General features: G+C 33.0%; 4 protein-coding genes across 8 annotated transcripts in view; 2 read left to right on the forward strand and 2 right to left on the reverse strand.

Annotated features, from left to right (window-relative positions):
* Positions 1-10167: 10167 nt before the first annotated feature.
* On the reverse strand, positions 10168-11919 carry LOC110109626. The gene is made up of 3 exons (XM_020840799.2): positions 11827-11919; positions 11505-11719; positions 10168-10435 (listed from the first exon to the last, which is right to left on the reverse strand). Exons 1-3 carry the CDS (start codon positions 11917-11919, stop codon positions 10168-10170), a joined length of 576 nt encoding a protein of 191 aa, XP_020696458.1.
* An 8384-nt stretch (positions 11920-20303) lies between these two features.
* Positions 20304-35876, forward strand: LOC110109605 (protein MODIFIER OF SNC1 11). 2 transcript variants are annotated; one of them, XM_028696040.1, is made up of 5 exons: positions 20304-20649; positions 34764-34841; positions 34991-35116; positions 35220-35262; positions 35354-35876. In XM_028696040.1, exons 1-5 carry the CDS (start codon positions 20486-20488, stop codon positions 35384-35386), a joined length of 444 nt encoding a protein of 147 aa, XP_028551873.1. In that variant the 5' UTR covers positions 20304-20485; the 3' UTR covers positions 35387-35876. The 2 variants fall into 2 exon arrangements, with proteins under 2 accessions (XP_028551873.1, XP_028551872.1); XM_028696039.1 differs by having other exon boundaries at positions 20306-20649; positions 35351-35876.
* Positions 35877-36518: 642 nt separating this feature from the next.
* LOC110109611 (cardiolipin synthase (CMP-forming), mitochondrial-like) lies at positions 36519-45474 on the reverse strand. Of its 3 annotated transcripts, none has more exons than XM_020840769.2 (7): positions 45017-45471; positions 38155-38183; positions 38016-38066; positions 37809-37922; positions 37664-37720; positions 37102-37187; positions 36519-36999 (listed from the first exon to the last, which is right to left on the reverse strand). In XM_020840769.2, the coding sequence occupies exons 1-7, from the start codon at positions 45342-45344 to the stop codon at positions 36879-36881; spliced, it is 786 nt and encodes a 261-aa protein (XP_020696428.1). In that variant the 5' UTR covers positions 45345-45471; the 3' UTR covers positions 36519-36878. The 3 variants fall into 3 exon arrangements, with proteins under 3 accessions (XP_020696428.1, XP_020696427.1, XP_020696429.1); XM_020840768.2 differs by having other exon boundaries at positions 38155-38252; positions 45017-45458; XM_020840770.2 differs by having other exon boundaries at positions 36859-36999; positions 37102-37183; positions 38155-38252; positions 45017-45474.
* Positions 45475-58405: 12931 nt separating this feature from the next.
* The window catches only part of LOC110109590, a 26430-nt gene continuing 12944 nt past the window's right edge, over positions 58406-71891 (forward strand). Inside the window, exons 1-11 of one of the 2 annotated variants that reach the window (XR_003701187.1) lie at positions 58406-58722; positions 59194-59263; positions 59353-59919; positions 59997-60182; positions 60306-60419; positions 64856-64914; positions 65789-65855; positions 66001-66052; positions 66160-66252; positions 66423-66506; positions 66674-67086. Coding sequence is in view for 1 of the 2 variants with exons in the window: in XM_020840737.2 (XP_020696396.1) it covers positions 58679-58722; positions 59194-59263; positions 59353-59919; positions 59997-60182; positions 60306-60419; positions 64856-64914; positions 65789-65855; positions 66001-66052; positions 66160-66252; positions 66423-66506; positions 66674-67086 (1749 nt within the window). In the remaining variant the exon portion in view is untranslated. The remainder of the gene's footprint in view (positions 58723-59193; positions 59264-59352; positions 59920-59996; positions 60183-60305; positions 60420-64855; positions 64915-65788; positions 65856-66000; positions 66053-66159; positions 66253-66422; positions 66507-66673; positions 67087-71891) is intronic. The other variant, XM_020840737.2, reaches the window with a different exon arrangement.

Consider the following 71891-nt stretch of genomic DNA (forward strand, 5'->3'; position numbering starts at 1 on the left):
TATGTATAATTGACTCACTGAAGTCATGTTCATCTAATCTAGGCTCTAGTATAGGATGGACAATTTCCTGCAAAGAATATATGCAATGATTTATTATTTAAATTAGGATTAAACACATAAAGAAGTCTAAAAAGTTAAATAATCACATCCTTTTTCATCAATATACATAAGAAATCCTTTCTAGTTAGCAATTCCAATTTGGCATTATTGGCCCTCTCTCTCCAAGGGAATTGACACATCTTCTACTCACCTCTAGTAAGGCTGCATAAGTCATATTTTGTAATGATGTAGTAAATGCACTTATAGGGTACTAACTTAAGGCATTTTTTTAAGATAATGTGCTTATAATGAGCCATATAACTTTTCAATCCCCTCATATAAATTGGTATCTAATGAATTCTTTCTCATCCTTAACTCTATGAAGTTTGGTAGTTAAAATAATGTTATATTTTTCATAGTTGAGTATATCATCTAGAAAATATATATTTAATTTAAGCTTCCATGAATCAATTGCCACAGTGCATGTGAAATCCCTTAAGTAAAAAAAAATTAACTCTTAAATATCGAGGCGTCTTTTGGTGTAATGGCTGGAATTTTTGTAAGTAACTTTGCAGTTAAGCATGCTCATCCCTGAGCAATTATGGGATGGGTGACCTGTTGAAAAGTTACACCAACATGACAAAACCGTGAGGCTCTTAGGCCAAAGCAGACAATATCTCAATAATTAAAAGTTTGGATTGTCACAAATGGTATCAGAGCAATACATCAGCCAAAAGATGAGAGCTAAGTGTTATATAAGATAAAGTATTATGCCATGGGAGCCACCTCCTGAATCTTGTATGGGATAAAGTGCTACATGATGGGAGCCACCACTTGAAGTTGTAGGAGTCACCACTAGAGTCATATTTGCCTGGTGGATGATTCTGAGATACAGATTCTGACGAGGACTTCAGTTACTTACGTGGAAGATATTGTGAAATCCCTTAAGTAAAAAAAAGGTAACTCTTAAGCATTGATGCGCCTTTTGGTATAATGATTGAAATTTTTGTAAGAAATTATGCAGTTAAGCGTGCTCATACTAGAGTAATTTGGGATGGGTGACCTATTGGAGTTACATCAATATTATAAAATCATGAGGCTCGTAGGCCAAAGTGAATAATATCTCGATAATTAAAAGTTTAGGCAGTCACAATTGATATTAGAGCAATACACTAGCCTGAAGATAGGAGCTAAGTCCCATACAAGATAAAGTGATATATCATGGGAGTCGCCTCTTGAATATATCCTGTATGGGACAAAATGCTACATGAAGAGAGTAACCATTTAAACTTGTAGGGGCCACCTCTAGAGTCCTATTTGCTTGGTGGATGATTCTGTGATATAGATGTGCTGACAAGAACATTAGTAGTTACTTAAGTGGGGGAGATTGTGAAATCCCTTAAGTAAAAGAAAGCTAACTCTTAAACATTAATGCGCCTTTAATTGTAATGGCTGGAAGTTTCATAAAAAACTCTGCAGTTAAGTGTGCTCATTCCAAAGTAATTCTTGAATGGATGACCTACTGTGAAGTTACACTAACATGACAAAATCGTGAGGTTCTTAGGTCAAAGTGGACAATATCTCGATAGTTAAGAATTTGGGCTATCACAGTGCACTCCAAGAAAGCTCTCTTTAGGCCTTTATTCTTAAAGTTTTTGTCGACATCTAAGTAATTATTAGGCAACATACTACTTTTACTCATTATCTACAAGTTCACAATAGATGAGAACTCCTCAAAGTTCAACCCAATGAGTAAAGAAAATTATATAATTCTAAAATTTCAATTTTTCATGTCAATATTAAACATAATTGAGTAACATTCATTCTTAACATCATAAATGATGGCCGCCTCAACAGTAGTTGATGAATTAGAGCATTTGAAAATTATATCTCATGGCTTTGAAGAATTGTCCAATGCGAGAACTCTAGGCATTGTTGTGAGGTCATCATCCTCAAACCATTTGACTAGTTTCTCCATTACACCCTCAGCCTTATAAGTAATTAACTTGAGCATCAGAGTGCCTCTCAACTAATATGATCAGATTACATTTTTGCATTCATAATAAGACAATTAGAGTTAATTCTAAAATGATACTGAGGGAAAAGTATGAATCAATTATATTGGAATAATAATCAAATGATTAAACATAGATTGAATAATCCTATAGGACTCTTTAAATAGGATCAAACCTTTTTTGATGCATCTTCGAATTGTATCAATTCTTCTCAAATGTGTCTTCAAATAGGATTGAACCTTCTTCGAAGTCTTCGAATAAGATTGAACCTTCTTTGAAATATCTTCGAGCGTGGTTCAAAGATGGCTCAAAGCATCTTCATATAAGCACTGATAACTTCTTTGAAGAATCTCCAAAAAAAAAGACCCTAGAAGATGGTTCATCTTCAATGAAACAATGTTCTAAACTTCTTGGAAGATTTTTTTTTTTCAAAATCATCCATTTTTTTGTAAGAATATATTTTCTAGGAAAAATAATTGTGCCAAATTAATATGATTCAATTTTCATCAGATAAAATTTTTATATTGAAGAGGGTCAAAATCACCTTCAATATCTTTTTTATTCCACCAACAGAGATTGAATCGTGCTAGCTACTGAAAGCATATAAAGTTTAAATTGATATGCATCATGCTGATAAAGCTATCAATTAGATACCCCATCAATAAGTGTTTGCTACGTTGCAGAGATAAACAAATATGAAATATCTCATCCATAGAGCTCACCAGCACTGTGAACACCACTCATTTTCAGGACTGTATATATATTATTTATATATATTATTATATTATAATATATTATATATATTTATACATAAAGGTAAATCTTTAAAGAATTCAATAGCTCACTACATGCTCAAAGAGCTACAAAGAAAATTCAAAGATCGGTCTATCCGTATCTAATTACGAAAAAATTAAAGGCACGTAAGGAGCCTAACCCAAAAACTCCAACAGGAGCAATATGAGCATGACAGAAATGCCAAGGTTCAATAAGAACTAAAATGATCCTGCAAAATATTAAAATTTATATAGAAGAAATAATTAATAAAATGACTTCACATAAAGTCAATCCCTATATCGTTACAATAAATAATTATATTTCTTTGCAATAAAGAGGCACGTGTTTGAGTCTTAGTATCTTGTTAACCTTTTTTATTTTTTTTATTCTAATAAGCTAGTCAGGGAAAGAAACATAGGAGAAGACCAAAGAGTAAGCTAGAAAACAAAAAAAATTTGAATAGGTTGAGAGAACTTTTTCATTGATTTGCTTTTGCAGATTATAATAACTTTTTTGTTTAGCTATTATTTTTTTGCTACTTACTTTCAGTTTTCTCATTATTTTTCAAAAAAATTTATAATGAGAAGTTGATTTTTACAACCAAATTTACTAATGAGTGATAGTTGCAAGCAAGCAACTCTGTCTTAAAAAAAAAAAGAACATAATTTTGAGTGCTCTGACCTCCTTAATGACTCAGAAATTTCCAAATATTCATTATATATTTGGTTTTTTTTTTCCATCGAATCACACTATCTCAAGAACATATTTGTTGAAAACGTTGTTCATATGATCATATGTTGGTCAAATACATTTTCCAGTCAATTATTTGTTACTTTTGTTCCTTAAAAAAAAAATCAACAACTTCAAAGATTTTTATGCATCTGAATGCGCAGGTAACGTCAATCAATATGAAGGTTAATTTTGTAATTCAAATCAATTGTGATACTTTGTTTCTTTGTCTGCTTTACTTACGCAATGCAGATTTGAAGGTAAGCTCAATCAACAAATTTTGTAAAAGCAATTCCACTTCAAAACAAAAATGAAAAAAGCAACTCCACTTGGAGAAAAAGGAAGAATAAATTTCATAATATTGTATTTAAGCTCCTATTTGGATAGCAAATTAGCTATTCAAAGCAAAAAAAAAGGTATATTTTTATGATATATTTATATATATTTAGGCTTCGTTTAAAACGGTTTTCTTACTATTTCTTAAAACAGCTTTATAGTACAAAATTTTTAATTTTTTACTAAAAACTGCTTTAAGAATAAAAAAAAAAAAGCCTCCCCAAACAAAGCCTTAAAATAATGCGCATCAAAAAAAAAAACTGATATGCACATTCCCTATATGCCTTAAATGTCAACAAAAATTTATTGCAATATGCATTGTTTGAATAAGATTCATTAAATCATAAGATACAAGCACTTAGCCAATTATAATATTGTTTATAATTAATAAAAGCTAATATATTGCCAATCTACTTTTATATATAGAGAGAAAGAGAGAGAGAGAGAGAGAGAGAGAGAGAGAGAGAGAGAGATCACTAGTGACTACTAAAAAGTTCTGTTCGAAGATTTTTTTTTTTTTCTTCTCATCTTAACCAACTCATTTGATGAGACAAAAAAGAAGCAATTTCTCTTGTCACCTTGATTTTTGGTATAGTGGAAGGCACGTTTTGTATTAATAAAGATTCCCACCACCCTTATCACCAACCCAGTGCTCTTCCTCCTTTCTTCCTTCGTTTATTACTAAGTTGTCAATACTTTTCTCTCTCTCTATCTCTCTCTCTCTCTCTCTCTCTCTCTCTCTCTCTCTCTCTCTCTCTCTCTACTTTTATGTTTATATAGTTTCTCACATGACATGGTTTCACCAACCACATGTTTCAAAGTTTGAATGTATATTATTTACAGTTAGTAGATGCATCGAAAAGAACAAAGTTGACCATTAGGCAAATGGAAATATTGGAGAGCCACCCCTTCCTATGTGAATCTATACTAAATTGATCTGAATATTTTATATGCTAAGTTGCGATTAGAATACTCATATATATTATTAGAGTATGATAGCTCGATGAAGGCAACCTAGTGGAGCTCCTCCTTTCTTTTGATGAGAAGGTCAATTTATTTTCTTGTGCGACAGATCTTCTGATTCTCTTCAGCAGCAACTAAAAATCAATATTATTGTAGCAAGAGGCTGAATTCCTCTACAGTAGTAAAATAAGAACAATTTAGTGCCCAAAATAACATCTAATATTTCCAGATTTAGTTGTGAGCTTTTTGGATGTAAAGTAGAGTAAATGCATGGGTTTTTGAAAGTTTTGTGTTTGATTGGATGAAAAACAAATCCAAGGTAAAATAAATGTAGTGTTTTCCATTCTAATTCATTTTTCAGGTAAATTATTCTCAAGCAGTTTTGAGAGAGAATCGTTTACACTTACTACTCCAAAGCTTGCTTGACCACCACCGACGGCCACCTTCTCCACCGTTAACCCGTTGCCAACCGCCACCTACCACCCATCACCATCCGATTGTATTCATTTATACAATATTTCTTTTACGTACATTGCATTCTTTTTTCACTTCATTTTTTTCAAGGAATCAAACAACCCCTTAATAATTAACAATGAACACAACTAAAAATTATTAGACTTGTAATCTATTCTTTTTTTCTATTTGTTTAATAACATCCAAAATTTTAATATGACCTATAATATATAGACATTTTGTGCATCATTAAGATTTAAGCTATCATGTAACAAAAAATCATTAAAAGTTTAATTAATTATTGAGTACAACAACAACAACAACAAGTCTTAATTTATCCCACTACTTGGTGTCGGCTACATAAATCATTTTCCTCTATTGTGTCCTATTAAAAGTCAAATTCTCGTTTAAATCTAATAAAGAAATTAAGGTCATTCCTAATATTTTTTAATCAAGTCTTATTAGGTATGTCTCTATCTTTCTTAACATAAGTCAAATCTAATACCTCTACTCTCCTAACCGGGTCATCGAAAGGCCACCGTTTTATGTGACTAAACCATCTAAGGCGACTCTCTCTAATATTATCTTCTATTGGAGCTACTCCAACCTTATCACGTATATGCTCATTTCATATCCTATCTCTAAGGGTAAAGCCACTCATCCACCTGAGCATCCTCATCTCTGCCACACTTAACTTAGTATTATGCTTATCTTTTAATAGCCAACATTCAACACCATAAAGTATTGCATGCCTCGTCACCATCTTATATAATTTTTCCTTAAGTATATATTGAGTGTTGTTATTAATTATAATTGTTCTATCAATATATAACAAGCAAATGTCAAGTATGCATGATAATCAAGCATTTTGTTGGAGGATCATACTCATCATCATATGATTCTTTTGCATGTATATATATGATCCCTGATTGTTCATACAGATAAAAATTCTTGAAAAAACATATAAATGTATAGAAAACCTCTATGCGACTTGAAAATCATCAACACAATCATACAAATAACTCTAAATAGACAGCATGCATATAGCATAAACATCATGTAGAATGGAAGTTTAATTAATGAGGATATCTTTCTCCTGAACTTTAATTATTGTTTCATTTGGAATAGCTTTCTTATTGCTTCTTAAAGCAATTTTCACGTACAATTAAAATTTTAATATTTTTTGCTAAAAACTAGCTTTAAGAAACAGTAAGAAAGTCATCCCAAATGAAGTCTAAGGCTTCATTTGGGACGGCTTTCTTACTGCTTCTTAAAGCAGCTTTCTAGTTTAAATTAAATTTTTTGTGTTAGAAAATTGCTTTAAGAAACAGTAAAAAATCCGTCCCAAACAAAATATAAGTTGAAACAGTGCGCAACATCTCTTCCTAATATTATTCTTTAAATGCATTGTTGCCCACTATAATTTGTTGAAGATCGCCAATCTCTGAAATAGGAGCCTTATTTTTCATGGTTACATATTCAGCTCTCGATTGTCATGGTTCACTTGACAAATGTCTCTCCATGAACTCTCTACTCGCGCGCATGCTTCCTCCTCTGAAAAAATAAGATGTTTAATATAACAGAGATATAATGATTTTATAAGACTGACAGAAAATACAAAAATAATATTTTATGAAACTCTCCAGTGAAGCTAATCCTCTCATATTGCTCTCAAGCCATACTCATTATCTTATTCGATTAATTCGGATTTCTGAAATAACTCTCACCTTATTATATAAAAAAAATTTAATATAAAATTTTCTTGTGGTGAGGGGAGTGTTCAATAACCTCATTGATTCATTGCCTCTTGAATTTCATAGTTAATTGCTTGCTAAGTTGATACCCTCCACAAATTGCTTGAAAATAAAATGGTTAACTATTGCACTTTAACGTTTTATTTGTGTCAGCTTTCTTACTATTTTTTAAAACAGCTTTATGGTACAAAAATTATATTTTTTGTACTAAAAAACTGCTTTAAGAAGTAATAAAAAAAATCATCTCAAATGAAGCCTAAATCATTATTCATACTTTTATTTCTAGCATTAGAACTTTCATGGAAGGTGGAGAGAGAAGGGGGTGATGTAGTGGATCGTCGGAAGATTCGACGTGCAAGAAAGATTTTTGGCTCTCAATCCAGGGAAGAAGAGTCACAAGCTTCAAAAGCTTTAAAATGAGCTAATATTCATCAATGCCTTTCCCTACTACAATACTTGCTTATAGAAGCTAAATATAACACTCTAGAAGATACTTGTAAGAAGTACATAACAAACTAATTAAAATATGCCTAAAGAACAATATAGTTAAGATGCTCTGCATCAGGGGGCATCTTAGGCATGTTACCATCCTTACGTAAATCGGTCAATCCCGACCAATTTGAAAATAGAGTAGAGCAACGTAGTTATTTTCATGATGCTAACAAACATTTCACATTCACTTGAAATAAAATTAACACTCTTTCTATCTTGATGATAGTGATTTTTTCGTACACGGATGTTGTTAGTGAAAAATATAAAATTTCTTCAATTTTTTTTAACTTGAAGATAATAAAAACAAACTCTTAATATGATGATGATGTTAGTATAATATATTCTATAATAAAAATCACCCCTTCTCATAAAACTCTTTGATATAAAATTCATAAAGAAATTAAAGCACAATAATAAGATAAATTCTAATGAAAAATCTTAACAACATTAGTATAAAATTTCATGAAATAGGCAGCATGAACATAACATATATAAGAAGCAATACTATTTATTCAAACATTCATTCAATTAATTACTCCATTGTATTTATTTACAAGCGTCTCCTTGTTCCTTTTCTCTATTACTTTGAACCTAAGCTCTAGGACCCATTAATGCTCTCGTTAGAGGGTTTACACACTCGTATTATCAATAATTATAGTCTTGCGAGCTATTTTCATATCTCAAATTCATTGGACTTGGCATATCTTTTCTAGTGTTTATCGTAAGCATCTTATTTAAAAATTTTATAACATCTGATCTATTAATTTGCATGCTTATTTTATAGCTCATAATGATAAGTTCGTGAATTTTTAATTGGTGTGATAATCATAATAATGGAGGGTAGAATTATAAAAATAAATTAGATGTTAGAAATAAGTTAAGTTAATATTTAAAGAAGTCCACCCTAGAAGGAACTTTTATTCTATCCAGTGAACGTACGCAGATGAAGGTTCGGTTTTAGGCAAAAAAGCGTCTGTAAAAACTTGGTACACTTTCAAAAAACTCGGTACAGACACCTTTTTGCCTAAAACCAAACCTTCCTCTGTGTACGTTCACTGGATAGAATAAAAGTTCCCCTAGAAGGTTCAATGTTGATCAAATATAGTTAGATTCACTCGATAATCTTACATGGTTTATGGGCCGGGCCAAGATAATGGCCCAACAAATACCATGGGCTTCGTTCTTTTATTCTCTCAAAGGAATCTCAAGCTGCTTGCAAACATCTGATTTTCATCTCCATTTACTTGTGGAGAAAAAGATGATATTTAATTTGATGTTATTTTTTTATTTTAATTTTTGGGCAAATTGAGTGCTTGAAATTGGTCCATCAAAATTCTCAAATTTATTTCTACTCAGTATGCTACGAGTTCGAACACTTGATGTTTAATTATTGAAATTTTCTTTTATGATTTTATTGGATAAGTATTTATACTTTTTACAATAATATCTTTGTAAGATTGCACATTAATTTACTATCAAAACATCCTAGTACAAAGAATAAATAATATTATTTTCTTCAAATAAAATATACAAATTAAATTTAACAGCTTTTATAAGTAAGTAATGTAAGAGGTTTTTTTTTTAAGAGAATATTTTTATAGATTAATAAGAGTTAATAGAATAATCTTATATATTGATTGTATTAATGAATTGGATGATATATCATAAATGATAATTAAGCCTTTTGATTGTGTTTTTTTTTTTTTTTTTTTTTTTTGATTGTGTTCTTTTTGTATTTTATTCTACTTTTTTTCTTTAGCTTCATGGCCTCTTGTAATTCTTTTTTGGTTTAATATATTTCTAGTTTTGAAAAAAAAAATAAATGATAATTAAGGAAAATAGATGAATGATAATTCTTGCTTGTCGGTGATATCATAAAATGCAAGGTTCGAGAGGAGGAAAAAGGAAATTTATAAACATTTGATATTATTTATTTTCTCTTTTTTCAAGGGTGGACATTTAGATCAATTAAGGCAAACTCGCACACACAACACATACAGAAGACTTGAATCCAAGACCTCTTGATTAATAGTCAAAGCTCCCAATCAACAGACCAATCTAAGGTGTGTTTGCCTAATACTCCCAAGAAAAAGTATTAATTTGATTTATAAAGACTCTCAGAATACATGACTACCTATTAAATATTTTAATTAATAATCGTTATTTGATTGTCATTGCTAAGACCTACTAATGCAATTTAACTATCCAATATATTTTATATGGGCCCTATCGTAAGTCAACCATCAACTTTTTTGAGGGAGACCAAAACCCTAATATCACTTAATTATTTATTTTACTTTCACAAAAAATAATAAAATTCTTCTTGGTCCATAATTAACTTGTTAGGTTTATTTCCACAATCTACTTTGATTTATATGTTGGTTCATCATTCCATCCTCCAAGCATACATTAAGACACTAACTATTTATAATTAAGAATCCACAACTTAGTTAAATACAACATCATTACATAACAACTTCGAATAAAATGTTTAGACATAATAAGAAAAAAAGAGGAATGAATAAATAAGAAATTAGTTATATATGTACATTGATGGTCTCATTGTCACCCTCATGGGACTTTAAATCATGCTTGTCTCCTCCTTCTCGTCATCAATTGTTACTAATCTGAATGTAATCATCCTTTATTTCTCCTTCTTCCTCGTAATCGAAGTAATCCTCTCGAGCATTTCTAACAAGCATCTGACATACGAGCCAGAAGAGACTAGCGTCAAGGTTTAAGAATGATGCGCCACCGAAGAGGCCGGTTTTTGCAGTTGGGCAACGATATTCCAGATCTTCATGCACATTTCTTGCATGGATAAGCCCTTCATTGATTGTGTTGAAGAGGGTAGCTCCAACTCCTGTTATGGTTAGGACTCTACTCCAAAAATAATAATAAAAAAAAAGTTAAGCTAGAGTTAAAATTTTTCATGTAAATGCAATTGCAAGAAAATTAGTTAGTTGCTTAATTTGTTTAATGCAATGTAGTTAATAGTCTTGCTTAATTATTCACAATGATCAATTATAGTAATTATGGCATTTTATTAGTATTTATCACTATTCCAATTATGTTATCTCATGGAGGCATCTTCAAATTAAATTCAATACATTCTAAATATATATAGTAAATTGCTTTGACCAAATCGTTAATAGATTTGTTAAAATTAGACTTTTTATCAATTTATTGATAGTAAATTGCCATAACAAAATGATCAAAAGTTATTTTATTTATCACAATATACTTTCACATTTCATTTTATTTATTTAAGCAATAATAAATGCAGCATTGACAACCCTATTAACCCATTATTTCAACAAATTAAAAAAAAAACTATTGAAGGTTTTTTTGGCTTAAAAAACTATTGAAGGTTCTTAAAGTCTTGTAATTTTCTTGTGTTTAATGCATAGGCACTTCTGTGGGTTTTATTAAAAAAAACTATTTAAATTTTCAATTAAACTTTCATTTTTTTTAATTTAATTCAACTATGTAGGTCATTAATTAAAGAGAAGCAAAATATTAAGTTAAGTGTGCAGAGATGAGGATGCTTGGGTGGATAAGCTGCTTTACTCTTAGAGATAGGATATGAAACGAGCATATATGTGAAAAGGTTGGAGTAGCTCTAGTGGAAGATAAGATTAGAAAGAGTCGCATCAAATGGCCATGGTTTGATCACATAAAATGATGACAACCTTCTGATGACCCAGTTAACATAGCAGATGTATTAGATTCGGCATATATTAAGAAAGGTTGAGGTAGACCTAAAAAAACTTGGTTAGAAAGTATTAGAAATTATATTTCTTTATTAGATTGAAATGAGAATTTAACTCTTAATAGGACACAATGGAGAAAAAGGATTCATGCAGCCGGCCCACGTAGTAAGATAACGGCTTGATGTTGTAATTGGTGTAATTCAACTATGTAAATATTGAGGGATAATTGCACTTACATTGCACCATAATAGAAGATTTTCATTGTTAAGCTTGCAAGGAGAGCTTTCCTTGGGACAGATTGTCCCTTATAGGGGAAATAAATGGCATAAAGACCAACAGCAGAAGAGATTAACACTGATATAGCTGATAAAGCCCCCAAAGCCACACTGGGATCCTTTGGAAATATACAAATTACACCATCTTTTCCTGGTATTGGCGTTCCAGCTGCAGGCTACAAACATGCAAAGAAATTTATTAAAATAATCACTAAAAATGTAAACAAAAAATCATTTTTAAAGGAAAAATATTATTAAAAAAAGAAAAGAAAAAGACCGTTACCTTCTTCAATTCTGCAAATGTTCCAAGAACAAAAGATAAAACACCGAAGAAAAAAACTGCGGAAGCGAACTGTGCGGTCTGATTTAATGCCATTAATTTCTCTGATAAATGCGACAGTTGCATAGAGGAAAAATCATAATTTGATTATTAACAATAAATCATCATTAGCAGTACTAATATCTTAATTAAATACGTGCTAATACCTCTCTTTTGATCCTCAAAGGAGCTTTGAAGATTGTTGAATGGACCTCACAGGAGAAAAGTCTTCATAAAAGGAAGAGGGAGATTGGCTTTTATGTAAAGAGGAGGAGTACTTTCGTAAATAAATGAAAAGCAAGGGGGCATTTTATTGGAGGCGAAGCGTGTTTGGCGTGGGATCCCATGGTTCAGAATTGCCCAGTTTTATTGACTGGTGATAGTTTGCCTAAAATAGGTCTTGATTTTTATTGAAATTACGAGATTGCCACGGTTCGAATGTGGATGGATTTTAGTCTAGGTTCAGAGCTTGTATGAGAATAGTTAATGAGGGTTTAGTTATTTAATTAGTTATTTTGGTGCTTGCATGTTATTTTTAGGATATTGAATCTAATTTCAATAATGTGTGGAAGAGAATCTATTGAGCTGTGGAAGAGAATCTGTTGAATAATGTGTGGAGGAGGATTTAGGGCTTACCTAATTACATGTAAACTGTTATTAAGGTTTTGGTTGAGGTGATTTTTTAATGCTGTTTAAAATAATTTTTAAATAAAAAATTTTAGTTCAAATAAAGTATCCATTACCATATAAATATCAAAATCCTGACTTTTTTTTTATAATAAAGTATCCATTACCATGGATCATTTAATTTCTTATTTATTATTTTTTATACAAATGAACATTTTGAATATATACGTGTATATATATATAATATTTGGAAATATTATAATTCTAAAAAAATTTATTTTTTAAGTAAATTATTTTTCTCATAACAATTTCATAGTCACATTTGTAAAACACTGCAGCCATTCCAAACATAACCTTATTTTGTAAGTGAAAATTGAATACTAAGAATTTGTGAAGATTTAGGCTTCTTTTGAAATAGTTGTCTTACTACTTTTTAAAACAGATTTTTAGTACAAATATTTCTTCAATTTGAAATTTTTGTACTTAAAATTTATTTTAGAAAGTAGTAAAAAAGTTGTCCCAAAACGAAACCTTAAACTCTTATTAGTTATATCCGACCAAAAGAGTTAATTTAGCATATTTAAATATTTTGTAAAGACATAATTTATATATACAACAATACAAGAACCAAATAACAATATTCATACATATTTTTAAATTTATTTGGTCAGTTATATTCGGAATAATGTAAAGATTAGACGTCATAATGCATACTCTCCAATTCAAGAAATCTCTATAAGTAAAAAAATACTTAAATTTATTGTTATTTGGAGGAGAATTCAATAATTCACCAATAAATTAATTTTTTTTTTTGTTATTTTAAATAAAAATTTTTGTCAGATGTGAGACTCAATTAATTTAGGCTTCGTTGGAACAACCTTATTACTACTTTGTAAATTGGCTTTTTAGTACAAAAATTTATTTAACTACTTTTTTTTACTAAAAAACAGCTTTAGAAAGCAGTAAGATAGTTGTCACAAACAAAGCCTTAGACTTTTTATTATTTGGAGGAGACCTCAAGATACCCAATTCAAGAAGTCTTTTAAGTATAAAATTTAAGGTTCCAAAGTTTAGGCTAAGCGTATGTTTTCTCTATGAAGATGACAAAATGCACATTTTTAGGTCAATGTCATCTATGAGCTAATGAATTTTCTGAATTTGAATATGCATTTATCTTCATATTATCACTCTAGCAGTTTTTGCTTTATGACGTACAGACCTCTTAGTCTTATGTAAAGTAAGGTTGCTCACACTAATTCATGAAATATGTACTTGGCATTGAAGTTTTGTATCATTTTCTTCAATATATATATTTTTTATAATAATAAGTTTGATGAAATGATCATATTATGATATTTGTGATCCTGCTAACTTTAAATTTGTTTCTTGTTATTTATTTGTCTTAGTTTTTAACCCACCGTGATTTAGAAAACATGTAAAAAATACATAATGACAAGCTGAAAACGTGCTCTTTCAGTTTGGTTCGCTATTCTAAATTCTGAATTATTGGGAATTTATGTTTTCATCGAATCATATCTAAATTAGGTATTTTAAGCTAAAACTTTAAACTTCAATGATATAGACAAAATAATAAAGCATTAACTATAGCTTTTACAATTTCTTTTATTAAAATATATAAAATAAATGTATATTAGTACATAAAATAAATGTAAGATCTTACTTATGACAAATAAAATATTAGAACTAGCTTGAAATGAAACATGATATTTGATTTCAGCTTGGATCGATCCAAAAAACTAGTATATTGAGAGTAATTTTTTTTATTTGCTCTTACAGATAGAAAACTTTTCCTAGATCATGGCATAACTAAAAATGATTTCTATTCGATTACATAGTTCTGCAAGTAGGCAGTAGATATTAATCACAATTTTGATCTCTCTGATTACTCTCTAATCTTTGCGAGCAGTAAACATCACTTTTCTCTCTCTTTTTTTTTTATTTATGTTATTTTGCGACCGGATGCAGAGAAACATCCGGTCGCAGGCAAAATCCCGCTGTACCGAGGTGTACCGAGTTTTTTTCGAAAAACTCGGTACACCTCGGTACAGCGGGATTTTGCCTGCGACCGAATGTTTCTCTGCATCCGGTCGGAGGACGTAATAATTGTTCCAGAGATTGAGGATCTGGTGTTGTCATTTCTTTCACTGCTTATTTAGTTTTTATGGAGCTTAATATTTTCCTTCTTTTAGCGGTAATCCATTATAAATAGCGGCCTTAACAAAGATTCAAATTTTTATTAGGCTTAAATAATGCCATTCTACCATGTATGTAATAGTTAGGAAATAAAAATTAAATTATTATTCATGCTAAAAACATAGTCTACATTATTAAAATATAAGGAATGAGTAAGTAGACATAGAAGAAATTAATCTCTTTTACATTTAATTTTTAATTCATAAAAAACAAGATCTCCTCTAGCTATAATCAAATTATCTATTTGATATTTTGAACTTATTGGTTAATAAATAAATTCTCCAACATAGGTTTTGTTTGGGACAGCTACAACTTTTTATAAAGGTAGTTATAAAATTGTTGCAGAAAACAACTTTCTAGCCAAAAAAATTTCTATAAGCACTGAAAACATAAATTTGCATAAGAAGCAGCTCATTCATAATGACTTGATAGAAAAAATACATAAGCCTGAATAGCTTCTTGTTCGATTTGTTTATGTTCATAAATAGTATCATTTAAAGCTGACAAATAATCTTGTTATTAAACTTGATTAAAGCTCAATAATACGCTTATTTCAGTCTCGATTACAAATGTATGTAATATGTGATTACGTGGGAGTCTTGTTCTTTTCTATATTAGACTGATATTACTCATTAAAACACATTCTATAGTTTTAGGTCTATCAAGTATGATTTAGGGGTTATTTGGTTAGCTAAAAAAGAAATATAGTATAGAAGGGCATAGCAACAACGGTTAGCAGGTAATGATCGGCGGCAACAGTGGCTAGTTGCTTGTGGCAGGTGCATAGCGACAACGGTTAGCAGTAATTGCAATGAACTTTCGGTGGATTTAGAACTCGTCAAAATTTGAGGAATTTCAAATACATTAAAAATCAACTAGAGGGTGAATTCTAAATGGGTCAAAATTTTACATTGCATTTATTTTACTTCAAACCAAATACTAATATTCTCAAAACCTAGAAATACTTTACATTATTTTATCTTCAAACAAAAAAACCTTGGTGTAAACCTTCCTAGTAATATGGTTGGTGTTGTTCAACCTTGTTGCGTCCTGGAATATTCACGGCGATAGAAAATATATAGTTTAACGTCTTAGCGTTTTACGATGATCCAGCACACAAGCAGATAAGAGAGAGGGTGTAGCGTTAATAAGAGACACCAGAGTTTTTACGTGGAAACCCATGAAAAGGGCGAAAAACCATGGGGTCTGTCCCAGTTTGAATGAATCCACTAGTATTTGCTGTCGATTACAAATGAGGCCCTTCCTTGGGAGAAGGCCTTGACTTGATGCCACAAATATACATCATATAGAGCACATTACATGGTGGGAGTTACAATAATTAACATAGACATGTTTGTATGGCTTGCAGGACTATATTTAATAAGATAGAGGTCAGAAAGATCGTAGTAGGCAGGAGACCAGGGTTAGAAAGACCATTGTCTGGTGATGTAGGTCGGAAAGACTATAATAGGCAACGGAGGTCGGAAGGATCATAGTCGGAAGGAGACAGGGGTTTGAAAAACCATTATCTAGTGATGGAGGTCGGAAGGACAGGGGTCTGAAAGACCGTAGTAGTATGGCGGTACTCTGATAGAACTCTGGGTGTTAGGGGGTGGCCCGGCAGAAGTCTGGGCCTCAAGTGGTGGTCTGGCAAAGCTCAGGGTCCCAAGTGATGGTCTGGCGGTGCTCAGGGCCTTAAGTGGTGGTCCGGCGAAGCTTAGGGCCTCAAGTGGTGGTCTGACGGAGGTGAGGGCATCAAGTGGTGGTCCGACGAAGGTGAGGGCCTCAAGTGGTGGTCCGACGGAGCTCGGGGCCTTAAGTGGTGGTTTGGTGAAGCTCAGGGAATCAAGTGGTGGTTCGACACATATGAGGGGATCAAATGGTGGTCCGACGGAGCAACGACGTCAGGCAGTGGTCCGACGAAACTCAAGCGGTGGTCGAGGAGGAGCAAGGAGGCAAGAGCGATTCTGATCTCTCTCTTGAATCCTTTTGGCTTGGGGTCACCAGGGTTAGAAAGACCATTATATTTCTTGGAGTGTCATAGCCCGTGAATAGGTAGAATATCAAGGGCAAATGGGGAGTGGTTGGATGGATGTCCGATGTTGAATCCATTGATCATGGATCGTTTGATGGACATTTGAATGTCTTAGTGATGTCGGAATTTGGTGATCTTGGGCTCGTTGGATTCCTCTCGCCAAGACGCTCGATTCGACTATAATCACAGTATGTTTGGAAACCATTTGGTAATCCAAATTGTGGTTCGAACCTCACAACAACACTTCTAACCCTTGATTTGGACCCATTTGGGCTCGGATTGGGTTGGATTTGGTGTCGTTGGGTTCGTATTCTCAATACATTCAGTTCAACAATAAGTTTGTTAAATCGGAGTTCGAATGGTCCCAATTTTAATTTTTGAAGCTTCCAATTTTATTTTGCATCAAGATTCGTGCCCCATCAAGATAATTTTTTGATGATGCATCAAACCTAAAAAAAACTATTATTTTAATATGTAATCATGAATAAAATCATATCCTTCAAAACTGCCATATTACTAGATCTAGAAGATTGGAGGCACTGTTCTATTAAGATTACTCCACATGAAAATTTTGTGTTGGTTCAATTGAAAACTTGGCAAAAAATAAGTTGCATCATATTAAAAAATATTATAAAATTATTTGTTATTTTATATAATATTACAATATGTTTAAATGTCATGCTGCAATATTATAGGGCATGGGCCTCCATTCTTAACATGCAGGGGGTCCTTGTATTACGATTCAAGATAGCTCAAAGGCCTACATAATCCAAAAACTCCATAAAATCACCTTCCTTCGATTACTACTCTCGGACCACCGTTGGAAAACGACCACCAATAGACTATCACCATCCAACCATCACCATCAAAACATAATAGTTTGACAACAAATGTCGTACCATGTTCGTCCAACCATTGTTGTCTAATCATGGTCATTTGATCTCCGCCCTAGGACTATCATCACCCAACTACGATCTAATGATCGTTTAGTCCGACTATGGTCCTTTGAAAACCTTCTCTTTATTATGGTCATCCAATCGTCGTCATCTAACTTTAGTCCACGTCCATCAATCATTGTCGCTGATTATAGCCTTCGATTATCAACCTTCAAATATAGTCCTCCAACCACTATGCTCAATTAAGATCCTTCAACTATGATTACCATACTACTATCCTCTAACAACCTAATCACAATATTCCTACCATTATACCCAACTACGCCCCCACCGCTAATCATCAATATCTTATTATGATCCTTCGATTACTTTCAGTTAATAGCGATCCTCATACCACTATAGTATGATTACAATTTTCTAATCACTGTCACCTAATCACAATCTTTTGACAACATCGTTGCTCTTAGATTTTGGTGCATGTCGTCATCAATTGAAAACTTGGCAAAAAATAAGTTGCATCATATTCAAAAACATTATAGAATTTTTTGTTATTTTATATAATATTATAATATTTTTGTTTAGATGTCATGCTGCATTATTATAGGGCATGGGCCTCCATTCTTAACATGCAGGGGGATCCTTGTATTACGATTCAAGATTGCTCAAAGGCCTACAGAATCCAAAAACTCCATAAAATCACCTTCCTTCGATTACTACTCTCGGACCACTGTTGGAAAACGACCACCAATAGACTACCACCATCCAACCATCACCATCAAAACAAAATAGTTCGACAACAAATGTCGTACCATGTTAGTCCAACCAGTGTTGTCTAATCATGGTCATTTGATCTCCGCCCTAGGACTACCATCACCCAACTACGATTTGATGATCATTTAGTCCAACTATGGTCCTTTAAAAACCTTCTCTTTATTATGGTCATCCAATCGTCGTCATCTGACTTTAGTCCACGTCCATCAATCATTGTCGCCTCATTATAGCCTTCGATTATCAGCCTTCAAATATAGTCGTCCAACCACTATGCTCAATTAAGATCCTTCAACTAATATTACCATACTACTATCCTTTGACAACCTAATCACAATCTTCCTACCATTATACCCAACTATGCCCCCACCCCCAATCATCAATATCTTATTATGATCCTTCAATTACTTTCGATTAATAGCGATCCTCATACAACTATAGTATGATTACAATTTTCTAATCACGGTCACCTAATCACAATCTTTTGACTACACCGTTGCTCTTAGATTTTGGTTTATGTCGTCATCAATTGAAAACTTGGCAAAAAATAAGTTGCATCATATTCAAAAACATTATAGAATTTTTTATTTTTTATATAATATTACAATATTTTTGTTTAGATGTCAAGCTGCATTATTATAGGGCATGGGCCTCCATTCTTAACATGCAGGGGGATCCTTGTATTACGATTCAAGATTGCTCAAAGGCATACAGAATCCAAAAACTCCATAAAATCACCTTCCTTCGATTACTACTCTCGGACCATCGTTGGCAAACGACCACCAATAGACTACCACCATCCAACCATCACCATCAAAACATAATAGTTCGACAACAAATGTCGTACCATGTTAGTCCAATCAGTGTTGTCTAATCATGGTCATTTGATCTCCGCCCTAGGACTACCATCGCCCAACTACGATCTGATGATCATTTAGTCCGACTATGGTCCTTTAAAAACCTTCTCTTTATTATGGCCATCCAACCGCCGTCATCTAACTTTAGTCCACATCCATCAATCACTGTCGCCTCATTATAGCCTTCGATTATCAGCCTTCAAATATGGTCGTCCAACCACTATGCTCAATTAAGATCCCTTAACAATGATTATCATACTATTATCCATTGACAACCTAATCACAATCTTCCTACCATTATACCCAACTACGCCCACCCCCAATCATCAGTATCTTATTATGATCCTCTGGTTACTTTCGGTTAATAGAGAACCTCATACCGCTATAATATGATTACAATTTTCTAATCACGGTCACCTAATCACAGTTTTTTGATTATGGTCTCTTGACTACACTGTTGCTCTTTGATTTTGGTGTATGTCGTCATCAACAAAGTTGATGCATATCACTTCTTGTAAGGCTTATATACACAATCAACACCAACGATAACTCTTGATATCAACACCAAGATTTATGTTGCACTTGATGACCTATAGTCTCCCATGCCACTTTCCACCACATATTTATTTTTTAAAAATATATCATATTATATTAACATATTACCAAATTGTAGAAAAAGGGGCATCATTTATATTTGATGACATTAATATAATTATTTCAACTATGCCAAGTTCAATATATACGTATATATTATGTAAATACTCGACGCTTATAACTTGCCTTTTATTATTATTATTATTATACCCTGCATATCCTCCTATACTATAAGAGATAATTTATATATGTCTATAATGCAAAGAAAAAATGATTTCAGATGTTCTCTTGCAAGCTGGGAGACATCTGTCATATCTTCCTGTAATACAGGAGGCAATTTATATATATATCATCCTATAAAGTGGGGGATCTCTTTTATACTCTCCTGCAAAGACAGGAGGCAATTATATATATATAATTATATATATATATATATAAAATACCAAACTTAAATTATTTTCTAAACGCTCGCTCGATCACTCGGGAAGTGCCTCACTCGGGAAGTGCAGAGAAAAGAAACCCCGAATAAAACCCTAGATCTCTCCACTCACCTTCCCTTCCAGGCTTCCACTTCTCTCTTCCGCGCCGCAGTCGTGACCTTTCAGGGAGACGCCGTAGAAGCAAGCAAGTTCATGGCGGAGAAGTCCTTAGATTCGAGTACCTCCCCTTCGGAAGTCGCCGCTCCGGAGACTACGCGGCCAGCTTCAAGCCTCGAGAAAAAGATTCGCCGCGCCGAGCGCTTCGGAGTGCCAGTTCAACTTTCTGAAGAGGAGAAGCGTAATTCTCGTGCCGAACGGTAAGTGTTTAGCAGTAGATATGCGGTACTCTTCAAGACATGAAAACTTGTCCTTGATTCTTTGGTTAAAGATTGGGATGTCATTGTTTTCTGTGGGTTGGGTGTGTTTCCTTCTTATGGGATTAGGTTCTTTAATCTTTCTACATAACTTTCATTTGCGTTTTGTTGAAATTTCAGGAACTTGATAAAAGTTGATGTTCAAAATAGAGAATAACTACAAAGAAAAGTTAACGCTCAGAATAGCGAATGAACTTCGTTGTGTATATAATTTTTTAAGTCCCGTGAGACTAATCTTTCGAGGGTAGTTAGCTTTGTTCTTGAGCTTTTTCCATGCTGTAAACTTCAAAACATATTATAGGGTTGTTATTGCTTAAGTTGATGTGCTCTTTGTCCCAGGCTTCAGAAATCCCTTTGAAATTAAAAACCAACAAGATAACGAGCCCCATTTTCCAAGTGTTTTTTTTTTCCATTCACTTCCTAGTCCAGACCAAAAAAGAAGGTTATTTAATTATTGAGGCTAACTAATTTGGAATATATCTTGTAATATAAAGATATACATCTTATTCCAATCTAGTTTCCCGATGGCTTTGGGTTAAATATCTGGAGTTTAGCTTTTGGGAATTAGTCCGTTCAAATTTTAGTTCACGTGTTATCCTTTGCATTATTTCTGTTTATAAGTTAATTGCTAGCAATTGCAATTATCTATCTAATATTTATTTGCTAGTAACTAATTCTAAATTGTAACTAATTGATATCATTCTTTGTTTCTAATTAGATATCAATGGCAATTTCTATTTATAACTTAGGTGCAATTAGTCTCTAATTGCCATTTATCATATAATAGGCACTCTAATTATTGTTAACTTTTAACTAACACTTATTCATACTTATTATTAACTACTTATTATGAGAGTGTTTTAAAAATCAGATTAGACCAGTCGGTTCAACCTGTTGAATAGAGAAACGATCAGGTTACCAATCCATTCAAGACCAAGGACCATATTAGTATTGCTAGTTAAAATTAGAGCGAACCATCGGTTCGATCGGGCAATCGGCAAGCCAATCATTGTTTTTGAAATCCAGCCATTCAATTGAACTACTTAAATCATTTATATTAATTTAATAAATTTTATAATATATTAAATAAATTATTCTTAACAAATTAATTTAAATTAAATATATTTAATTTTTTAATAAGCATTAAATTTCTCGAATAAACATTTGGCAAAGAAGCACCAACTAATTGGCATTTGTCAGCTCCACCATGTCATATGATTTCTTAGCTTGCAAACCTAAATAGTTAATATAATAATACTAGGAAAGCTTTAAGTGATGTAGAAACAAAATAACTAAATTGAAGTTCTAAAATTCCACTAAAAACATACTATATTCATTTCTCATACAAGTTTCATATTTATTTTTTTAGAATGTGTATAATATGTTATTTTTTAGTTATATATTATTAATTATTTAATTTAATAAATGCACTATATAAATTGATTATTTAAGTATTTATATGATAAATGATCTATATATGATTATATATATATATAATATCCAAATTTATAATGGTATTCTCACTATATTAGATTTATAGTGTGAATTATATCTAAACATATAATATAAATTAGTAATAATTTATATATAATTTGTAAGTTTATATTTGAATAAATATTTTATTAAATATGAATCAATTGAAGAAATTTAAATTTAAAATTACAAAAAATAAGATTATGTGTAAATTGTGTTCATTTTTAACTCGCATATTTATATTATTGCATAATTATCATATTATTTTTATGTAATTTAGGTATTATTGGAATAATTTTAATATTATTAGTTAGTCGAACCATTGAATCTTGAGCCTCTCATTTTTAGTGTTGCTAATATACCACATTCTTCATCAAATTACCTTATTAATCTTTGAGGCTATCTCAAATTATTATGTTAATGATAGTAGGATGTTTTAGGCTTGTCCATTGAAATATGACCTAGATTTCATAATATTTTATGAAATCAATACAAAACAGCTTATATTTAGTTAAGATTACAAGACTAGTTAGTTCTACTAACTTCAATTTGTCTAATAGTTTTTTTTGGGATGCACATGAACCAAGCGGAGCCGAGCAGATACTTATTCATGTTTTAACTTGTTTATTATCAGCTTGTTCATGCTTAGTTCGAGCTTTATTATTTGTGTTCAAGCTTAGTTCAAGCTCGATTTGAGCTTTTCTATTTGTGTTCAAGCTTGGTTAGTTTAAAATGAAAGATGTTCATGTTTGGTTTATATTCGGTTCATTCGTGCTTAACGAGCTTTAAACAAACGAATTTTATCGAGCATACTAATAAATAATTGTTATAGAGATTGTTCGCAAATATATCTAGCCAGTGTTTTCGAACTACCAAACGAGTTCATTCTTGAACTTATCCACTGAATATTTCCTAGGTACTAAACAAGTATATTCACAAACAAATGAGCTCATTAATGATTCTTCTTATAAAGAAGCTTGTTCATGAACACCTTAAACAAATAATTCAACAAACATGAACAAATATTTCTTATTCATGAACAAATTCATTCTAATGAAAGGGTATAACATAAAAAATGAAATTAATTTTTATAAAATAATAATTAATTGTTATAATAAAACGTAAAATTATGTGAAAATATATCAAATAAAGTTTTAAACTAATCTTAAGAAATATATTTAGTTCCAAACACTACTTATTAACAAGTTTGTTCTCGATCTTTGCATCGAATAGGAATCAAGCTTCTTAATGAGCTTCTTATCAAGCTTCATATGAAGCCTATTCACGAGCTTGAAACTATGTTGTTCATGAATATAAATGAATTGAACACATAATTTTTCAAGCTTGTTTATTTAAAGAAATTTAGGAGATTAATTAGCCTAATCAAATGTATCCCATAAAGATACATTAAAAAATAGACACATGTGTATATATTTGCAAGATATCTTTAGTTCCAAAATAAATTGATGGTGGGAAGTTATAATAATAGTTTGGAATCTATAATTGTCTTGGAAACAAAGATGGAGTTTAGGGGTTAAGAGATTCAAGTGCCTATTTAACTGTTGTGTAGCTATTGACACATCATTATATGGGAAAGTCTTTTTGTACATGAGAAGTGTCTGAAATAATAGATATACTTAAAATTTGATATGAGGTATATAGAAAATATGGGAGATATGAAGTGCTAGTATTTCTTTTTGAAATTTAAAGGTGAAGATTTATTCTTGGTGAAATCGCTAGTCTTTTGTTAATATTAGTAAATACAATTTTTTTGTTAAAACTTTTATTTAATAGTTTTTGAAGGCAATATTTTCCTTTTTCTTTGTGTATTCAACTTTAATAAGGCCCTTTATTTGCTTCTAATGTCTCTATTTTGATTAAAATATCTAATTCTCTTATATCTTGTCTTAGCTACTTTATACTTCACTATACTCTTTGTGAAGTATAAGCACTAAGATCATTTATAATGTTTTCATTGACAATTATCTGAAATATAGTCAATCTATCACTAACCTTATTCATCTCAACAATTTTATCTTTCAATTTTCTTTTGTACTATTTCTATTATTCACATTTTCAACATATATCAATATATAATCTTTATTCCTTTTTTTTTGCCTTGCACTTATTTTCTTTAAACAAGCAGTATTTATTCTTCCTCTAATCATTGTGTCTACCAATTATTTTGACATCTCATTTAAAGTCCCAAAATTGCATGTAGAAAAATCTGATCTTAAATTTAGATCTACTCAACCCTTGCTTACTTTTCATGACAAATAAGTTAAGTTGTATATATCTGAAGGGTTACATCCTACACAAGACTTGCCCAACTTTCATTGTAATTGGTTTAAAATTGTGGTGTGCCTACTTCTCACTATAATCAAAGTTAAGTCGCAGTGTGCTCCTTCTAGGGAGCATCATAGCATTAATAAAATTTGACTTTGAATTGATTTCATTAACTTTTGCATAAGTTTTATGCTCGGTTGTTAATCTAATATTAGTCCTCAACTTTTCTTTTTGGGATTGGGACTGAAAATACTGGTTTTTTAATGTATATCACTCCAAAACTTTTTTTATCTAGCCTTGAGATATACAGGCAAAGATTGATAGTCTTTATTTCTACTTATATAAAACCAACAAATCACAAACGATGTATTTCATTGCATAATTGCATGTGATTAAACATCCCATTTTCATTGTTGGTCCTTATTTATACTTCTATAGAACCACAAAATCTCTAAGCCAGCCTTGTGGGTTTTTCCCCTTATTTTGTTCTCCATGAAATTATTAAAAAATTTGACCTAGTACTAATAAAAAACCTTTGACCAAATATTCTTGTCTACAGTTGACTTCTTTTTATTCTTCCTCAACCCATATCCTCTTGATTTACTTCTGCTTTCTTATGCGATTAACAGATCTTCCTAAACATTATGTAGATATTGAAAAGGTACTAGGTAAACCTTAAGTACCTGTCAATTATTCCCCTTTTACATAGTTATGTTGGATGCTCATTCTCTTATTTGACTGTTGCAATAATTTATGTATTAATTTTTTTATTTTTTTCTTATACATCATGGTTCTTGTGCAGAGTCAATCAAAATTAACTATTAATTGGGTTGCTTTTTAGCTAACAGTTGCTTAACTATGATGCACCGACACTTCTCCTCAAAGAGGCGTGCAGTGTCCGACATCTTGTCCGACATGACACTCGTCCGACACTCCTCCGACACGTGTCAGACACGCCGCAAACGTGTCCGATTAAAAAATATTTAATGCAAATTGGACACGCGTGTCCGACACGCGTATCTTAAATATTTTATAATTTTTTTAAATATAATTTCTTGTATTTTGTGGGATTTAAAATAAATTTTATATTTCTTATCCATAACACCAAATCAACGTCCACACTTAATTCCCAATCATCGAATATTCTCATTTTCATTTCTTTTTGGCAGTGAAAATATTTTCATCTCCTCTCTCGGTGACTGATAAATGGCATCAACGTCTGACTCTCGACGCCTGAAATATTAATTGTTGTTTTTTGAAACTTACCAAAAAAAAGCTAATGTACATGCTCGGTACCGCTAGGTACATGCTCGGTATCGCTCGGTACCTCTCGGTACATGATCGATATCTTTCCATATGAATAACTTACGAACTTTGAAAACAAGCATAACTTTTAGTATCATCCTCTTCCTGTTGTGAGAGAAATTGGAGCACATACTTATATATTCTATCAATGAAGAGGAATAAAATAACTCCACAACGAGCTGAAGATTTAGTTTATGTGCATACAAATCTTCATCTTCTATCAAGGAAAACCCCACTTGATATGACATGTGAAAGAGTGTTGAGTGATGTGGGGTGTTGCTGGAGATGGGTTCGAGTGCCTTGATGATATGAGATTATTGGAGGTTGCAAATCTTTCTCTTGATGAACCAGAGTTGGAAGCAATGATATTCAATGATGATGATATTGAAGGCCAAAGACCAATCTCTGAATCTAATTCTATCATTCCCTCTATTGAGTAGTTGGATCTTCATGTTGTACTAAATGATTTTTTGCTTATATTTTTGTGGTTGTACTAGACATTTTGTACTAAACATCTTTGTGTTATAAGCTAAACAAGTTATCATGAAATTGATTTATTATTGCTTGTTATTTTTAATATAATGTCACCTTAATTTTTATATATTATATTAAAAAATTATTATGCCGTGTCCACACCGCACCCGTGTCCTATATTTTAAAAAAATACCGTGTCCCGTGTCCGTGTCGTGTCGTGTCCGTGTCGGTGCATCATAGTTGCTTAACATTAATGAAGCCTCAAAAACTATCAATTGTTCTAGGCCAAACCGAAGCGCATCACGGAACACTGAATAGTTATAGTTGAAATTCAGCTGTTTAGGACTAAAAGCATATTGATGGGCAGCATTTCTTTATCAGGAATTAAAGGCAGATGACAAGCTCGTGATAATTACTTATATTGAGGCTTGATGAATTGGTTATTTAAGGAAATTCAGCTCTTGTTAGGATTTAGTTACAAAGGAAGACTTTAACCTGCCCTCAGAAAAAGTGATCTGAGGCTATATGGTAGTTTTTTTAGTAGGATGAATCTTGTAATTTTGAATTTTAATGAAAATTTTCATTGGACATCATTATCATCATCAGCAGCCTTTCCCAACTTTTTGGGATTGGCTTTATGAATACTCATTCTATATTTAGTGTTGGCTGAAGAGTTGAATGCAATCTCCACAAATCATTTTGTACACATTTTCATTGGATCGTTGTGTAAAAACAGAAAATGGAAAAGATGTTCGGTAGAAGTACCTATGCCTGTCTTGTTTCAATTTTGAATTTTTCTCCGCCTTCTTTCTATAGCTTATTGGAGACCTTTTAGACCACGTTTCACCACTAGAGTAGGGATAGAAGGCAGTTTTCAGACAGTTTTTTGTTAGTAGAGGTAATTTAAGGGAGCGTTCAGGATAATAGAGAGAGAGATTTGCAGAACTTGGAAAAACAATTGCGTTGTTGAGAATTTATCAATGTTTATAGAGATTGCCTCTCCATTCGTATTTTATGTAAAACCAAATGATCTTTGGCTCTATTAATACCATTGTTTATTTTCTTGGAGCTAAATGGAAAGTTGGTATTGATTTAAAGCTTTCACCGAGCATGAGGAAACCAAATAAACTTCCATTGTATTGGTACCATGGCATAAAAACTAATACTGCTGTTAGGCTTCTGGTTATATTATTGGCTCTAAATCAACTTTTAGTACCACTAAACTGATCCCCCAGTGACCTCATCCTTTTGAGGGGTGGAAAGGTTGATACTTGATAGTAGTATGTTGTGGTTATTTTGATGAACGTATGCACTCTGGCCTGGGTAATGTGGCAGTTCATGGTCTTCTGGTTTCCTACAGTACACTGAGGTATTTACTTTCTGGATAGTTATTTCTATAAACATTTGAATGCTGGAAGTATGCTCATTCATTTTAATTTAAGTGCTTTAAGGTTCTACAGTTGGCTTGTACAAATGTTTTTTTTCTTGTATCCTGCTATTTTAATTGAGAAACCATTGAAGTCCTGTTTCTTGGTTTAGAATTATTTTTATATTCATGGTAAAAGTATATATAGAAGCATTAAAAAAGTGTTTTCTTGATCAACTTTTTTGCTATTTTAGTTTACTTCAAGCCATCTCATGACAACTAAGATTATGCTCCTAAAGTTGGATTAGAAGATAGTTCAAAAAATCAAATTTGATTTGAGATTGATAAACTATTATAATATATGCTCACTTAAGAAATGATAATTATTGATGTTGATTTAAATGATCGTGTTGATTATAATAGGTTAGGGGGTATGAGAGGATTCATGATGGTTATAGAATAGGAGGTATAAATGCGATGGGAGAAGTTTTACTCGATTTTGTAGTAGTTCATGGTCTTGAACACTATAAGAAAGAAATAAATACTTGGCTACTTTCCAAATTGGAATAATCATATCACAAATAGATTTCATTTTACTTGCCATATGACAAATTAAATCTTCTTGTAAAGATTGTAAGGTGATTAAAGGAGAAAATTTGACCACATAGCATAGGATAGTAGTTATGAATGTATGCCTAAAGAGTATACGAAAAAACACATTCAAAAGATATTATTATTAAGAGAGAGAGATTGAAATTCTTTAATTAAGTCAAACCTGATGTGGGATAAGATGGTTGGTTATATTAAGAGAATTGTTGCAGACGTTTTAGAAGAGTTTAGAAATAGATCATATAATGATAAGGAGATTCGGTGGAGTGGGAGTGTACAAAGGATTATTAAGTTAAAGAATGCACCTTTAAAAGTTGAAAATTTTGATTACTACTGAAGTTTATAGCGGATATAAGGAAATCAAAAGTCTTGCAAAAATGGTAATGCAAAATTTATAACTTTTGATGATTTATATAATATGCTTGGTACCAATAATATTGAATATATATATTAAAAAAACTAAGATAAGAGAAAAGAAGATTCTAAGATCTAGGTTAAAGATGAAAACATCATCAAGAATGGATAAAAGAAATTTCTAAATGAGAGCTTTAAGGAAAAGTTATTTTTGAAGAGCAGGATGAATAATATAGTAAAGGATATTATATATTAGTCTAAAAATTGAATTGGGGTTAACTTTGAAAATGATATATAAAAGTAAGGCTTTAGGTCCAGATGATATGTGTATTTAAATTTGAACTGTTGTGGGGGATATTGCATTGATTTTGGTAACAGGTCTTTCCAATAAAAATTTGAAGATAAAAAGGATGCCAAATAATTGAAAATGAACTATTTTGATATATGAACAAAGGCGATGGTTTTAGATTGTGCTGATTATAGATGAATCATAGTTAAAATTTATACAATAAAGTTATGACGAATGTAATGAAACACAGGCTTTAAAAAGTTGCAGGATAAATTTTGTTTCATGTTAAGAAAATTTATTTTGGAGAATCAGTTGATTTTTGTGTTAAGGTGATTAATGAAGAAGTATATTAAACAAAGAAATAACCTTTAAATATTTTTTATTGATCTTTAGATTCGTATAACTTGTTTCATAGGGAATTGATTTGGTATACTTTAAGGAAGAAACGCTTGTTAAGACGTTTTGACATTATTAAAAATATATAGGATAGAGCATTGACTAATATTAAAAATATTTGTGGAGTGACCAATCAGTTTTTCAATTATTATAAGTGATGCAACACATCAAGAAGATTTTAACTTCATGTTCATCTTGATATTATCTTCATTTCAAATAATGATTGTAATTTTGAATTTCAAAAGTTTGTTAACTTGGTTAAGAGTTAGTTGAATTAGTCTTATGTTATTTGTGCTACTTGAAAGTTATTTGTAATTGGAAGTGAGTTGAATTAATGAAGTCCTAAATAATGTAGTTAAGTCAACCAGGCACCCTCATCATGTTGCCAACCCCCACTTAATATACGGAGTTGCACAAAAGAGAAATTACAAATTCAAATCAAGGGAATTATATTTCAAGATTATTACAAGCATCATCAAAAGTGGTTGTTTCATCAAAATTTAAGGAGGATTTCAAATTCAAATATGACAATTCAAATTCAAGAGTTACAAAATCGAAGTTAGGGATTTACTTTTCATTATATTGCAAGCATCATCAAAGTGTCAGTTTCATAAGCATTTAAGAGGATTTCAAATTCAGATTTGAGAGTAACATAATTCAAATTCATTGTGTTATAAAATTCAAATCAGGGAGTTCATCTTATAAGTTTCATTGAAGTTGCAATTTCATAATCATTCAATTGGGATTTCAAATTCATATTTGGGAGTTATGCAAGTTTCATTCATGAATGGATAATTAATGGTAATTTCATTTTTTATTACTTTTGAATTTTGAATTTGAAGATGTCATTGTATTAGAAATATTGATGAAGTGAGAAAACGAAAGAAACTTTTCCCTTGATTATAAAATCATTGTATATATTTGTATGCATGTTTGAAACTTTGGCTTGGTTTGCGAATCATGCTAATTGAGGCACACCATATCATTTTTCTCATTTATCTCACTTTTAAATCCATCTTGCTTTCCCATTGAGCCGACCCAACCATTTATCCCAAGCCTTACAATCTCTTCTTTTGCTCTTAAACTACTTTTCACTCCCCTATATTTAACCATAGTCTTGAATGCTCATGAGGCATTAATTTACCACCTTAGCTGCAGAGTTGTCATCTCCTCTCCATTATTTTTTGTATGAGAGACATGTTTAGAAGAATTGGAAAGCACAAGGAGACAACATCAACAAGGCTTCCATATTGATTTCAACAAGTGGTAAATCTCATTTTTAGTTGTGGGTAACCTCTTCCAAACCTCACCTTTTGATTTGTTTTTAATATGATAATTTAGTTACTTTCTTAGATGTAAAGGATGTTAGCGTGCTCATTTTATGTTTTCTCAACGCCTAAACCAGTCGAGACTGACCCCACTATTTTATTTATTAGAAAGTTACATGTTATGACTAGTGTGATCCATTTGATAAACTTGCAAAACCCATGAATGTGATTTAGATCGTAAACTCTTGAGTAATATTTTCTTGATTGGTTCTTTTTTTATTTCTCAAATTTTATATGCTTGTCATTATTAATGGAAGTGAGTTTTTGATAATTGCTTAAAGACTTTGAAAGCTCTTTCATGCACTAATATTATTTTCATTATTTACAGCTAAAACACTCTTCTTTATTTGTTTGTCCTAGTGCTTTCAAAATTAGCTTCTTTATCTATCATGAAATATTCTTTATTTTGATAATTGAAAACAAAATCCCTTCTTTTGGGCATGATACATATCCTTCTAGAGACATGATTCTTGAAAAGAATGTTATGTGTGGCAGTCTTTATAATATTTTATCTTTAAACATAAAAGCAATATTTCCAAACTTTCTCGTCAATCAAATTTAATAAAGACACCAACTTGTATCTCATGATTCTTTTCCCCAACTAGAAAGAGAAACTGATAATGATTGATTCTTCTACTAACTCCATTGAAAGTAGTTAAAACGACAAAAAAAAAAGAATCTTCTAAAGAGGCTTTCCAGCATGGGAGAACACATCATTTCTGACAAGGGTCACATAAATACTTTGCTTCAAGATTATTTGCTTGTACGCCATAATGAACCTACTGTTAAGTTATTGCATTTTAATAACCAGCAAACCATTCTAGGCACTTCAAATCATCGCTCATCAAAGTTATTTCTTATGGTACATATAGTTTGGGCAACCCGTTTGATAATGATGATTCTAATGATAAGTCTCTTAGTTTTCTCTTTGAAAGATGTCCTTACTATGAAGGATATGATGTGCCTTTGCCTTATGAATTACATATACATCCTTTTGTAAACCACTACTTAACTTTATCTTTCTTGTGAGGGATGATATATCTTTGGCACCTAAGACATGCATCTGTTTGTGATTTCAAACATTCAAGCTACTTTAGACCTCACTCTCAAGTTACCTATCTAATCTGATCTACCACAGTAATTGCATTAAGTGCATAATACTATAGATGATTCATTTGTTTGATCTCCTAACAAATTGATCTAGTGCGTCACTCATTTCATATTATTGCTTTATTATTAATACAACATTCTCCTTAATCTTCACTGACATGTGCTACTACCATTTCACATGAACATGATAAATATATAATAGCTAATTTTCAAAATAATTCAACTCATGAGTATAATTATAGTGCTTACACTTTATATCACATTCATTCCTCTAGTTGTGCAACTATAAAATGCTACATGTTACATAGGACCCTTGGATTGAATGATTATTTTAATAGTTTAATATTTTAACATGATTTACACTCTTGCTGTCATTGAAAATAATATTCTACCATTTAAAAGGATTCATAAATCGTTGGGATTGGGAGACCAACACACTTGGAGGAGAAATAGGCCCACTTTTATAGTTCTCTTTATATTCAAATTTCTCAGCAGCTACAAACATTGTAATACAAGATGTAGCTACAACTAGACACTTCATCACCCTTATAATTACATGGACTATTGACCCTCATCTCATTACATCAATTTAAACTTTTTAGAGCTGAATTTTTAAGTGGGAGAGAATTGATGCATCACATCAATGATATTTAACTAAGTAGCATCATGTTCATCTTGATGTTATATTCATCATAAATAATTATTATAATCTTGATTTTATAAGTTAGTTAACTTTGTTAAGAGTTAGTTGAAAGTTGGTTGAGTTGTATTAGTTGGAAGTTATTTGTAGTTGGACTTTTGAAGTGAGTTGAATTAATGAAGTCCTTTTATAATTTGGTGAAGTCATTCAGGGTCTCCCATTAATGCAAGGGATTGAGCAATTCAAACTCAAAGAGGAGTTGCAAAATTCAAATCAAGGAAGCTATATTTCAAGATCATTACAAACATCATCAAAGTAGCAATTTCATACGTATTCAAGGATGATTCAACTTCAAGGAGTTACAAAACTGAAATCAAGGGAATTACATTTCACGATCATTACAGGCATCGTCAAAGTAGTTGTTTAATAAGTAGTTAAGTTTTGTTTTAGATAGGTTTTGTGGTAGAAAAAGCAGCCCCAATAGAAAATTGTGTCAATTTCGATAGTTTTTTTAGAGCTTTCAAAATTTTACATTGAGAAGTTGCTTTTGGATGGCATGTTTGAAATCAAGGTAGGGAAATAAGTTTTTTAACAACAAAAGCTGAAAGCATAAGCCATCTCAAACAAAAACACAATGAGGGAGTTACATAAGGCTTCATTCCTGAATGGATGACTAAGATAACTACAATTTTTTAGCTTTTGAATTTTGAACTTTAATATGTCATTGTACTATAAATATTGATGATACGAGGAATGAAAAAGAAACTTTTTCATTGCTTATCAAATCATTATGTATTTGTGCAGTCGTGTTTGAAAGTTAGGCTTTGTTTGCGAACCATCCTCAATGAGTCTTGCAAGGCTCATATATCCTTCATTTTACTTGTCTCAGCTATAAATCCAACTATTTTTCCCACTAAAGCCAACCCAACCATTTCTTCCAAGCTCTTCAATCCTCTCATCCACTCATATCCAACCAATAGCATCTTAAGCCTTCTCCTTTTACTTACTTCGGCCCCCTCACATCAGCAACCTTTAGACGTACTATTCCTTCATCTGCCGCTTCATGCAAAGAAAACCACCTAATGCAAGTGAGGCATTAATTTAACATAACTATAAAGTTGTCAGCTCTTTCTATCAATGGGTTTACATGAATTATTAACTTTGGGTTTATAATTTTTTATATTTGTTATAGAAATGTTTATAAAATATATTTAAAGGAAGGTGCCTTGGTGTATATTTTTTTAAGTTGATATTTATAGTTCTATTTAATGATGCATTAACTGAAATAAGTAAAAAAAATAAAAACAATTGGAGTTAATATTTAGAAGATAAGGATATTATAATTTGTATAACAAAGATTGAGCATATAATATATAATTTTAGCAGGTTTGATACATAGGTATGATGAATTTAAATATCTTTGAATCTATTACGTTGAAGGATTAGGATATAACTTTTTTATTTAAGGCTAAATATTTAAAATGGAGAAATGATTATGGAGTTTATGTGATTAGATGATATCATGGAGGTTTAAAGGTTAGTTTATATCGTAATCTGGCTGATGATGTTTGTATCCTAATGTTGGGCTATAAAAAAATCATTGATATGAAAATCGAGTGTGATAGAAATATAAATGTTAAAATTGATGTGTGATAAAAGTAGGAAGGATAAATTAAGAAATGTTTAGATTAGAGGAAATGCTAAAGTGACATTTATTGAAAATGTGACTAAAAATAGATTTTAAGTGCTTTGGACATGTACAACTAAGAGATGGAAAATATGCCTACGGACATGTTGAGAAAATTAATGTAAGAAGAGTATGAAGATAAATGAGTAAACATAAGGTTATATAGATGTAAGTTGGCAAAATGATTTGCTAAGAATAAGCTTAGCACCTCAAATAACATTCAGTAAGAAAGAATGAAAAAAGATAAAGCAGCCATGTGTGGGGTCTCTAGCTATTATATCTACGAATCGGAAATAGGAGGGAGCTTGAGGTTGTGGGGAGGCAAAAGACTGAAAAGAGAATGGGATGATAAGAGAAGTTGTGGTGGTTAGGTAGGTTGAGATATGTATCAAGTGGCTTCAACACAGAACCCTTTATTGCTTCGTTGCTGTTGTTTTTTTCCCCATCTTTTGAACGTATTTTATTTTGGATTTCATAACCAAGTCATGTTTTTCCTTGGTTTGCACTAGATGGAATATCTTTCCTCGAAACAACATTTTATGGAATAAGTAATTTAGGATTATCGATGGAGGAGTTAAGATAACTTGGAAATCAACCCATAGAGAATTAGAGATTAGTTTCATTTTTTATGGGATTTCATTGAAACCGACGTTATATTGCTTGCATCATTTTTATACCAGAATGGAACATGGATGTCTTTTCACCACAGATCGATCATTTAGTTTTGATTTCTGTGACAGGTTTGGCACTAATTCACCCTCTTCTGGAAAAGATGTGGGAGTTTCAGAGGAGCAGAAGAGGAAGGCTCGGGCAGAGAGGTCTCACCCAGTTGCTTTTTCCTGTGAAGACTATTAATAAGCTTAATTACTTTTTGCTTAGCAGCCACCCATTGATAACATGGATTTACCTATGTACGGTATACGTATTCTCAGATCATCCGTATTACTACTTCTTTATCATTTCTCAGGTTTGGACTTGCCCAACATCCTTCAACTGATGAAGCTGCAAAGAAGAAGGCTCGTTTGGAGAGATTCTCCCAGAAACCAAAGTCAAATGCTTTGGAAGAAGAGAAAAGTAAAGCCAGAGCTGCAAGGTTTTTATTTGTCCCAGTTTGGTCACATCTTTGAATCGATTTTTCTACATGCTCGAGTGCTGATAGAGTGATTTCATCAAAATTCTCTTATTAACTTCCACAGGTTTTCAGGAACATCTAATTCTTCATCTGATAGCAATGTCAAGGTCAGCATTCAACTTAAGATGTAGTTAATGCAAGAGGAGCTTGGTTGCTTTACTTGGAAGTTTATTTTTCTGTCTTGTTCAAATTTAGAAGGCAGCCACGGTTGAGACAGGAGGTGGTTCCTAAGGCCTATAACTTTGGCAGCTAAAGCCACCAGAGTACTTATTTCAACTGCCCCTTCATATTATTTCACTATTTTTCTGCTCACTTTATTGCCTGAATAACTTGCGCTTCGTTCTTTTTGCAGATTCTGGTTAGCTAACAAGTTGGCTTCTTGTCTGATTTTGTTGAAGCTGAAGCTGCTTCACCTTGACATTATTTGTGGAGTGGTGGCTTGTTCATGGTGTAGATGGTTTGTTACACAGAATGTCTACATGGATTTTTTTTTTTGTGTATTGTTTTTTTCAATGGACGCATCAAATATTCTCAAACATACTCTGCAGCCACACTATTGTAGGAAATTTTTGGCTTGCAAATATTTTGTTCTCCATTTAGTTTTTTGCTGATGCATGCCTTTACTTTTTGGTTAGAGGGCAATTTACGCTTGCTGTTGAATATTAGATCTGTGTACTATTCATTTTCATGCTGATCTATCTATATCCTTTTTCATGTCTCATTAGTTTCTTTCCTAATTTGATGTTATAAAGAAAATGGTAATATTTTTTATTAGATGTTCATCCTTAGGATTAATTATTATGTGCGGACAGCTAACGTTGTATGGAGATCAATCAGAATTCATCACATCACACATTCACTCGGTATCACAGCTCGGTATTATTGACGTGGTTGCATTTAATTCGTCTCTAGACATAGAGATAATTTGCCTAGCAATAGGCACTTATTTGCACCCATCTCATCAGCCCACGTTATTAAGGTCTAAAATGATTTATAAATGAATATTTTGAGTTGGTCATATGCATAAAATATGTATCTATTCATCTATAATTACATGAATGTTTTCTGTATTTAGATATTTATGCTAGGGGCTATTTGCATATGTCATCTAAAATTCTCCTTCCGGTAATCAAATGATGAGATTGGCTGTGGCTGCACATATCATTATAATTATTATTATCATTATTATTATACCTTAGCACACCTCTTGAAGAGGAATAGAAGGCCAAGAAATTTCCATCATAGAGAAAGCTTGATTGCCAGTTGAGATTAATGTTGATGGCGTTTGAAATATATATATTTGTAAACTTAATACTGAGAAAAGATTCAAAGATTTATGTAAATTGCAATCAGCATTCAAGTATGAATAAAGTATAAAAGAAGTACCATTCTAAAGTCAACAATGAAATTAAGACACAATATCAGCCACCTTTATAACAATTCATATAAACCCCAAATAACTACTCTTCTACGTATTGAGACCTAAAATCTCCTATTTAAAGAAGATAGAAAGGCTACAATCATAAAAATTTTGGATAATAAAACTTCTTCAATGTTGAGCACAACTCCTAAATTTAGTATGTTGTTTCTTCACCATAATATCCACTATTATCTTCCTGCCTACAGTTAAATAGGTAACAGGCTAATTTCCATCTTTCCGAACAAGTTAGCTAAAAAGGATTATCCATTTCCTATGTTTTCTTGATTTGATCGTCGAACGCGATTACTTAATCAAGAAGCTCCATACATTCCCCACGTACACTGCTAATGACCATAAAGCAAGACCAGCAGAAACATACAGGAGAAACACACCTGTAGACACTAGAAAGCCTGGCCCTGTGAGGCTGTTCAAAGCACCAGATAAGCCATACAAAACAAGATAATCAATTTATTTCTTTGTTAATATCATTAAAAAGTTGGAAACATGGATGGGAGAATCACCAAACCTGGGATCTCTGATAATGAGGAGTATTGTTAGCGCTGTCATTTGAGTTGCTGTCTTCCATTTTCCAAGATTATTGACCGCAACTGCCTGACAAAACATTGCAGTTAGTCAAAATCAGGAGAGATTATTGCCTGTGGCATCCGAACCGTCCGGAGGCGAATCCGGACTTGCCATGTCACCCGGATGCAGTAGGCCTCTGAACAAATCCGGATACCGCTCGCAATAATTTTCCAGAATCAGATGCTGTAGAAATAAGATCTCCAATTTTTGAGGAAAAGCATGAAAAATGAAGCGTAATGAAAAAAATTAGGGGAACTTAGCATATATATATATATATATATATACTCTATAAAATTATTATATATTTACATATCTAGCAACTAAATTTTTATATTTACATAGCGGATGAAAAAGTTATGTTTTACCTTAAATAAATTGATTTTAGTGATATTTTTTATGTGATTTGAAGATTTGAGAGTTATATAAGTAAACATAAAGATTTAGAAATTAGATAAATAAATACATAGAAATTTGGGGTATGTATGTAAATCCCTCTTTCTAACCTCAAGAAGCTTGCTACTCTGTGAGGCAGCCCATTCCCTGACAGCAGACATTGTTATCTGAAATGGTAAGGAAATTATATGTAGTTCATGACAGTAGATTGGTTAGATTTAAGGAAATTAGAACCAGTTTTTTGTTCATACAGACCTCTCTACTAGTAATAGCAATTGCAGGGACTGTCAAAAGCCATGGAACTTCTCCAAAGATGGCCACCTCTAAAGGTCTCGTACACAGTAATACCAAAGTGGCAGCAACCATAAGCTGTGTTTAGTCATCATGCAGAAAAGAAACTGGGTTTATTATGTCACTTGACATCCAAAATATAGATGTTACAAACTGAAGAAGAATATAAACCTTATCGGCTACAGGATCCAAAAATGCACCAAACCTAGTTCCTAGCCGCATCTGTTATACAGGAAAACGGTCATCAAAGACGCAACAAGAAAATCAAACCGCAGCGACGAATGCGAAGACCTAACTGATTTTTACACACCTTACGAGCCAGATAACCATCCAGCCAGTCTGTAAGTGCCGCGACAAGAAAGATGCTGCTAGTTAAAGTTGAAGCCCATGAACCATTCATGTGATAGGCTATATACAAAATAAAACATGTTAACCTCTTTTGGAAGCAAATAAAAAGGTAAAATATTAAAAATGCAGATAGATGAACCATCAATTTGCTATTTAGAAATAATTACGAACGGTTTTAGCAAACTTTAAGTACTTAGGGAAAATACTCCCATACCAGTCAATATCACAAAAGAAAAGGCATGAGACAAAACCACTTTCAAAATCCCCAAGCTTCACAATATTTTTTAAACTTCAATAATCATATGTTTTATAACGTTAAAGATCGTTTCATCATCTATAATATCACGACAAATCTAACTTGCATCATAAACTTGTAAGGGATGGCAGCAAAGCAAACCATGGACATTTCAGTTGTTTTAAAGAGATTCGCAGAGTAAATACTTTGGTATTATTTGGCTGTCAGTTGTCAGTAAAGTGAATGCAGGGTTTTTTTTTTTAATTGGGTATAAGTAGAGTAAAATAAAATCAATACATTTTTAATACTTAGAGGCTATTTGGTTAGGTGTATACAGAGCAAAATAAATTAGAGGGGCATTGACTTATTCTGGAAAGAACTTGGAGACATGAATAATTCTAGAGCTTTATTTATCATTTGACTTTGATGATCACAGCAAGGAACTACTATTGTCTAGCCACCATCATCGTCTGGCTACCATCGCTTAGCATTAGAATCCATTCATCATTGTTTGATTACCATCGTCAAACACCATCATCCTAACTTCATCGTCTAAAAATTGTAATAATTTTTTATTTGAAATCAAGGCGCCTCTAATGTAGAGAATGAGGACTTAGATAGAAATGCACATAACTTCTAAATAGTTTCGTATGAATCAATTTATTTTTTTGTAGAGTTCAAATTTATACTTTTATTTGCATACTAATTATTATTTACATGATTGATGGAATCACAACAACCGTCTAGTGCGCTCAGTGCTAAATCCAAGAAGACAAAAAAAAATTTATCGAGCCTAAAATTTGAATGGGTAGCTGATACCTTAATAATTCTAGAGCTTTATATACCACTTGACTTTGATGATCACAGCAAGGAACCACTTATCTAACCACCATCATCGTCTAACTACCATCTCTTAGCATTATAATCCATTCATCATTGTTTGACTACCATCGTCAAAAACCATCACCCAAACTTCATCGTCTAAAAATTATAATAATTTTCGATTTAAAATCAAGGCGCCTCTAATGAAGAGAATGATGGTTTAGATAGAAATGCACATGACTTCTAAATAGTTTTGTATGAATCAATTTATTTTTTTGTGGAGTTCAAATTTATACTTTTATTTGCATACTAATTATTATTATTATTTACATGATTAATGGAATCACAACAACCATCTAGTGCACTCAGTGCTAAATCCAAAAAGACCCCAAAAAAAATTATAGAGCCTAAAATTTGAATGGGTAGCTGAGTTAATACAAATAATGTGTGAGTATGTTATGCAAATATGAGGAATGCTCAAGGCTTCAAAGATGTTGTCTATCAAAATGCTGCTCAAAAGTTAAAAGATAAATTTGGGATTAACGTTATAACAAATCAATATAACAATTAAATTTTAAATCAAAGAACTATATGAAATTACATCCAAGAGTTGAAAAATAAGTTTGGAGTAATTGAGGATGATAGTCAGATGGATCAAAATGTGTTTCTATCTTTCATTCAATTAAAATTTCAAATTTAGATTACTTTTTTTACAAATATAACAAGACCTAATGCTAATGCTTTCTATTATGGATAATTATAGGCTTTTCTCAAAGATGCAATCTATTTGAATATTCGTGTCTCAAATTATATAGAATTATGAGAAAGTTTATGGGGAAGGGCAAGAACGGAAGATTAAGCTAGGTCAGGAAATTGCCAAACTCCATTTGATATTCAATAGATTAAGATATTTGACTTTATAGAGACTACTATAATAATACAAAGGGGCTTTAAATAGCCTCATACAAAAGACTCCAAATAAAAAATGACACAAATGCCCTTAGGCTTACACATGACCACTCCCATACAAAAGGGTACAAAGGGAAAATAAATAAACACACATAAGCAAATAATAAAATGCATGAAAATAAAATACATCGACTCAAAAATATAACGAATCGATCATGGTCGTAGATTGGCGGCCACATCGCTGGTAAACTTTCCATGATGAACTGATGTCCCCATCACATCATCTTCTAAGGGTCCCATCTATAGGAAAAATAATAAGAGGCGTATTGATGATCATAGTCTCCGTGACTATATTATCAAGATGGTTGATAGTGTAGCTTAAATTGCAAATGCAATTCAAACAACAACAAGAGCTTCTGAAAAAAGAAAAATGTTTATTGAGCTCATGACAAAATTATCTAGCATTCCAGGATTTTTTGAGAAAAAGATGGATGCCATATATGATAACTTATCCAAGAACACAACAATGATTCATTTCTTCTTATCAAAACTAGTAGAGTCAAAGAGTGGGTATATACGAAAGGAGTTAAACAAATGATTTATTTACATTAGAATTGAAGAATTTGGTATTTTGTAACTTTAGCACTTTTTAGCGGGTTTCATTCCTTAGCAATGTCATCGGTTTGATTATTATTTTATAATTCCAGTTGTTTCCGTCATGAGAGTTTAGGTGCTTGATAATAATATATATATGGAGAATAAATAATGAAGAATATATCTTTTGAATGCCAATAGTGATGTCATAGCCTTTGTAAAGTATGTCGAGTGTTGAGATTTTGGGCCTATATCAAACCAAACACTTAAAACTTAAAACCCCTGTATTTGATTTACTTTAGGCCCAAAATACATCCAACTAAATAGCCCCTTACCACATTCAACTTTTTAGGAATCAAACGTACTAAGATTATATCTCTTATCAAATGCATAAATATAATTTTAAGCCTAAAGATAAATGTGTTGTAGGTGTCTAGAACCATAACTTGCCCAATTTGTTTAAATTGTATTAGTTATTGTTTGATTGATTGAGCCAACTATTATTTCTTGCTTCTAATTGATAAGATGGTGAAAAATTTTTGCTTTAATTCCTATTCAATGTAGGATATCTCAGGATCTATGGTTCCTAATGAAATTAAACAAGGCAATGAATGAATCCAAAGCAATTAATATTTAAAATTATGTTGCAAAGATTATCAATTAAAAAATTACTTGCTCTCTTTTGATGCAAGCAAGAACTACATAAAATATACCCCAAATAAAAATCTAATGATTAACATAGAAATTCAATGAAATCATGAAACAAAAAAAATCACAATTCAATTAGGATTCACTCCGCTATAAGAAATCCAATTATGGCTATTTTGACTCAAATCAAGCAACTGGTGAAACCAATATCAAATCATTTGGGTGAAAGATAACAAGGTAAAGCATCATTGAATAAGGAAATTGAAGCCTCGTATCAGTACAAAAAGAAGACAACCCAAGAAATATATAATTGCATACCACACTTGAAGAAATTAGCATCAAACAAGCACACAAGTCTAAGAGAAAATTGAAATTTTTATAAAGCAAAAACTATCCTCTACATGCCACAAAATGTAATATTTATAACCATTAAAAAAATAAAGTTAATAATCCTTGAATTTTTTCGAACACAAATTGACATTAAAAAGCTGCAACCCACCCCACAAAAACATGCATGATCTAACAAATGAATTAATGCATCCAAGCATTAAAATCATGTGAAGGAGCAACAACATATTATAATCAAAAGCACGGGTGAATAATAGCAGGAATAGCAGCGGAGAGTAAACATAGACTAAGAAGGCATAAGCATGAGAACATAACAACTACAACATGAAACAAAGGTAGTGATAGGGATATGGCACGGGAGCAACATGAACAGGATCAGGCAAGGAGCACAAGACCGACGGACTATTGCTGAATACCTACAAGTTCGCAATAGGAAGGAGATTTGCTTCACTAACCCTCTTCTTTTCTCATCCATCAACATTACTTTTGCCTATCTATTTTAGTAGTGGATTTTTCAAATAAACATTTCAGAACTAATAGAACTATTGCATATTATTCTCCTCTTTTTCAAGACCCTCTTTTCCTCAATCCAATGTTTTCATGTTCAACATTATAAATCACACATTTGAGTTGTATCCAGTGGTACTTGCCAAAGCTCAACTTCCAACCATATAAAAATTAAAATATTTGATGCAATTTTAGAGCTCCACCACAAATAAGTCTTAAAAAATAAATGCATTGCAATAATTTTAGATTTATTCGAAAGGACTTAAAATTTGGAATTTGTTCTTAAAACGAGGAGAATGCACTTAATATCCTTGTGACTATAAATAATTGAAAGCACACAAAGAAATAATCAATGCCTACAAAAACAAACATGTTTTTTTTAGTTATTAAGTGTTTGAAATTAAAAAAAAAAAACTGCTATGTTTAGTTATCATGTGTTTTGAAACAAAATCCGCATGTGATCGGGAGATTATGCTCAAAAGCTTTAAAATGTCATACCTTATATCAAGGTCGTATTGTGTCATTCTATGTCTATGTTTTTCTTCACTGCAAGGAATAAAAACTTGAACTTTCACAATTTATTATGTTTTGGATGTTCAAAACTTATCAAGATTTTCCCTAAAACAAAAGAGTTATATGGTCCCACGACTCAGGATCAATGGACAAGGTATAAAATCATTCCTTTCAAGTTATGTGCTACTATTCCACTTATATTCACCAACCAGTTTCATCCGAACCACCAAGAAAAACATAATTGAGCAAGTACATGAATTGATCAATGTATTTTAGTTTGAGAAAGTACATCACTTCTCCAAAAATCGGATGCACAAAATAGTAAGAAAACCCCTTCAAATTGAGGTTAACTTTACAAGATAGATGAAGTTTCCAATCCATGATAATGACTTCTGACTTCTTCTAATTCTCCAACCATCTCATGTTAAGGGAAAGTCGACTTAGAAAAAAATAAGAAAAAAATTCTTAATAAATAATAAGGTTAAGGATAGTCAAAAAGATCAAGCCTGATAGTCACACTTCAATTGAAATGAGAGGGAAACAGAACACAATGAAAAATTACATGAAACTTTAATTGAGCTTTTTTTTTTCACTCCATTAACTTTAAGGAATTCATAATAAAGCTTGGAAATGTCTGTTCTAGAAAAAAAAACAGCATACTATGAAATACAATTTTGTGAGATTGATTACAACAAGTGGCTCAGCTATTGACTATTGATTATGTCTTGTGAATGTCGTTATAAAATTTATCATCTCCATGCTTAGGCAGACGTATCTCATCTCCGTGAAGGCAGAGGTAAAGCAGTGAATATCAGCCCCTTCCTAAACTCCACATTAACAAGAGCTCTATATATAGGTAAGCTCTTTAGCCATTGCTTTTGACTTATTCAATCATATTACCACAATATCTAGAGCAAATAACACCCACAATACTATGCTCTCTCCAAAAATATTATGAAACGTAAAAGAATCTGCCTTGTAAAATTGAAGAATACATATCACAAGTCTTCAAAAGCATTATTATAATAGTAAGTGAGAGAGAAACAACATAGTGATCAGATTAGACAACTGGGGATTTGTTATTAAGTGCACCTGAAGTTGGGAAATAGTGTATGGGCTTGTTCAAAAAGGTAATTAAAATTACAAGGTGCCAAAGAAAATGATGTAAAAGAGATGAGATTAAACAAACCCACAGCAATGTATCTCAGGCAAGGAAGACAAGTTAGTTAGCAAGCATACTGAACTGGAAGTACAAGCTTTGCAACCAAGGAAGCAGATATACCAAATAAAATTGAGGCATGCATATCATAATATTTACAGTTATTAATGTAGTTGTATGTATGAAGATAGAAGAACGATGCAGTGATTAGACAATACAACCGAGGATCTTGCTACGAAGGGTCTCTAAAACCAGGGAATGTTTAATGAGACTTATTCAAATGACACGGTATCAATGGAAAACAAACTACAGATCGGCATTTCCGATTGGCAATAGTATATATGTATTAAACCAAAGATGGGATCACAAATATAGCATAAAAAGCCATATAAGAAGAACAAAACAGATTATGGAATTTTTTATTTCTATGTTATATATTTAAAGCAGGGCAAATTATTAGATGCGTTCGGTCTCTCTCTGTTCTACGGTAACCTGCGCTTTACTGTAGTAAAGCGCAGGTTACCGTAGACAGAGAGACCGAAGGCAGAGTTCGGTCACCTGACGCAATAATTTGCCTTAAAGCAGAGAGTAGCCCTAGACAAAAGTAAAAAAAAAAAGTTAGAAAATTTGGAAGGAGTCAATGTTACATTCAAGAAAGATAACAAGCATAGAGGGCTAATGAAACTCCATCATATGGTACAAAAATGTCACAATCAGTAGAAGATCGATGCCATGTCCGATAAACTAAATCAGATGGTCCTCAAAAAAAGATAATAAAATTTATAAACCTAAAGAATAGCTAAACAAAAGGAGTTTTATCCTCATTCAGAGAATCCAAAAAGAGGGAAAGAGGATCTCCGACCTCTTCAACAAGATCAAAGATTCCTGGTGCACCCTGAAATCAGAAAGCGGTTAGCTTAATTCAAATTCATAAACTTTAAACAACATTGATCATAGCATTTTGAATATTAATATCAGAAATAAATAAAACCAAAATGAAAATCGTGTCAAAACCATGTTGTACAGCGAACTCACAAACGTTAAGAAACTAAACCATGAGGGGGAAAAGACAGGAGGATCAAAACCTACTGCTTACGAGAAGCGGGACGGCGGCGACTCTACCAAGCGTGAGCACCGTCGGCAGCGTCAAAAATCCGGCCGAACCCCCTTGTTCCTGCTGCAATGGATGCAAGTTCCCTCCGTCCATCTCTGTCTCTTCTTTCTCGCCTATATACGGATGATAAAGAGAATCCATATCTTGCCCCCTTCTCCCCTCCCTCCCTCCGCCCTCGGCCCATCTTCTCGCGTCCCCCTCAAAACTGCCCCGATCCGAGAGAAAACCCGGCACGCGGCTCTTGACACCCAATTGCGCGACGCCGCTTTTTCCAGTCCGCCGACCGCTTATGCTAAAGTCCATGGTTGTAGATTTCGTATTAGCACGGAGACTGACACCAGTGTCGGCGGCGCAGACTGAAAAAGAATCGCGGAGAAATAAAAAACAGCGATCGGTTCTTCGTGATATATATATCTATCGAAAGAGGTGACGATGAAAGCAGTGGAGCAACATGGCTCGCACGACGCCACGATGACCGACCTAGGTTTTCGGGTCAAATCTGGGGCAATGGCCTTGGTATGAGCGCGCGCTAAGTGTGCGACGATCCAGCGTTGAGGGAAAAAATATCCTATGCGGGAGATTAATTAAAATGTGCTACATTACTTTTTACTCAATATTGATGTTCGGAATCGTTATGCATCGAATGACTTGATGAGTTTTCACACAGAATAATTTCTCGACTTTGAGTAACGGGTTGCCCGATTCAACAAAATTTGATTAAAATTTTTACACTTAGGGATGATCCGAGTAAATATTAATATTAAATATAAACATGATTAAATTTTTGACCTGAATTTGATATGAAATATTGACCTGGAAATGAGTTGGATGTGAAGCCCTAATATTACAAAGGGCCTATTTTCTTACTTTCTTTTTAACCTAGCTTCTAATTGATATGGTCAAAAACTCTCATTTCGACAATCGCAAGCCGTAAGGATTCCGAGTTCCTAACTTATGGTTCTCCTTTTCAATCTTTTATCATTCGCATTTTCTTCTCTTCACATGCCTCAAGCCATTCGTAACTACAAAGATTTTAGGTTTCATATATCGTCTTCGGATTTTTGCCATTTGCCTCTTATCCCCTTTACAAGCCGCAAACACCCTAGCTTATAATATGTATGCATGTATAATCAGATTGGGTACATGTTATTCAAATTCTTGCTAAGTAGGATTTAAGTGACTAGGTTATTATTTGAGTCATGTTCGTGTCAAGTAAGTTGGGTCATATCAAATTCGGCACTAACCCAAAGTCAACATAAGAACTCAAATGGGCACCCCTATATATGACACTAAACTTGTCCATTTAGTGCCTATGAGGTAGTAAGCTAAATGAGTCAAAGCTCTAGCAAGACTTATTTGACCTTGAATTTGAGTAATTCATCGAATTAAAGTTTCAGTTCTTGCAAATCATTTATTATAAAAGAGACAATGATTTCAATTCCAATAGCACTAACAATAAAATGATAAAAAGAACGAGAAATGAAAACATCAATGATAAAAGCTGTTTTAAGATGTAAGAAAGAAATATATAAATTTTAAAAATTTGTAACAACTTTACTCTTCTAATATTAAAATTGTTTTATATTTTTAATGTATTGTATATTAACATTTATTTTTTAGCAAGCGATCTCATAAGCTAATAAGCCAATTCAATTGAACAATTGCTTTCATTAAAGATTTTCCTTTAATGTTATCGAACTCCTTCGCTTTATAAACATTAAAAAATACTTAAAATTAGAAGGTGGAAAATCCCAAACTTTATACATGTTACGATTGCTTTCACATTGAATACTTAGCAGTGAAAAAGATTTTTTTTTTTATTCGGTTGTTGGTCGAATCGTTTAGTTGCTTGTATATTCATGTACTTTGATAATATTATGTGAATCTATATGCAAAAAAGAATACCTATTATATAATTCAAGTTGATGGATGATATGATATAATACTCTATGCAAGATGGTGGGCTAAAAAACTTCTCTTTAAATGAACCCGGTACAAGATATGATGAGAAATTTGAGAAGACATTATATGATTATGATTTAAGTGACGACTCTTGTTACTGTTATATTAATATGACATTATGATATCTGGTATGTGATGCTGTACAGGCGACGCCGCTTTTTCCAGTCCGCCGACCGCTTATGCTAAAGTCCATGGTTGTAGATTTCGTATTAGCACGGAGACTGACACCAGTCTCGGCGGCGCAGACTGAAAAAGAATCGCGGAGAAATAAAAAACAGCGATCGGTTCTTCGTGATATATATATCTATCGAAAGAGGTGACGATGAAAGCAGTGGAGCAACATGGCTCGCACGACGCCACGATGACCGACCTAGGTTTTCGGGTCAGATCGGAAGCAATGGCCTTGGTATGAGCGCGCGCTAAGTGTACGACGATCCCGCGTTGAGGGAAAAATTATTCTTTGGGGTGTAGGATCTCTAGACCAATTAAAATGAGTCATGTTACTTTTTATTTAATATCAAAGCTTGATACTACTATCTATCGAGTGATATAACGTATTTTCATACAAAATAATTTCCCAAGTTTAGGATATTGAGTGACGGGTGGCCCAATTCAACAAAATTCAATTAAAATTTTTTCACTTAAGGATGATCCAAATTAATTGTAACCTTAAATATTAACATGATTAGTTTTTTGACCTAAATTTGATCTGAAATTAACCCGGAAATGAGTTGGACGTGAAGCCCCAATGTTACAAATGGTCTATTCTCTTACTTTCTTTTTAACCTACCTTCTAATTGATACGGTCGAAAACCCTCATTCCAACAATCGCAAGCCGCAAGAATTTCGAGTTCCTAACTTATGGTTCTCCTTTTCAATCTTTTATCATTCGCATTTTCTTCTCTTCACATGCCGCAAGCCTTTCACAACTACAAAGATTTTAGGTTTCATATCTCGTCTTCGGATTTTTGTCGTTTACCTCTTCTCCGCTTTACAAGCAGCGAGAAACACCGTAGTTTAATATGTATGCAGGTATAATCAGGTCGGTTACATGTTATTCAAATTCTTACTGAGTAGGATTCAAGTAACTAGTTTATTATTCGAGTCATGTTCATGTCAAGTAGGTTGGGTCCTGTCAAATTTAGCATTGACCAAAAGTCAACCTAAGAACTCAAATGGGCACCCCTATATATGACACTAAACTTGTCCACTTCGTGCCAAGTTGGGAGAATTTTGAGTATGAGGTAGTAAGCTAAATGAGTCAAAGCTCTAGCAAGACTTATTTGACCTTGAATTTGACTAATTCATCGAATTAAAGTTTGAGCTCTTGCAAATCATTTATTATAAAAGAGTAAAAATGATTTCAATTCCAATAGCACTTACAATAAAATGATAAAAAGAACGAGAAATTAAAACATCAATGATAAAAACTATTTTAAGATGCAAGGAAGAAATGTATAAATTTTAAATATTTGTAACAACTTTACTTTCTAATATTATAATTGTTTTATATTTTTAATGTATTATATGTTAACATTTATTTTTTAGCAATCCATCTCATAAGCTAATAAGCCAATTCAATTGAATAATTGCTTGCATTAAAGATGTTCCTTTAATGTTATCGAACTCCTTCACTTTATAAACATTAAAAAAGACTTAAAATTAGCTGGTGGAAAATCCCAAACTTTATACATGTTACGATTATTTTCACATTGAATACTTAGCAATGAATTTTTTTTTATTTGGTTGTTGGTCGAACGGTTTAGCTGCTTGTATATTCATGTACTTTGATAATATTATGTGAATCGTCTATATGAGAAAAAGATTGGCTATTATATAATTCAAGTTGATGGATGATATAATATAATACTCTGTGCAAGATGGTGGGCTAAAAAACTTCTCTTTAAATGAACCCGATACATGAAGATGAAAATTTTAAGAAGACATTATATGATTATGATTTAAGTGACGACCCTTGTTACTGTTATATCAATATGACATTATAATATCTGGTATGTGATGCTGTACAAGTGCAACGACATGACATGATTAGTAATAAATTACACCTTAGGATATATATGTGTATAATGTTATGATGCTTAGATATGATGCTTCAAATGATACGATGTGATATTAAATGATAATGTATAAGAATACATTATCATTTTAATAGTTTTTTCATACATATTATCATTATATGCATGATAACTTCATATGATACATAATGCAAGCATATATGATAACACTCCTTAACATGATATGATGCATAGTATTGATGTATATAAACATGATGCTTTAGAACATCTCACTTATAATGTGTAATATCTATACATATACAATACATGTGATGATACATTAATATGCATGATGATATGAAATAACACATAATCATATAACTTCAACGTGACGATCTTGATCATGATGGCATTTTGCCTTATAAGGAGGGGAAAATGCAAATTACATGCGGAATTTCCATTGGATTTCTAACGAAATTTAAAACTTCCTAGAAAATAATAATACATTTATAATTTTAACCTTTTTAATAATTATTGGTAAATTAAATTAACTAATTTGATAATTTATTATCAAATTAAATTAACTAAATTAAATATTATTAAAATAAATAAAATAGTTTTAATAATTATTGTTAATTTAAACTAGCTAATTTAAATATAAATATCATGATATAAGAACTCCATTAGATTTTTCTTTTCGACCGAGTGGATAGGCATTAGAAATTCTTCGGAGAAGCAGCGTTCGAACCTCACGCAGGTAGCAGTCAAGCGTTGACGTGGGTAGGTGCGACACAAGCAAACTGGGTTCGAACTTCGCTATAGGCACGAGCCTACGGGTTGGCCCAGGTAGGCGGCCCTGTTGGTTGGCCCCTGACAGGTGTGCAGTTAGGTAGGCTCACTTGGGAAAAATTTGAGTAAAATTTTTCATCAGTGTTTGTTTTACAATATATATTTTACCGGCGAAAAATTTTTCGTTGGAAATTTTTCATTCCGACAAAAATTTGATGATTTCCAAGATGAAAAATGCTGCCATAAATCAGCCATTTTTCTATAATGTGATACATGTATAAGAGTAAGCATAGAAATATATTAGTTCAATATATGATTAGTTTTTTTTTTCTAATTCAACTGATAATAACATGTATAGTGTTATGATTTTATTGAATTAAATAATAAATACAATTGTCGTTTTCATGTAGCCTACAGAGTTGTCCATTAACTCTATTTGTTTACATGTTTTAGGAAAGGGTAAAATACTTGCAGTGTAGATCCAAAGAGTTGTAGGTAGGCGTTTTTTTTTAATGATATAAATGAATTATTTTGTAATCATCGATTGAATATATTTTGTTTAAGATGATAGATAGTTGTACAAAATACAATTTGATATGAATAGATATGAGATACGCATACATATTGGATGATGTTTTCTTTCTATATATTGATGATTTTTAAATGCTATATTATAAATTTAATGATGAAAAATAAATTCTTTGCAGTAAAAAATTTTAATTAATTGATTTGTAAGACATTTGACCTAATATGACCCCTCAGGATATAGGGGTGGTGTTGGGTTAGATCGTGAAAGCTCAACCATTCAATCTCACGCATGACTTCACCTCTTGTCGAAGATGATAAAAAATCCCACTCAATTGCTTGTCGGAATATCTCTCTTATCTCTCGCTTCCGATCTCAATGTCCCTCTTTTCTCCCCCCTCTTGTAATTTAAGGTGCAGAACCTCTTCTCCTCCTCGCAACCCCAAGTGACGAAATAAATATAGTCAATTCAATCAAACCAACTGTAGTTTGCCGGATTTTTTTTCTCTCAAAAATATTTCATCATAGAAGAGCATGTCATATAAAAATTTATCATCCATCACTTAGAAGTTATGCATGGGAGTGGTTATTTTAGCAATGCGGGAGCCCAACTAAATGTTTTAATAAATCAATAAGTAATTTATTGCTACAAAATTCACATTAAGCTTGAGGAGTTTCCATGCGGCTGCATATAAATATATAAGTATATAACTATACAAATAAAATTAGGAGAATTACGGTTAACATTATTTTATTTTTGTGGTATCACATTTAATAATTATTTTAATAAAATTTAATATAAAGAAAAGGACTGCTGCAATTCATATCAGCCTCACCAGCGTGTTGGCAAATAGCACAATCCCATGTGCTGAATTTGATGTTCTCGCACTTCCACTTCCAAAATCATACGCGCCAGTGCGATCTTTCTCCTCGATGGACAAGTCACGTGGAACTCACGTGAGAGTTCGGCACGTGGTCCCGCAGGAATCGGCAAGGGAAGTACCGGAGGAAGATTTGAACACCATATGGGGAGAATACGGCCGACCAGTGGAGGCGCGTGATTATTCACCTGTGCCTGGCACTTACGGCGAATTATTACGTGTGGTGTACAAATTCGTTTCAACTTTTAAGGCGAATTCAGATATGTCATATCATCCCGATTCTGATGTATTCAGGTGATGTGGCGCATCCGGATTCACCTCCAAAAGATCTGAACATCGCATATAATAATTTGTCGACACTTACAAAGTGAATCCGCTCTATGGTGAAAATCACAGGGACTTTGTCTATTAGCCTCCAATGAGAATTCTTTGATCTTATTATGGTGAAAATCCGCTTTTGGTGTTTCATCTCCTTAGTGTCATTTGAATGTAAAGTTAAAATTATTCATTTAGAGTGATTGATTCCGAGTTTTATTCATCCTTTGATCTCTTATGATAGAGTTGATCTTATTATGCACTACATCTAAGATGATTGATTATGTATTAGGTTGTTAGCTGGCAACATATTCCAAACAAGCATAAGCTCAGAGATATTGGCACACCTCAAACTCTTTTTCAAAAAGAGTATAAAAAATTCAAAGCTATGTTGTAAACTTTAAAGATATTTTTGAATGAAGGATTGATATTTTCAAAATATTTGTGGGTTTTCAAAAGCACACTAATTGTGGAGTTTAGAATATAAAAGGTACAATGCACTATCCCGTATGACAAAATAGTCGTAGGCCTTTATATTCTATGCAAGCATGCCAAATGGGAGAGGGACAAAAATATATGTGGTAGTAGAGTAAAAAAATATAACGTCTTAGGAATGTACGCATATCTAACTCACAAGCAAATAGTTAAGAGAGAGAAACACCAAAAGCTTTTTTACGTGCAAAACCCAAAAAGGGAAAAACCACAAGGCCTGACCCATATGAAAAAATTCCACTAAGTATGGTTGGATTACAAAGTTTGATTCACCCATTTACTTGGATACACTGTAATTATAATAGATTGAAGAATCAGACAGAAATCTGGCGTTGATTGATGAAAGGACGAAAATAAGGCAGTGGTTGAGAAGAGCTTCAGTGAAGGTCAGGAATAAACTTTAGCGATGGTCGGGAAGAAAACTCTGGCGATGGTTGGGAAGAAACTTTGGTGGTGGTCGATAAGAAAAACTTTGGCGACAGTCGGGAAGAAGTCCGACAACGGTCAGGAAGAAACTTTGGCGGCGGTCCGGAAGAACTCCGGAGGTGGTCGGGAAAAACACTGGTGATGGTCGGGAAGAAATCTGACGGCGGTCGGAAAGAACTCCGACGGTGGTTGGGAAGAAAACTCTAACGATGGTCGGGAAGAAACTTCGGCGATAGTCGATAAGAAAAACTTTGGCGATGGTCGGGAAAAACTCCGGCAACGATCGAGAAGAAACTCCAGCGGTGGTTGGTGGCAAGAGAGCTCCCAAATTCCTCCCTTTTCTTCCTTCTTCTCTCTCCCTCTCATGAGAAGAGTGGGGGTTATATATAATTTTTTGAGAGTGGCATGACTTGTAAATATATGGACGATCAAGGTCAAAATAAGAGTGGTTTGAATGGACGGATGATATTGATCCCCTTGATCATAGACCATTTAATTATCATTTGAATGCCTTAATGATATCAAAATTTATTGATATTGGGCTCATTGGATTCGTTTGGTCAAGCCACTCGATTTGATTATAAGCATGTCATATTTAGAGTTTGTTTAGTATTCCAAATTGAACTTTGAACATTTCAAATATGTTTTGAACCCTTGATTTGGACTCAGATATAGCTGTTTTTGGTGTTGATGGGTTCATCTTTCTTAGACGTTCAGTTTGACTATAAGTTTGCTGAAATCAGAATTTGGATGATCCCAAATTTAATCTTGGAAGCTTTTCAACTCAATTTTGCTTCAAGATTCATGCTAGATCAAGATTATTTATGGTGACGTATCAATGGATAATAAAGGCTTTCACCTGCACATATCAATTGATAATAATACACATAACTCAATAGTTAGAAGATTTTCTCCTATTTAATACATCATATCGAGTAGGATTTATTTGATGTGGGTATCGATTTCCCACAAACGTAAGCCCTCATGGTTATTTACATCTTAGGCCTCAACTTAGGAAAACTTTCGATTAAGAATTCTATTTTATTTTCTTTTAAGTTTGGCGCATAATGGAATATCCAGGCTCTCATAATCTAATAGAATATGGGTACAATCGGGCTTTTCAACATACATGTATCATATAGTTACTCGACCATTCCAAATAGGAGAAATCAAGGGAGAAGTTATCTCATACCAAGCACGCATGGGAGAAACATAGAAGTGACACTATCAATGTGACATGGATGTGTAGGATTTACAGCCTTCGAAGAATGGATAACCCATCCAGTGGTAAGACATATAATAATATACATATATCACCAGTCTTTGACATGAGATCTATAAATGACATACTGTACACTCGGTACTAATGCCAACCACTTAACTAATACCAAACACCGTGGAGGAACTTATAACCTAAACCCGAATAGGGATCTAGGAAGTCCCGACCTGGATTTACTACCCTAATTGAAGAGGGGTACGAGCTAGACTCTACATAGCATCTCAAATCCATGAAATACAGGCTTATGCACGTGCAATAATGGTAGAAGGCACAAAAGGGAAATGACATCTTGCCCAACCATGAATGGTACTATACTATGTAAAGTGAACTATCCCTTTATATTATAAACGAAAATATATAAGCTTTGACTCAGGTTATACATGCATATGTAGGGCTAATAAGGATTAGCCATTAGTCACTATGAAGTGAACAAGTTTGAAACATTAATTATATTTTAAAAAGTGACCACCCATAAGAGAGCATGCATTAATTGTTTTTAAAGGGTTGATTTTAAATCCTATGTTCATTTTTATCTTGGTTAAACAAATTTTAATTTTATAGAAAACTTAACATCATAAATAGCTCAACGTTAACTCTATTCGAGCCACTCCCAAGCAAAATAAAATAAGAAACCTATAAAAAATATGCAGTTCTAATGCACAATCAAAGTAAACACACAATAATTAAATAATAAACAATGGTCATAAATGCATCTGGGTTCTGCAATACACCCCAGAAAAAAAAGTAGCTGAGCTCTAACATAATTATAACACAACCTAGATCTATACATAAATGAATTAGTGTGTGGGGCTTTAATTGATCTACAACTGTTTTGCTTGCCTACCTTCTAAAATGCCCACACAATTACAAAAATTTTCAACTAAAATTACATTTTAAAAATAAAATTTGCATAATCACCCTACAAAAAAATATACTAGCGCACAATTACAATAATAATCATAACATCAACATTCAAAGCTAATCCTTATGGTTCTACTTTCCTATCTTCTGTAAAACACGGATTGCTATGAGATCTAATGGGAAGCAACGCGCGAGATTCAAAAGTCAAATGAATCGGGCCTGTTAGATTGTGTTTCTTGATTTAGTGAAAGATTTTATAAATTAATTGGAAAGTTAATTGGACATTACTTAGCATTAAGTTGAGCTAATTGGGCTAAAATTGGGTCCATATCAAATTTGATTTGACTCGGTTCAAGTTAATTCAAGTTTAATTCGGTCAAATTAAATTTACTTAATGAAATTGAGATTAAGTCAACTCTGATTCGCGTCAAATCAAAATCGACGAGGCTAATATGCATTGATTGAGTTCAATTTTTCGTAGCAGGGTGTAATTTGACTCGATCTGGGTCGATTCAAGCTTGATTCGATTTGACTGAGGCAATATAATGAAATCAAGTTGAATCGACACCAATTCACATTTGGCCCAATCAAGTCAATCGTACATGCTCGAGGCAAAAAACACATAAAAAGAGTTCAACAATATGTAAGGCAACTATCATATGTTTTAAATCCATAATGAGTATAATCTTCATTTAATTGAAAGTTTAATCTACAGAGATGTAATTGATTGTAGGGGCTTGCCTCTATAGGAACCCAAGATCCTAATATAAAATAAACTCTATTTTAGTTCACTAAGATATGAGAGAAATCTTCTAGACATCTACTAAAGCTAATCCAGGGTTAATTTCGTATTTTAAACGATAGATGCATGTGTATACTTTCTTCTGGAATGAATTTCATATCCCCTATGCCTAATTCAAATACAAAAATATATTATTTCTTTTCTCAAGTCGATAATGCGGTGTTAGTTTGTCTTTCAAGGTAGTTAACGCTAATTATGTAGATTTGTCTAAAGAAATACTAAATGCCAAATTAGTGGTTAATCATTTAATTTGTCCATAGGCTCAAAATTAACTCTTCTAAGAGTTCCATTATGTTATCTAAGAATACCGACTTCAATGATACTCTCTCTGCCATTCTTAACCTCCCTTATGAATCAACCATCTTGAATTACATTGGTTTTCCTATTTATACTAAAAGGCTGAAAATGTCTAGTTAATCACCAAAGTTTCCTCCCTCTTAGACGGTTGGAAAAGAAAAATCCTTTCTTGTGCTGAAAGAGTTCAATACCTCCAATTCACTATTTCTAACACCATCGTCTTTTGGATTAGATAAGCTATTTTACCTAAAACTTGTATTAATCACCTTAACAGGCTTTGTGCAAGATTTTTATATCACAGTGATATCCATTCCAGAAAGTTACAGTTGTTCTCTTAGAAAAACACTTGTAAGCCTATGAAATATGGTGGTTTGGATATTTCTTATCTTGATGATTCATCTTTTGCTTATAGTTGTGTTTTGATTTGGATGTCTCTCTACTTCGTCTCTCTTCAACACTTATTGCAAAGCAAAGTGTTTCTCGTTTTGGAATGGTAACATTGTGAAAGGTTATAAATGGTGGAGGCCTATTCGAGGCATTGTTGAGATTATGAAGCAAGCTATGAATTTTAGGATAAATTTGAATACCAATTTATCTTTTTATTGGAACCCATGGATTAGGGGGAATTCCATTGCTACTTTGGTGAATGAGAATATTTTATCTTCTAATTTTGTATGCAATATTATTCCATGCTTCTCTTCCTTTTATTTGAGGCCTAGCTCGAAACAAATTTTAATTTTAATGTCTGACCATGTGAATATTCCTTATGCAATTAAAACTAGTTCTTATTTAGCTATTTGGGCTCTTATTTATTATATTTAGGAGAGAGATGAGAGAGGATTTGACAATCATTCTTTTAGTTTATATACTGTTAAATATGGTATTAGGAAGGCTATACATCTCAAACTTCATAAATGGAAATAATGGCAAAACTTTCATCTGTTACTCTAGCATTAATTTGAGCGTCCCTTTCTCCATTTTTTGGCAGCAAATTATTGTGTGCGGACGTCGAATGCTGTCCAAAGACCAATCAGAATGCGCCACATCACCCCCGCACGGTACTGCATTCTGATTGATCTCCAGATGGAGAACTGTGATTGACATCCGCACAAAATAATTTCTCCCATTTGGCAGCATCCAAAGACTACGTTTTTTGCTTTCTCGATGATGATGACAAGTGTTTGTCACCTGGACCACTTCCATTGAAGGTTTTGGGATTCCCCTTGGCATTTGGGTGTGCTGCTGACTATATTTTTATTTTGGGAGCTTTTGCTTGGGATTCCCTATGGCAACAGAGAGTGCTACTGATGATTTTTTTTTTGGTCCCTTGGGTGTTTTTGCTTTTGTCTGAGTCTAGACATTTTTGGTATTTTCTCTGTTTCTGCTTTTGTATTTGTATTTTAGCATTGCTAGGCTGTTTGTTATTGCAGCTCCACATTTACTGTAACTTCATTTTTTGGAGTTGTACTTTTTTTTAAAACCTTTTTTAATATCAATGCATATGGGCCAGTTCCTCAATTTATTAACGATAAATTATTTTGTGTGGACACCGAGTGCAATTCATCATCCGGAGACTAATCTGAATATGTCACGTCAGCATTATTGAACACGGTACCAAGTGCGTGATGGAACACGATACTGAACAGCGGTACCGAGCGGGGGTGATGTGGTGCATTCTGATTGGTCTCTGAATGACGTGCGGTGTCCGCACAGAATAATTTGCCCAATTTAACCCCCCTGAGGTTTTTTTTTCCTCAGGCCCTCAAAAAACTAGAGCACATGATTAAATAGATTTACTATTAAAAAATCACAATTTAGGCTTTTGTAAATTTTCAATTATATATATATATATATATATATGAGACCTTTAGATTGAATTTAGAATTAGGAGTAGGAGGTTGTTGTACACTGTACATAATAGGAGGTAATGTAGAAACCATCTTTAGTGCATGCAATATGATATATTTAGAGAATTTCTCAAAAATAGACAAATTCAAAATCCAATAACATAAATTATGCATTATAAAGTCTCAAAAAAATCCTAAAATTTATTTTAATCGCAAATAAAAATTGAAAAACTAAAAATTTTCACAATTTTTTTTTTAAATTTCACAGTTGAAATACATTACACTAAAAATTTCTAAATTAAATAAACCGCTATAATGTTTTCTCAATAGGTCAAGCACGGCAATAGAATGAGAAAAGAGTGTCAATAACTCAATATATTGAATATAAATTAAGAAGATAAAATATTATGTAAGATGTAATATATTTTTTTTAATTTTAACTGTAAATAAATTTCCAAAACTCCAAAATAAAAAAATTTGCATGAAATTTTTTAATTTCACGTCAACTAAGCTGTCATATATTATTATTTCTCTATTCTAACTTCAAAATAATTTTTAGAAAATTTCATAGGATTTATTATTATTATTATTATTTGTTTTTATTTAAAAAAAAAAATAAGTACACAGGAGAAAGGCTTTAAACATGTCCTATATGGTTTCAAGAAATAATGAAAACGAATTAAATAATTGAAATGATAATATAAAATAAGAAATAAAAAATAATTAATAAATGAATATTTTAATTAATTTTAGTAGGTTTTTAACATAATAAAGAGCCATTGTTTAAATTTGTATTATTTTTAAGACTTTAATTAAAATTTATTTAGTTTTTTTTAATAAAAAGGAAGAAGAACGAGACTTATCTTCGGCTTCTCAGCTTTTCATTAGTATAATTACAGCCCCGTCTGAATCTCAATATCCGCTAAATTGCCATTGTCACTCAGCGGCCACATCACTCTTTCTCTGGTTCTTCTGTTCAAGCTCCGCTCTGCTTGCGCTTCACCCAACCTCACCGAGCCCCGGAGTCTCCTCGCCACCGACGCCGTCAACTGCGAGGTCGACGGCTTTGGCGTTTCCAACTTCCTCGGCATCTGTCGCCATCGCCCCTGCGAAACACGCGCTCGTAGTGTCACGTACCTGCCGGAGATGAAGGCTAGAAGCCTTCCTCTCATCACTTTTGATCATAAAAGGCGAGTTTTGATTCCTTCCACGTGCAGGATTCCATTTCTTCGACCTATTTTGGAATGTTATTCGAGATAGCGAATTTCCAGTTCTTTGACTGTGAAATTCTGAATCCCGGTGATCTTTGGGTATACGGTTGATTGATTGATAGCTATATTCGCGAGATATTTCTCGCTGTTTCGGTGCTGACTGTACCGGCTTGGGAATTAGGGTTTTAGGTCTCATACCTCCGGGGTGGGGGGTGGTGAAAGTTCTGTTTTTTTATTTTTATTTTTTTGGCCATTTCGCAAGGCAGTTAAGTTGACCCGTAGTGAATTTTTTTCCTTTTAGTTTTATTGTCAATGGTTAAGTTGCATTACTAGATTATTCTTCGAATTTATTTTTATTTCACATTGTTTATGCTGTTCGCATTGGTGAGGGGTTTTGGGTATCGATTTGCTTTGATCTGTTTCTGATTTGATGGTCATAGATCTGATCAGGGATGCGTATGGATTTACTGTGCGACCTCAGCACTTGCAGAGATACCGAGAGTATGCCAACATCTACAAGGTGATGTTTCCTTTGCTATTTGTTTGCTTTTGATTTTAACTTTTGCTTATTCTTTCTGAAAATACCTTTTTTTGCTGTTACACCTCCAGGAGGAGGAAGAAGAGAGATCAGATCGATGGAAGAAATTCCTTGAGAGTCAACCAGAGCTCAACCATGCTCCTGCCGGTGAGGAAAGTGAAGCAGCGTTGCCTGTTGATGCAGGTAGTGGATCGGAAGATGATCGAGATGATAGCGGAGATAAAAGAATTGACGGCAGTGAGGAAACTGCCATGCGGAAGGAGCCAGTGGAAATAGAGGAGAGGGCACACAAAATTAAGATTTGGTCTCAGATAAGACCTTCTCTAGCTGCAATCGAGCAGTTGATGAGCCATCGTGTAAAGAAGAAGACATACTTGCTGAGTGACAAGGGAGATGAAGGGAGGACTGCAAGCGGGATTGTTCTGAATGAAGCCTCAAAGTCCTTGGAGGATTCTGAAGATGAGTTTTATGATATAGAGAGATCCGATGTGAACCAGGAGGTGTCCTCTGGTTATGGAAGTGGCGCTGATTCATCCGTTAATATGGCCAATCAGGCAGCGCTGTTGGAACCCAACCCTTGGAAGGAAGAACTGGAATTCCTTGTGCGTGGTGGTTTGCCAATGGCTCTTAGAGGAGAGGTGGAACTTTCACACAAAGCTTGCTACTACATTATGTCCTTTACCTATTGCTCACTTATCTTCTTTTGTGGCCACAGATATGGCAGGCCTTTGCAGGTATTAGAAAGCGCAGAGAGGAAGGGTATTACCAAAACTTGTTGGCTTCGGAAACCAAAAATGTCGATAGCAATGGAGTTGATGATTGTGCTTTGAATGATGCTAGTGATGGCCCAAATAAACCTAATGCAACTCCAACTGAAAAATGGAAGGGGCAGATTGAGAAGGTAACTATATGCATGGGATCTCAAAGTTTAGACTTGGGATTCTATGAACATGTTCAAGCCATTGCGGACAAAACAGGAGCTTGAGAAGATTTCATTTGCATGTTATGTGTTTACCAATCACAGGACTTGCCAAGGACGTTTCCCGGTCATCCTGCGTTGGATGAGGATGGAAGAAATGCTCTGAGGAGGCTACTCACGGCTTATGCTCGGCATAATCCATCTGTTGGTTATTGCCAGGTAGGAACTTATATGTTATGATTTAAATTGATAGTACTGTTATTCATCAGTAATTGTTTTTTTGTTAATTATGTTGGTAACGGTCACTAACTGCTGTCTTATTAAATTACTGTCTACTGAGCTAGGCCTATTAGGTAGCTACTTTAACTTGCTTTTGTACTGGCATTTTATTGGTTTTGTTATTTGATGCAAGGCTTTATATGGTTTGGAAAGATGTTTCACGTGGCCTTAGATGTGATGTTATTAGCATTCTAGTTTCATTGAAAAAACACAGTTTTGCTTATGAGAAGGGAGAAAAATCAGTTAAGGAAATCTAACTTAAGTTTTGTTTGGTACAATAGTTGTTGTTTGAAAAATCATGTTAAAAGCTTCTGTTAGAAAAATTGCGGTGAAAAGCTGCGGTTGAAAAGTTGATTTTGTTTGGCAGACCTGTGGTGGAGCTTTGTTTTTAACATTGAAATTCTTTTTGCTTGTTTTGCTATATTGTTTTATATTGTGGCGTAAAAAGCTAAGAGACTGAAGTGCTCGCAAATAAAATCAAGTTCCACAAAAAGTATTATCAATGCAAAAATTATCCACAAAGGATCACAAAGGAAACATAAATAAGTTTTGTAGCGCCATGGAAGAACTAGATTTCCCTCTTGATTCTTATGCCTCTAAAATGTTCTCCACCATCGCTTAGAATGTACGTTCAAATTAAATTATATTACTTGAGATGCAAGACTATGCTTTCCTTCGTCATCTCTAGTTCTCTATGGATGGCTTCCATTGCTTGACAGCACAGCCTGAATGATCTCAGGTGGGGGACCTTTTACAAAGAATGAACCGTAAATTTGCCTATTTGCTGAAGAAAGAAAAAAACTTACTTTTGAGTTGTGAAAATTTTGAAGAGTATGGGTGAACACAACATCATCAACTTCAAAAAGATTTAACAAAATGCAATTTCTTTGTAGAAAAAAATGTTAGGAGCTAGTAAATCACTTCGATTTGTTATATGATAAAAGATAGAAACAAGTAATCATTTCCTCTGTAGAGGCTTTCCACGATAAAAGAGGCTCGCTGTAGGATTTCCGTGGGTTTGTGGATCCTGACAAAGCTATGGTGGGTGCTTTCATTCACGGATCCCTCACGCTGTAGGATTACATTTGACTTTTGCAATGCGTTAGGATAGTTTTTTTTTCATTCAATTTAGTTATTTTCTGGTAGCATATGATTATTAAGAATTAGATATAGTTATTACCAAGTGTCTGTTAAATCTTTTCAATTTGGTTATTGTTTGAAGTCCTTTGGTTATTAAAGGATTGTATTAGATTATTATCAGACATACAAAAATTATCATATGTAAAACAATAGCCAGTTGTTTTCAGTAAATAACCAGATTCAGAGAAGTGAGTACAGGGTGGATAGAAAGTATAACTAGGGGCACGCATGTCATAAGAAAGAAAGATATGTTTTTGGTATAAAAAATAGTAATTTGCTAAAACTTGAATATATATATATATATATATATTGGACTAAAAAATAATACAAGAATGTCTAAGGACTAAAAAGTAAATAATAGTCAACCATAGGATCTTCCATTAATTTCCTATGATTATATTAGAGAAATATTTTGAGTAATATATATTGAATATATAATAGTTAAAAATAACCGTATGTGATTTGGACATGTACAAACAGGGAACACGCCATTTAGACAGGTTGATATGATTAGTGTTGAAAAATTAGGAAGAAGAAAAGGTAAACTCAAATGAAGATGGATAAAAGTTTTCAAAATGATCAATGAAAAATAGCATTAAGAACTCTATACACCATTGAACATAAATAAATGAAAAATGACTATTAATATAACTTATTCTAATAGCTGGGATAAGGGTAGTAAAGATTATGATGATTGATTCTAAAGCTTTAATGTTTGATTTTCCACTTGACATTCATGTTAATCTTACTTTTAATATAAATGATCTTTTGCCTTTGCATTGTAAATTTAATTCACAAGTAATTCCTGTTAAGTGTTTTAGTTGGAGTTTTTGCTTCCTTTGTAACTTGTCTAGTTCTGTCATTCTTATAGAGTATGAGGTTGATTGGAGAGGTTGCCTCTTGGGCCATCTGGCATTCACAAATATCTTGTTCATTGATGTGGATGTCGCCATCATGATTTTATTTCTCTAGAGACAAATTCTTCTCACCAGTAGAGAGTTGATGGAAGGTAATGAGCCATTCATCGTCATCATCCGTATCCTACCCATCATAATAATATTTGATTAGGCATTTAAAGCATTAGATAATGGTTATTGCTTCTCTTTATTTGATTAGGTCCTTCATGCCTTTTCTTTTAGGTCTAATTTAATTATTAGGGATATATATGTAAGAGCTATTGTGTCAAACACAAGGTGGTTTGACCAAATATTTTCCTATTTCAATTGGATTACATCAAGGATCAGCCTTAAATCCTTATCTTTTTGCTTTAGTCATGGATGTTCTCACTAGACATTTGCAAGAGGATGTACCTTGGTGTATGCTTTTTGTTGATGATATTCTTCTTGTTTTTAAGACTAGAGAGGGAGTTGAAAGTAAACTCGAATTATGGAGGTAACCTTAGAGTTTAAAGGTTTTCGTTTGAGTAGATCTAAAACCGAATACATGCAGTGTAATTTTAGTAGTAATAGATCTAGTGGGAGGTTTGTGACTTTGAGCGATCAAGTCATTAATAGGTGTACTCGTTTTAGATATCTTGGGTCTATTGTTCAGACTGATGGTGAAATAGATGAGGATGTTATTAGTAGAATTCAAGTTGGATGGTCGAAGTGGAGGAATGCTTTGGGTTTGTTGTGTGATAGAAAAGTACTGCTCAATCTTAAGGGAAAATTTTATAAGATGGTGGTGAGACTTACAATACTTTATGGCGCAGAATGTTGGCCATTAAGAGAGAAGCATAATATTAATTTAAGTGTTGCTGAGATGAGGATGCTCAAGTGGATGAGTGGACTTACTCTTAGAGACAGTATGCGAAACAAGGATATCCGGGAAAAAGTTGGAGTAGTTCTAGTGACAGATAAGATTTGAGAGAGCCGCCTTAGATGGTTTGGTCATGTAAAATGCCGGCCTTCCGATGACCCTGTTAGGAGAGTAGATGTATTAGATTTGACCTATGTTAAGAAAGGTAGAAGTAGACCTAAAAAGACTTGATTAAAAAATATTAGAAATGACATTTCTTTATTACATTTAAATGAGATTTGACTCTTAACAGAACACAATAGAGAATAAGGATTCATGTAGCCAACCCGGTGGTGGGATAAAGGCTTGTTGTTGTTGTTGTTGTAATAATTGTAAACTATTAAGTAATAGTCTAGATCATGCTATCACTATAAATAGCCATTTTAAGAATCATTTAAACCTAATTTTGATGAATATAATCTATTTTGTGCCCTTAAAGGAAATCGGTCAGTAAATAACTTAGTTTTATTATCAGTTGTCTTGATAATTACCGGTAGTGTTCGTTAGCAGTTTTATTTATTTGTTCTGATTTTTATTTAAACTATGTTTTAGATATTTTTTCTATGCTATATACTAATAAAATTCCAATAATTAATAATTTTTAAATTAATTGTTTCTCTAGGTATCTTAACTAAATTTAAATTAGGTTACCATATACTTGCATATGATGTGTTAAATTATAAGTTTATGAGGCATAATTGTAGTACCAATATTTATAATAATAAATCTAATAAATTTAAATTTCTCAGTTCATTATATATTATTATTAAATGAATGACTATACTAAATTATATTTTATGAAAGAGTTTATTTATAAATAATCTTAACATTTAACTCATGATTACTATTATTTTTCTTTGTTAAAGATAAAGTTTTGTTCATACATCGAGGAAGAAAATGCTTGGTTTTGTGGTTTATGCTGTAGGCTTTTCTGGGAATGGGTGGTTCTAAACTTGTACCAGGAGAAATAAATTGAAACACTTTTTTCTTTAATGTGTCGCAATTAGTTTAGCTCAAAACGAAAAGTCTTTTAGTTTCATTGCTCATACTACAAAAATCATTTGGTAACTCAAATTTTTAGTTTTTTTCAGGTGATTTTCAAAACTATGGTGTAAATTCAAAGTAATTTGATAAACTTCTAATAACCAAAATTTAGTTGTTTGCAGATGATTTTCAAAACTATGGTTTAAATTCGCAGAAATTTGATAAACTTCTAATAACCATTTTTTTTAAAATGTATTCGATACTTTGTTCAAAAGTGAACATTTAATATTAGTAAATTGTTGATATAAGTTTTCTTAATGGGGCGCCCCTTCATTATTTTAGCTTGTGCTAAGCAGTCTAATAGTTTTCCACTCATGTCTTCTTTTTTTCATATAAAATTTTCATCATCTATTTTTTAATATACTATTTTGTGTTTTTGAATCCGTGCTTTGCAGGCTATGAATTTCTTTGCAGGTCTTCTACTACTGTTGATGCCTGAGGAGAATGCATTTTGGTACTTTTATTTTATTTGGATTTATGGAGTTGAAGGAATAAACGCTTTAGGGATGGTTTGGTTGTGAGTTTTTGGAGTATTGCATTTGAAATGCAGGGGTTTTAAATTTTTAGGTGTTTGGTTATGATTAAAACAAATTTTAAGTATTTCTCTCTGAGATTTTGAATACTTCCAACATGCCATTTTTTTATGATTTAGAATTCACCCGTCATGCAAATTCCAAACTCATGCCCTCTTAACCTTGCATCATTGTGAAATCACATGCTTGAAAACTCGTTGGCTTGGCATCTCTCTCTCTCTCTCCCTCTCTCTCTCTCTCTTGAACTAGCTATCCTGGTGTTGACCCCACGACCATGTATCCGCGTGGCCTTGCCACCTCAAAGCCTGACATCTCGGTGTCGATAGCGCATTTGCAACCTTTGTCTTTCCCCTTTTCGTCATCTCCACATCCTTGTCCATCCCGCCGACACCATCGAATGTTTCAGCATTGCATTTTGTTACCGTGCCCTAAATCCAATTTAAAAAGTTTATAAGAGTACGTTAACATACAAATATATATTGAAAATAATGTGGTCATATAAAATTTCTGATTGTTACTACACAAAAAAAAAAAAAAACTTTGAATTTATTTTAAAGCTAACCAAGTAACTCTGATTATTTCAAAAATATTATATTTAATTTACACTATGTTTTGAATATGCATGTATTCCAAATACTTGCAACCAATAGCCTATTAGGTTATTTAGAAAAGAGTGATCGAGAAGCATTGTCACGGTGCATCATGATGTTTAATCTCTAATTTTCAAATCCTAGATGCCTTAACGTTTTTTATTGTCCAGTAGTTCCACTAATCTCTTCATTATGACTGTTTTAGGACATTAATGGCTATTATTGATGATTACTTTGATGGTTATTATTCCGAGGAGATGATTGAATCTCAGGTAACTTCTGATTTTACATTGCTGCTCACAGTTATCTTGCAATAGTTTTTTTCTTGTGGTTTCATCTTTTGAATATTCAGAACTTTTCTAGTGTAGGGATTTAGCTGATACTGTTAGAAACTTTCTAAAAATAAACTCGTTTCAGGTGGATCAGCTTCTATTGGAGGAGCTAGTTCGCGACAGATTCCCAAAGTTATGTACGTAACTCACGAACAAATCAAACAATATTTCCTATTTTCATGCTAATTTGACATAATTAAACTCATAGATTTGGTAATCAGGCATTTCTGGTTTTTTGCTGCAGCCAATCATTTGGATTACCTTGGGGTGGATGTAGCATGGATTACTGGACCTTGGTTTCTTTCAATATTTGTGAATATGCTTCCTTGGGAAAGTGGTCAGGTTCTGAATTATGTTAAACCATTCTTACTGGGTTGTTAGGTTGAAGCCATACTTTTCTTGTAGTTTGTCCCCTTCCCCTGAACCCCTCTTTTTTCATGATTTGCTTTAGAGTGTATGTATCAATGCCAATATATAGATCTCATAATATCATCTAATCTATCGCAGTTCTTCGCGTTTGGGATGTTCTTCTTTTTGAAGGAAACCGTGTGATGCTATTCCGCACCGCTCTTGCTTTAATGGAGTTATATGGTACTTGTTTTTTACCGTTATTATTCTTTTTCAACTTTTGGTGTTTGTATAACCCTTCATTATGCTTTTGCAGCTTTTGCTACTTTTATAATTACTAGATTTTGCTAACATAAGTTCTTTTACTATCAGCAATGGAGCTTACTTGTTTGAAATATTATGGTTGGCAGGTCCTGCATTGGTAACCACAAAAGATGCTGGAGATGGGGTTACCTTATTGCAGTCACTTGCTGGCTCAACTTTTGACAGCAGCCAGCTTGTTTTGACAGCTTGCATGGGTTATCAAGCTATAAATGAAACAAGGCTATTAGAGTTGAGAAAGAAGCATAGGCCAACAGTTATTGCTGCTCTAGAAGAGAGAGCAAAGGGTTTGAATACGTGGAGGGATTCCCAGGGCCTTGCGTCAAAGTTCTATGGTTTTAAACGTGACACTGGATTACTTCCTACAGTAACAAACTCCACACAAGGCTTAAATGGTCTAATTGGATGTGGTGGGGTGCACGTGACGGAGTCTGTGGATGGATACCTTGGAAGTTTAAGGCCTGAGCATGAGTCCGATTCTGGACCCGATCTTAAAGAACAGGTAATGTTCATTTCTCACCTTTGCTTTATGGACATCAGTGGCGGTGTCAGGATTATTTTATCTGCAGGGACAAATTTCTAATTTACAAAATACCATCAATCTTTTTCATTCGAGCTTGAAATTGACATTAGGGTTTTAATTTTTTTTAAATATCTAAATTAAGTTTTTCATATCTAATTTAAATAAAAAGTAATTAAAAATGTTTTATAACGAGCAATAAATATATAAAAAAGCGGCATCTTATTAATATAAAAATATAAAAATTATAATTAGCCTATTTTAAGCTACTTGATTTAAATTTAAATATTGTAATCTTTTTCTAGTGTAATTTGTTGACTTTAATTATATAATTTTTTTAAAAGAATTTGGGAATTTTAAAATAAAAAAAATTGATGAAATTAAAAAAAAAACTAGTAATGTGAAGATAAATTATTAAAATGGGAAAATATAGAAATAAAGAGAGAAAAATAAATGAGAAAAAAAGGTTTAAAATGGTCTAATAAAAAATAAACATAAAATAGCTAACCTCACAAGAGATAGTGGAAAATAAATATAGGAGAGAGAGATGGGGAGAGAGGAAAAAGGGCAGCAAGTACAAAAAGTTGCCTCAGTAACAAAAAAAGGCAATAAGAGAGAGAGAGAGTAGAGAGGATAGTGAAAAAAAAAAATGTTTCAGCCAATGGTTGACTGATTTTATAAGGGAAATTTTTTTGGGGTTGGGTTGTGGGGGGGGGGATTGGGGTGGGGTGGTGGTGGGCGCGAGGGGCACGTACTAAAATCTTGCCAATGATGGACAGTTTGATAATGCTAATATGCAGTCTATCTGTTTAGTCTGTTTTCAAAGCTGTTAATGGTTTGTTGACTTGAAAGACCGTAGTTGGTCTTTGGTCCATGCAGTTTATTCTATAGAATCATTGGTGCCTTAACATTACATTGTTTTATGAATGAATACAACATATAGATTTAAATGATTTTATAGGAAGTATGAGATTGCATTATTCATAAACAGCTATTAGAAAACATATTGAGATAAACTAGCTGCGTATAAAGGGAAGCTTGTGTAACTGAAGTAAGAAGGCAAGTGTATCAAATTCATGTGTTAAGTTTCTTGAGAGGGTTAGATCTAAGGTTATTGATTACTAGTTCTTCTAGTTAATTTAGTTTAACGATAACATTTGATACAACTCCCATTGAGATTGAATTATAAGAAGAATTTGTAAAGACAACTTTAAATAGTTGGGGGTGATTGATTATGCTTCAATGCTAGATTAGGTAAAACTTCATTATCATTTAGCTCTCTCTCATTTTTTTCATATTAATGCTTATTAATTACCGGGATGGTAATATCCAAGGTATGGTTTACTGGTTGTTAAAGCAGACAATGGTTATAAGAAGAATGAGTTGTGAAGGACTGAAGAAGTCAACTTGGAGAGCATTACTAAAAAATGGGGATGAGTAATTTTTAAGAGAGGGATGTAGATGAGGAGATTGCTTATAGATCACAGTGGAGTCACAAAAATTGTGAGATTGCTTATGAGTTATGAGATATGAGATAGAGACATGCTAATTTTATTGAATAAACACAAAACAACTAAGCTTTCTAAACAGTTGAACCACAAAAAAAAAAAGTAAATCTAGTTATGTGTGGCATAAATGGTTCTGTAAATATGAATTTGTTGGAGAGATTGTGATATTTGCAGCTATTGAGGGGAAAATGTAATAGAAAATTGACTTGGGTAAATGAGCATGCGCAACAGATGTTAGATGATGCAACAGTAAGGCAGGGATATAATTATTGTGTAAGGCACGAAAATGGAAAAACTATTTGGCCAAAGTTAAATGTAGTCTATTCTCCTATTCTTGCTTTTGAGATTTCACTTTACGAGTTATCCTTTTGATTATTCCTACTTCTTTTTTCTTTGGTTAATGTTTTTTGTGGTCGGTTTGTTTGGTGGGGTCTATCTTGTGGGTTTCTTAGTTATTGTAGATTGTTGAAACTACTTTGCGGCTTTCCGAGTGAATCCTATGACTTATATGATTTTCTTAGCTTTTATCAGTTTTGAGGCATGTAAGATAATTCTCTGATTTAATAACAATTTTCATTGGATTTGTAAACCATTCTTCTTCTTTCAGGATTCTAATCTTTGAGCACATGAAAGATTCAAAGCATTTTGACAGATGAAGCTCCCTGCTCAAGCATGGGATTTGCTTCTTTATTACTTCTTTCTTGCTTCTCATTCCCCTCTTTGTCCTCTCCCCCTTCGCTTCTTTATCATTATTCATTTAAATTTAGATTAGTTTTTGTTGACCTCCACCTATACTCCAAAAGTTAATGTAAGCCAAGGAGGGTGACCGATGAGCATGACTGTTAACAAGCTTGACGGTGCATGAAACGACCCAAATGACATCCCGATCACGAAGCGAACTTCACCGTTGCGCTCATAATATCAAAATTACCCCAGGAATAACAGCTCACAGTCAATTTTAGTGAAGACGATCGAAATCGGCTACGAAAGAAATGTTGCTTGACATTGCTTGCATGTCATCCGTTCGCAAAATGAACTTCATTGTTTTGTCCGGAACATCAAAATCATATAAAAACAATTGTAATATTGCTTGCGAGCGCAAAGACGAATTTGGCAAGAGTTTCGAGGTGGTGTCACAAAAATCGAGATGCATGGAAAACGAGGAATTGCATGAGGATCAATCTCTTTCATTCATTTTATTATTATTTAAATTAAATTTTATAAGTTAAATATAAAATTGATATTCTATATTATCAATATCCTGTCTCTCCCATGCCAAAATCCTGCTCAAATCGTTGCCTCAGTCGCCCAATCCTATCTCTGCCACCCACTTGATAAAAAAATCTACCTGATACTTCCATTCCTCCCATCTTTCTACTTTTACCCGCTCTTACTCTTTGTATTTCGAACCCTTCTTACCAAAGTCTCTCTCTACCCAATTCTAGGCCATATGCTCGAGCTCCTCAACTTTACCAACCAACCCTCTTCAAGCCTTCACCTCTGCTTCACACGAACTCCTCCAACTGAGCTCATTTTCTCTCTGGTTTTGCTGCTCACATGACAAAAGTCCATCGACTGCTTCACGTAGCAAGTTCAACTGGCTCTCTTCCATGTTCCCTAGCACGACAACTATTCTTACTTGTGCACGTTCTACAACAGCTAGCTCATCCACTCACTTTCCCGGAACTCCAATTGAGAGCACCACCCCACTATATAGCCGCCAAACTCAATCACTTGAACTCTACAAATCGACCTACTACCAATATCCCATTCATGAGCAGCCCTTCAATCGACCTCCTCATATTACAAACCAGCAGCTCGCCCCGTGCCAAATCCAACTCAACACATAGGATACCCAGCCGAGCCTAGTCTCCTCTCTCGCTCCCTCAATTCGACCCGACCCACTCCTATGTGCTAGTGACTGCTCCCGCACCTCGGCACCATGTCTCCAATCCGACCAACACTTTTTCCCACACGAATCCCAATATGTCTGTGTGATCTTGTCCCGGTCTGTCTCCAAATCCAACTCCGTCCCGCACACAGCCCTCTGCCGCATGCCAGACTCGATCCAATCATCCCCTGCTCCTTTGATTCAATCGATCCTTCACTGTCAGCGGCACTTAGTTTTTCCTAATTGCTTGCTTAAATGATGGGTAATGAAGACGCGTCGTTGCATCTTTAATCTGGTTGGGAGAAGAATTTGATGTGGGACTGAAGTGGATACAAATTGATAGATGAGAGTTGAAGTTATTACAAATGAGATTGTTGTATATTAAGTCATTGATAAAAGCTCCCTATTATAAATATCTTTTTTTTCATTTATGCTATATAAATGCTCTAAAAAGTTCAACAAAATAAATGGTCAAGTTTTCCTTCCATACACTTAGTTGCCTTATTATTGAATAATTTATATTCCTTATCTTGAAACAGTTCATGATAGACTACGATAAAGATTGCATATCTTAGCCATGATTGTCTCGAGATTTGAGTAATCAAACCTGTTCTACATTTAACTTGGAAAGGTGAAACAAAATATGTTATGTTCTAAATCTTTTCATCTAATTTTTTCAACATTGAGAGCCTTAGTCCCACACTTTCATGGTTCTTGATGGGTCAAGAAGGGTAGAACATTTTTCAAGTAGGTGCAAAAACTTCTTTTAGAGAAGAAGTAGAAATTTTATTCCATAACCTTCAATTACGGCAGCTTTGGGTTTTTAAACATACTAGGGGCCTGCTGGCTTTATTTTATATATAAGATCTGGTTTGGTTGCTCGATCGGACCTGAATAGGCTGAATGAGACTGGTTGGCTTGCGGTCTGCAGCTGAGAGCTTGCTGCAGCTGTTTGTGGTGATGTTGTGGCTTCCTTTTTCTTCCTTCTCTTCTATGACCTACATATTTGTATTGGTGTCTCTATTTTGTTCTTCTGAGTTTTTGGCCCAATTTTCATACTTTTTCTGCATGGTATTTGGATCCAGTTGAATCTGTTAGTGCTTAACTCACACCCATGCTGTAAAAGATGTTGTTGTGCCACCTTTTTTAGTGTCTAGTTTGTCGATTAGTGATGTGAATCAAGGTAGGAATTGCAATTAGAAATTAAAATGAAGATTATTCAAAACATTATCATCACAAATTTAATTACCAACAAAAGTCAAGGATTAAATCGTTCAAAGTAATTAACTTGCTTAGGCGAAGATATGCTTTTGAGTTTACCAAATCAATCTAATCATTCAAAGATAAAAGAAACAATTAAATGCTCATAACGACAATCCCGCAATTAA

Source organism: Dendrobium catenatum, unplaced genomic scaffold (assembly GCF_001605985.2).
Source record: "Dendrobium catenatum unplaced genomic scaffold, ASM160598v2 fragScaff_scaffold_716, whole genome shotgun sequence".
In the NCBI taxonomy this organism is placed as follows: Eukaryota; Viridiplantae; Streptophyta; class Magnoliopsida; order Asparagales; family Orchidaceae; genus Dendrobium; species Dendrobium catenatum.

Coding starts and splice junctions, on each gene's coding strand:
- LOC110109626 (XM_020840799.2), bottom strand. CDS start 11,919: ATGGCATTAAATCAGACCGCACAGTTCGCTTCCGCAGTTTTTTTCTTC. Junction 11,720..11,826: donor CATTTGCAGAATTGAAGAAG/GTAACGGTCTTT, acceptor GCATGTTTGTAG/CCTGCAGCTGGAACGCCAAT. Junction 10,436..11,504: donor ATCTTCTATTATGGTGCAAT/GTAAGTGCAATT, acceptor TTTTTGGAGTAG/AGTCCTAACCATAACAGGAG.
- LOC110109605 (XM_028696039.1), top strand. CDS start 20,486: ATGGCGGAGAAGTCCTTAGATTCGAGTACCTCCCCTTCGGAAGTCGCC. Junction 35,117..35,219: donor AGTAAAGCCAGAGCTGCAAG/GTTTTTATTTGT, acceptor TAACTTCCACAG/GTTTTCAGGAACATCTAATT. Junction 35,263..35,350: donor CATCTGATAGCAATGTCAAG/GTCAGCATTCAA, acceptor GTTCAAATTTAG/AAGGCAGCCACGGTTGAGAC.
- LOC110109611 (XM_020840768.2), bottom strand. CDS start 45,344: ATGGACTTTAGCATAAGCGGTCGGCGGACTGGAAAAAGCGGCGTCGCG. Junction 38,067..38,154: donor ATGGTTATCTGGCTCGTAAG/GTGTGTAAAAAT, acceptor CCTGTATAACAG/ATGCGGCTAGGAACTAGGTT. Junction 37,000..37,101: donor CTCATTATCAGAGATCCCAG/GTTTGGTGATTC, acceptor TGCTTTGAACAG/CCTCACAGGGCCAGGCTTTC.